We start from the raw sequence: 58,814 nt of genomic DNA, 5'->3' as shown, positions 1-58,814 counted from the left end.
AACTCTATCTTTTAGTTATATTTTTACATTTCATATAGTACATTGGAGGACTTAAAGGTCCTACACATCCCATTTTTCATTAAATGTTAATATGATCTTTAGGGTCCTAATGAAAAGTTTGTATTATGCGTTAATTAAAAATTAAAAAGGATTGTGTAAAAAAACACTACTTTTACCTGGTAAAAACTAGCTCTGTTCTCAGCAACCTGTTTCAGTACATGCTAATTTAAATGCTCATGACCTCTGCCCTAGGTCACTAACCCTAGGTAGTGAATGACGACTGCTGTGTTCGCTATTACACCCAACAACTGTACACAACACTCACTTAGGCGACATTTTGCTCCAGCGGCGAAAAACAATGGCCGACAGCTTCTTCTCACTCTTGGCGGGTCTTTGCTAAAAAAACAGTGTCAATCAACTAGTGTAGGAGCGGCCTCTTGTGGTGTGGCGTCACATCAACAGGCATTTGCGAGTGGCCTTATTTCAGAAGGGGCATGTTATTGTAATAAATGAAAAGAAAACCACTGGGTGGCTCTTTATCATCGTAGAGTGGTTGTGTACGCACTCTCCTAACACACAGTTCAGTCCAAACAGCTTAAAAAAGTGCATGTAGGCCTGTATGACCCCTTTAAAACCAATGTCAAAAAATCTCTGTATGTCTGTTCAGTCAAATTTGTTTCTGCATCACGCACTACTGGCTTGACAGAATTTATTAAAACGTTGCTGGTTACTATTTGCCTAAAGTGAAATATGCACCATAAAATAAATCAAAATGTTCAGTAGAAAGGATGTAATGAGCAGTTTTGTGTCAGATTACCTCACAGCAGCCATTGTTTCTTGGATGAATACAGTACAGAAAAGACCGCAGTATCCCTACAAAGTGCCCAAATCCTAAACAAACACGCTATACAGCATGGCTTACCCTCCAAAAAAGGTATGCAATTTTTCAAAACTGAATCTTCTAAATTGTATAAACAGATCATTGTAAGTTTATTCTACCGGCCAAAAATTTACATCCAGTTTCTCTCGAAACTGTGGTGATAAAGCAGTAATGTGAAGCGCCACTATGAAATAAAACAAAGGTTGCTAGAGCTAACATATCTGCATCAGTCTGAGGTAAGGGCATGTAAAATACCCAGACTTACAACTGCTCAAATCAAAATGTTTAGTAGAAGTGAGGTTGTGAATATCATGTGCCATGTGTAATAAACTATTTTCAACAGGAATTGTATTTGGCTGAGGACGAAAGTACAAGTCATAAGATACTCAACCTTTCAACTCAATTTTATTTTTTTGTATAAAAACGTTAGGCAGTAGTGATGTACAGAAAGACAGGCAGAAATGTGGGCTTCAACCTGAAATAATAACAATGATTAAATAATAGCAATTCTATTGAATTTAAATAAATTTATAAAGCCATATTTTTACTGTAGACTTCTCAATAGTGTATTTGAGTGATGCAATGAAAGAGTTATTCATCATGGACAAGATTTTGCAGTCATCCACTTAAGATGGTTTTCAGGCCTTATGCTAATGCTGAGCTTGCCAGTTAATTTCTTCTTTTAAAGAATGTTCCAAAATGTTGTATGGCCACTCCCAAAGCTTTTGCTATATCTTTGATGGGTTGATTTTGTTTTTCAGCCTAATGCTTGCCTCCTTCAGTTGCATAGACACCTTTTTATACCTCATGTTGAGAGTTAAAGGGAACAGCTAACAAATGCAATTTTAACAATAAGATCCAATTCCAAAGACTTTTGTGTGCTTGATTAGTCATGGAGAAACAAGGAAACGGGCCAACCTGACCATGCAACTGCATTTATACCAGTGTACGGATTAACTGCTTCGGTGACCAGGGCTGAGTGACAAAACTGAACAATAGTAAAACTGAAATTCTTTTTGTGGGCACAACATTAGGAAAGGCAAACATTTTTAATTGACAATCTTAATGTTCCTCTGTCCAACCAGATCAAAAGCTTGGGAGTCATCTTTGATCAAACACTGTCATTCGAAGCCCATATTAATAGTGTTACCTGCTCTGTATTCTTCCATATTAGGAATATCAACCGTTTACGTCCCGCTCTTTCAACGAAGAGTACGGCTATTCTTGTGCATGCTCTTGTTACATCTAGAATTGATTATTGCAATGCTTTATTTTATGGGCTTCCTTCATGAATTACAATTGGTACAAAATGCTGCTGCTCATGTTATATTCAAAACTTCTAGTTTTCAACACATTACTCCCGTTTTGCAAAATCTGCACTGGCTCCCTGTTAAATACTGTGCAGATTTTAAAATGCTACTTTTAACCTACAAAGCACTAAACAACTTGGCACCTGCATATCTTTTGGACCTTCTCGATATATATATATATATATATATATATATATATATATATATATCCCATCGCGTGATTTAAGGTCAGCTTCTGCAATTACACTCGTTCGTCCGCATACACGGACAGTTTCTATGGGGTCTCAAGCTTTTGGTTATGCGGCACCTTTTTTATGGAACCGTCTTCCTGTCGAGGTCCGCAACAGTTCAAGTCTCCCAGTTTTTAAATCTCGTCGCTTTTATGTAATGCATTTTTTTGTCTGTTTTGTTTTTAAACCATTGTACTTATACGTTGACTGTAAGGTGTCTTTTGAGTGCCATGAAAGGCGCCGTTAAATAAAATGTATTATTATTATTATTAAATGTTACACCTTAAAATTCTTTTACATTTTAATGGTTTTGAACTTTAATGCCAGTTAATTATCCTTGCTAAATAGTACCATGTTATTTTAAGGAAATAAACACTGAATTCAGATACATTTGAGGGGCTTTTCAAATTTATGTTTAAGCTTTCGTGCCATTAAAAAAAGAAAATTCCCAACATATTATTCAGCTTTGAAATCATCAAGATGTTGACTATTTACATGTGAAGGAAAAAAACATTATACTTAAGAAATATCACATTCTTTCTTGACAAACAGTATTTCTTATCAACAAATTATAATTTATTTGTTTATTTAATTGGTTATTTTGCTCTGCTGATACATATCCTTCTACATCTGCTAACTAACTGAGACTGATGGACAGTTAGCAATGAACGATGTAACCATCAGTCCTAATTAACAGGTCCAAAAGTAGTTTTACATTTTTACTGGTATTACGTGACCAAAAGGTCAGGAGAATAAAACATGAAGGTGGTGGACAGTTCTGTAAATCTCCTAAATTTCTCTTTATATTCCAATTTATTCTAGCTTAGAAAATAATCTCCATTTACTTCTAGGTTCCAGGGTTAAATCCCAAATAGGGTTAAATGGAAAGCTAGTGCACTAGGATATACAATCCCTTATCCCACACACCAGGTAGGATCTTGTTGATCAGAGGTTGGCAAGTGATTTGGGATTCAGCCTTGTGTTAGAAGCTAGCTAGCTTTGTAGCTGTAAATAAAAGAACATGGCTTTTATTTGACATAAGCTTAGCATATGTGTTCTTGCAGAAAATGCTTCTTTTGCTTGTTTTTGAATGTCGGTTTTAGCAAGCAGTTGGTTCGTACTTAGTATCCACCTACTTTCACCTATGGTAGCGACCAACAGTTAGTGTAATTAATTGTTATTTTAATGGTTTAATATAGTTAAGTTGTCAAGTGCTGATACTATTTGTTTATCAACACTTACAACTCACATGTAACTAGATTTCTCGGTTGGACCTAACTGTTGTATAAACTCCAATAACATAACATTAAAACCAATGACAGCTGATGTGAATGACATCGACTCATTACATTACATTAACACTCATTATTGTTTAAGGGTATGATGTGTTAAACAGCAAGTGAAGAGTAAATTCTTGAAGATAATTGTGTTGAAAGATGAATTCGCATCCAGATGCTGCTAATCATCAACCCCTGATTAATTGATCAACAGCAGATGTGGAGAGCAGTTTGCTTGTCTGGAGCATTCAGGTTTGTTCAGGGCAAGATGTATGGTCTTAGAGAAGGAATCTTTTGCTGCAAATCAATCTGGAGTCCGTTCTTTGTATGTCGGTAACTCGATTGTTTGGTTCTTCGATTTCTTGCATTTGTTGCCATAGCAATAACACTCGTAGCTTTTGAGTACAACCATATCCAGCTAAAGTTTTATTAAGTACATATTGAAATCAAGCATGGTTGCCCTTATGTACTGGCAGTTCTGAAACAACAGATAATGTGTGTTATTACTGTATATTGGAGAGTTTTCGAGAAGACATGCAGGGGTTCGAACCCCGGGTGATGCTGTTTTCCTCTCACAGCCGGAGGTCTAGAGAGAGCTGATTGGCCGAGCTGTCTCAGGGGGGATGGATGAGAGGTACTTGCGCTCCCACATTAATCACGGTTCTACAGCCAATCAGGGGCGTCTGTGAGCTCGCGCACGCGAAAGAAGCGGCTAGCACTTTCCTCCGAGTGTGTTACTCCGCCCCTAATGGTGCGTGAGCAAGCAGTTCGAAAAGATGCTGTCGGCTGACATCACGTGGTTCGGAGGAAACACGGGATAATCTTCGCCCTCCCGACTGAGTGGTGGTAGTAGCCTTAATGTGCTATGGGGATGAATTGACTACGACTAATATTGGGGAGAAAATTGGAAAAACACAAAAAAAATACACACACAATTGAGACTGGACTGACTAATCAACACAAGCGCAAACACACTGACCTAGGGGGTATTCCATGAAAGTAGCTAAATGAAGTCAGACTTCCGCGCAAAAGTGAGACTTAGATTTAGCGGCATCTCCAAATTAAGCCTCATGTCGTTCCTCAAACGTAGCTCAGCTGTAACTAATCGAGGCTTATTCAAGGCAGGCTTGCATAGTCTCACTTTGTGCGCGCGCCCGCGATCTTTAAAAAGGCCAAATGAATGGATAACCGAAACATAGATCCGAAATGAGCCAGACAGGTAAAACGCGGACAGTTTTTTTCTCCGCTGCTGAGCAAACGCTGCTCTTGGAGTTGTATAAGGAATACTTAGACACAATAAATAAAAAATGGAATACCGTTGCTATAAATGAAGCCAGGGTAAAGGCTTGGCAAAAGATTGCGGACAGACTTAATGCGTAAGTTATGTAAACGTTACAAGTGTATCATGGTTACAGTGTGACGGTATGCCCATCTATGCAGTGAGAGATGATGTAATTCTGCTTGATCCCCAGCTACATTTGTGCAAGACACTCCTGACCCATGTGTAAGTTAGTCATGGTTTTGGTTTACAGGCTATTCTGCCATGCTATCTTCTCTTGCTTTAACAGATTTAGTTTTGCAGTTTGATGGCCCCAGTACATCCAGGGCTGTTGATGAAGAGACAGTGTCTGCAGACACTGATTTTCAGGAGGTAAGCCCAAATGTGAAATGGTTTGCATATGTGTGCAATCTGAAGAACTGTTTTATTAACAGTAAACCTTGTTGCAGGATGTGCCCACACCACCATCCCTGTCAGCAAAGAGTGAAATGAGTAACTACCTATTATTACCAAATCAAATTCAAATTTTTTTATTATTACCAGCAACATACTTGGCATCTTTTTAATGTGTTATCTTAGTCACAGGATGTACGAGCCATTTACAAGCAGAAGCTGCTCCTGTCGATTGAAAGAGAAAAGCTAGATATAGAATACAAAAAGCTTCTCATACAGAAAACGAAGTTGGAGATCAAGAAACTACAGACTGAGATAAGTATACATTGTAACAATGCAATAGTACATGGTTCAAACTGGGTTTTTATTTTCTGTTGTCTTTTTTTCCACAGCTCCAAGAAAAGGATGATTGACATGTCTGTTCTGAATGTGTCCGGAGTAATTGGACAGCTTCAGAAAAGCGACGGCAGGAGGCAGAGTTGTGAAACGGCACCACCAGCTGGTGATTTAATACACGGACATATTTTTGCACCTTGAATAAAGTATTCCAACTTGTTTAAATTATTATTTATTTATTTATTGGGAAAGTGTATTTTACATGAAGAGGTTATGTTAATGTTTTTTTTTTTTTAAGTTACTAATTAGACCATCTCTAGTTCTGAAATGCTCTCTGTTCTGAAGAATGTGAATAAAGGAAATAGTGTCCATTTTGAGCATGTGTTTTATTTATCCACCACTACATGAGCTGGGGGTTGGGGGCTCAATGGTCACCAGTGGCTTTACATAAAATAACTGTCCCTGTAAAGGTCCCTTACAGTCCGTCCTTCCACTCTTTCCTCAAGAGCTAGTATGTCTTCCCACTGCACCTCCACCAACACTGTGGGCAGTTTCTCCCGGCGTATGGTTGCTATATTGTGTAGCACAGCACAGGCACCCACAATGTTGTATGCTCGGTCCGGCCTTACTCTAAGGCCCTTCAGGTACTGGAATCTGCAAGGGTTAAAGCAGTGAGAGCTGTGTTAACCTTAACTTGCCTTTCAATATTTGTGAAATGTGTACGAATTTCGAACCTGGCAGGCATAACGCCTATCCCCAACCAGGACTCCATTAAACTCCCCTGCAAAAGAAGGTATCAATTACATATGCTGTGACACTCCTACAGTTCAAGACCCCCGCCCCCCCATATTTATATATATATATATATATATATATATATATATATATATACTTATATATATGTATATACTTATATATACCTATAAAGTTATGTGTGCCTACTGACTGTTACAACTATTTCTCTTTTAAAATTACGATCACTAGTTTCCATGAAAATGCTTGTGATGTAAAAACCCTTGCTTAAAATGTTCTCTTGCCTTCTGCAAACCTGTGTGCCAGTGAGGATGCTCGAAAGATCCTGGAGTCATGGACAGAGCCTGGCTGTTTTGCCTCAACATTAGTAATTTGGCAGTTCCTGTTACAGATCATCTGAACACAGAGAGTGGATTTAGTGATATTGAATATTTTTTTCTGGCAAAGCATTAATTTAATCTTTATATTGTCAATATATGAGTTGATGAACAATGTCAAATTCAGAGCTAAATCCCTCCACTGGCAATGTATGGAGTTATTGCCAATCTACATACCTGTACATACAGTCTCACTTAGTACTGCTTAAATAGGCCTGACCTTCATTAGGCAATTAAGCTGACATCTCATTATTTTTTATATTATTATTATTATTATTATTATTATTATTATTATTGTTGTTTTGGTAAATGTAATAAGGCTTTTTTGTGTAACTGTTCATATGAATTTATGAATTTCTGATTTTCTGTTTTCAGTCATTGCATTTCATGTTTGACCTTTTTTAATATGCTTACGATTTTATTAAAGTTATTTTGGGAATAATTCAAATGCTGAAACATGATTTTTATAGGCTTAATAAGTTTTTATTACACGACATGGTTAGTGAGAGCGCGGAAATTAAACTGACGGAACGATCTTTAGGGAATATGTTCCCACACGTCGGAGATTCTTTGAGACACCGCTTAAATAAGCGAGACCTGGGGTCCGTTCTTCGTACGTCGCTTGACACATCCGAGATAAACTGACACATCTAAGATTAGATCATCGTGCTAACTACGATCCGGCTTATTCGGTTCATCGAGCTCACCTGTTGTTGATGATTAGTATAGCTGGATTGAATTGTCTAGGATTATTGCGCGCTCGTGCGTTGGTTTAAAGGGCGATATGCATCGACAGTAGAAACACTGATCACAAGCCCTTTGATTGGTTGACGAAATGGAAAATGAGCGGCTCAACTTTTTTTTGTAACACGTGTTATGCGCTGAAATGCCCCCCTGCCATGGATCCCCCCCCCCCCCCACATAATCGCTATCAAATATTATATTAGAACATAAATTCATAGGTTAATGGTTTACAAATTACATAAGACAATAAAGTAAAATAAGCAATATGAAAATAAATATGTTGTATATGAAAAAATAGAAATATTATGTAGCTATACTTTTATATTGTTTATTTTATAATAAAATTAGTTTCGTCCAATTTATCATTATAAAATATTTATTTTTGATATATATAAATATTTATTTGCATATTTTTATGACAAACCACTGAAAAATAAATGTTACAAAATAAACATTATACAAGAATTTGTATTAATGGTCTTGACGGCTGTCTCGTGCCTAGGGTTTATTATAATAGTAATATCATATTTGATAACAATAAACCTATGAATTTATGTTCATATATAATATTTGATAGCGATTATGTGTGTGTGTGTGTGTGTGTGGGGGGGGGGGTCAGTCGTGCTCTTTAACCAATCAGATGTGACCTCGCCATTTCAACCAATCATAACCCGCCAGGAGCGCAGGCTAAATCCTGTTTACATGAAATAAACCTGCTCCCGAGCAGGTTCAAGCTTACGGATATGTTGCTATGACAACAAATGCTAGAAGCGCATCGAAGAACGAAACAATCCAAGATCAGGACAAATCCACAACAATTAAATCCAGCTAACTAAGTTAGCGACGTACGAAGAACGGACCCCTGATCATTATATAGACAAACATTCCATAAATACTTTTAATTTGAAAGTAAAGCAAAACAAATATGACCCGGATATGCTAGTGATATACCACGTGATTGAATATGACCGTGTCTCGCGTGAGTTTGTTTCCAGTGATTTCTTGTGTGAGTCGGCTTGCTCTGCGCTGTGGTCTTAAGCTACGCCGTGTTGCAGAACGCGTTCACTATGGACGAGGTTTAAAGTGAAACGATGCCTGCCCGTTGCGCGCTCTTTATGCGCATGGTAAAACGTTACATCCCTGACCAGACAATGTGCGTGCTGTTTTCACGGGTATTTTGCACAGCCGGCTTCTCTCGTGGCATATGTAACATAAACACCCGGTTAGACAGAGTTATGGAGACACGGCGGTTCCTAAAACATTTGCCCCAGCATCAGTTAACTAATCAAACACGGGATGCAGGAACACGTGTAAAGAGGATCTCTATTGAGGGCAACATAGGTATGCAATAATTTCACTCGTAACTGAATAGAATATATCTTAAGCACTGTAAAATGTTTTAAATGGTATATTCCTACTTGCAACGATGAAGACAATTTGTGGTGTTCTGCAAGTTTTGGTCATTGTGTATGACATCTTAACTTACTTTGTGTATTTTAATCAACCTTCTTGTTCAGAATCTCTGTGACCTCTCTGCTCTCACTGTACTGCACATTCCAGCAGCCAGACACAACTAGTGTGGTTTCTCTGTAGCATATTCTCCAAAACCAAAAATAAAGACATATTTTTGCAGTCATTGTTGCAGACCTGAAAGACTTTAAACCTCAGCTAATAACCATTAGAGCCATGACTATCTGACTGAATGAAGTCAAACTAATAAATGCAGTAAACAAGATGGACTATTTTAATTGAACTTCTCCCATATTGCTATACATTTATTTCGGAAATTCAGCTGTTGGAAAGTCCACTTTTGCAAGGTTGCTGAGCAATGCAGGGCGAAACTGGCATGTGACACCTGAACCTGTTAGCAGATGGCAAAACCTTGAAGAGACATCTTTACAAATAGGACAGGTAAGACCTTGTAATTCTTGTTAACCAGTGCCTTCAAGACGCTGCTTACAACTGTATTCCACAATGGATGCCTTCATTGTAATCTTTTTTTAAAAAAAAAGAATTTTACATTTCTATTGTTTTTGCTGTTTTCTTGTAGCCAGAGTCATCTCCCCAGCAAACAGTCAGCAACCTGCTGCAAATGATGTATCAAGATCCAAAACGCTGGTCCTACACCTTTCAGACATTTTCCTGTATGAGCCGTTTGCACATGCAGCTGCAGCCACTTCCTACATGTTTACTGCAAGCAGGAGGTACTCGTGTACAGGTGTTTGAACGATCCATCTACAGTGACAGGTGAATTCATGTGAACTAACAATTTCAGATTTTTCTCATTTCTTACTTCTGTTGTTCATGATGATATTCCATTTCATTTTTAGGTATATTTTTGCTCAAAACATGTTTGAGCTAGGCAATATAAACTCCACAGAGTGGGCAGTATATCAGGACTGGCATTCCTTTCTTGTTGAGGAGTTTGGCTCTAAGGTACAACTAGAGGGGATCATATACCTTAGGGCATCTCCACAGGTCAGTGCCATAAAAAAAAAAAAAATAATAATTAAAACATAAAAGTTGTGTATGGAGTATTAGAATGACAATATGTATTAACAAAATGCAAAATAACCAAGTAATTACTTCTACAAAAGATGCACATAGCATGGCCAAAAAAAGTTGCTCACTTTATAAAATTAATCTACCATCTTTAGCTCATACCATCAATGAAGGAAAGCTCTACGGATGTTAAACTAGTCATTTAGCACATTCAAGTAGTCAACTGGCTTTATTTTATTGCCACATAACATTGCTGACCCTAAACCCCAGATTATAAAACCACCAATAGTGCAAGTGTAACTTTAGTGCAATCACAGGGGGCCACAATCCAGTTTCTTCTTGTGCCGGTTTCAAGCCTAGATAAATGCAGAGGGTTGTGGCAGGAAGAGCATCCAACATTAAAATGAATTATGCAAATCATTAACAGGACTTCCATACCAGATTGTTTGTGGCTCGGGTTAACAATGACCGCCACGGGTGCTGTTGACCTACAGGGTGTGGGTGGAAATTGTCCTATAGTTAGTTGAAGGAGAGGAGGAGGCGTGTTGGTAGGGTGTGAGAGAAGAGAATAGAGAGGATAGGGTTAGATGGAGGCAGATGATTCACTGTGGCAACGCTTGAAAGAGAAAAGACAAAGAAGAAGAAAGAAAGGTAAAGTGAAACTTTGTTTTAATAATCTCAGTAACAAGTGGTTTTCTTCCAGCCACACTGCTGTTTAGTCCGATCTTATGTTCTTATCGGATTATGTGTGGAAATGCTTTCACTTTTATTATTAAATGTAGCTACGATTTCTACTGTCTATTTTGTTATGCAACTTCACCAAGCATTAAATTATAGTTGATAATGTTTTTTTTTCCATGGTCAAGATTAGCTTCTGCCCCCTGTTGTGTAAGGCTGATGGGAGATGTCCGATTAGAAAGTTTGTGGATGTCTGGTGAAAAGTACTTCCATTATTATTTATAGAAGAAGCTTTTGTATCTTTCAGATTTCTAGTGAGAACATGGTCGACCTTAACAAAAATTGGCCAAAAGGTTTTAGCTAGGGAGATGACCAAAACACACAGCGCCAGAAATAATTCTAGACAGTCCTGTACAGTGAAAAATTTTCTCTGCATTCCTTTCCTAGTTGGGTGTTCCCAGTAGCCAGGTTGCAGCTACTCATTGATGGTTTGCAAAGTCTTTCTTCAACAGTGCCTTTCCACTTGCAGGACTGATGCTCACTAATCGAAAATCAAACTAGCTTGGGTCTTGGGATAATATTTCTTGTAAAAGGCATTAATAGGTGAAGACGTACTGTATAATGAAGATGTAAAACCAGGTAAGATGGGACTCTCCTTGCAGTAGTAAAACAATTGAGTGGTGCAAAGTTTATAGAAGGCCGTAGGTCCATGAATGACAATCGTGGCAGAGGTGACCTGTGAACTGTGCACAAAATCATTTAACAACACTTGCACATAACATGAACTCAGCTGGGAGAATAGTCCTGACATTGATCCAAACCATTTTCACATGTTTGGTTCATTATGGGAGTTCCTGGGAGGCCAACATTTCATACGGCTCTGGCATACTGAGATAACTTTCTATCCTGATGTTAACCAAGCAAGTGCATTAATGTAGCAAGGGATTATGTAAACATATAAGTGCATTAATGTAGCAAGGGATTATGTAAACAAATAAAGTGAGATTTAACTCATGACAATGTTCTATTATCCTGCACAATCAAAAGTCCCGTTTGACTTGAATGCCCCTCATAATGTGTTACTGATTATTATAAGCAACAGTAAATAACTTTTATTAGGCACTAAATTACCCCCTTTTCGTTCTTGGGCTTTTTGGAGTTCTTCAGTTTCATGGCAATCACTTAAACAACTGCATCACAATGTTAATTTAAATGAAGACCATTCTTAACACAATATTTTTTTTAATCTTTGCTACTACTGTCAATGTTTAAAAGGCATGGATAAATATTTTAGAAAATGCCTGCTAAGTAATGTTTCAAGTGACAAAATGAATTTGCACTAGAATGGAGCATGTGCAAGTACATTTTTACTTGTAACATGGTTATCATTTCTGATGTAATGTTTTTAACACTTTCCTGTTGCATTTATTGTAATTCAATCTCACCTTTGTCATAGAACGCAGCTGTGCTTATTTAGCAATACAGACTAGATAGAGATGCGCTAGAAGCAGGACCTGAAACTTAACATTACTTTTACTTTCTGACATTCTGTGAGCCTGGGTAGTGCAATATCTCAAGGACATGTGGCTAGACATTTGAAGGATTTATACTGTATGTAATTCACTAAAACCAGCAGATAAACTGATTTATGTTTTGAAAAGAAAATGTCACAGCATGGTCTGTAACTGTCATAGACTTGCATGGAGCGTCTCGGCCGCCGAGGTAGAGAAGAGGAGCAAGGAATACAGCTGGACTACCTTGAGACGCTACACAAGCAGCATGACAACTGGCTTATAAACAAATCTACAAGGTGAGTTTGCTTACCATTAATTGGCAGGTATTGGTTTATCATTGTGTTATTAGTGGCAACGAAATGGTTTAAAGCAATAAAATGAATGTAAATTGCATGATAATTTGTAAATAGCTAGTTTGAAAGCACTCTTACCAACAATCATGTCATTAGAACAATAAAACTGTAGTTTTTTGGTCTTTCTGCTATAGGGTTCACTTTGATCACCTGAAAAATATTCCAGTTCTGGTGCTGGATGGTAGTCTTGAGTTTGAGAGTGATTTTGAGATGCAGACCAAGTTTATAACTGAGGTACTGAATGTGTGTATATTATGCATAATAATCCAAAATTGTTGTATATATGTATAGCATATAGTGTGTGTGTGTATACTGTTTACTATATCAGTGACCACGTGTGTGTGGAACACGTCCGTCACAGCTCCCCCCAAAAAGATCTTGCTGCATAGCTCATACACACTTGCACGTATACTAATAAAACCGGGCATACATTTAGATTTCATTGAGCTTAACAAGCGCTGCATGTCATTAGGTCTAATCCGCAGAAAGTCAGTTTTTTTGCGTTGTTTGCAAAATGCACCCAATGGAATTTGAAATATTCCCTCATGGGGAATTAAACACATTCACGTTGCAAAATTGTGAAGGGATATTTTATATCTTAAATGGTTCAACCATGGCGTTGCTTTAAAATTATGGCTAATAAAAAAGGAAGGAAGTGGCTAATAATTTCTGTGTATATCAAGTTATGTACATGGAACCTTAGGATTATGTTAAGAGTAGAAAGCTGATCACATGATATGACAACCATGTGTCTCAGTTATAGCGCAACCAACTGGCAGCAGGAAGTGTCACTTTATGAAATCTCTATTTTGTCCCTTACTTTCACCTGATTGGGTTCAAAATCAGGCAGAATAATGGAAAGACATAGCTGATTTATAACTGTAAAGGAATTTTTGATATTTTAAATTGTTGCTTTGGTGCAGATTTAAATAAGGACATAATAGAAAAAAAGTAATACTCTCTTATCTTACGAGTGAAATGGCCTAATGTTCAAACTAGGGCTGCACGATTTGGGGAAAAATGTCACATTGCGATTATTACGGTCAAAATTGTAATTTACTATTGCGATACGATAAACAAGTGGTATGACTCAACTTGTTTGTTATCAAGGAAAATGCACCCACATTACTAATAATGCTGAAATTTGAATTTCTCAACTGAGATACAGGGCAATCTAGCAACTAAAAATAAGCAATGTTTTAAAATTAACACAAAATTGTACAAAATTAAATAACAGTAACATCTTTACATTACTGAACTTTAAAATAAAATTAAAAAGTCAAAAGTACAGATAAATAAAACAAATACCCATTTATTTTGTTGTATTTTTACATTTTGTCCCAAAACAGGGACATTTAAGGAGTATGTAACACATACTTTATTGGTATTCTTATCAAATCACTCACCATTTATAATCTAATGATGAAGAAAAGATTAAAGGAAAGAAAAGTGTACTTTAAACATATTAATTTTAGAGTCATGCTAATAATCATGAAAATTATTTAAATGAGACATTTCTAGTGTTCTTTGTGATGCACCGATTTCGACACTGTATTTCCATTTATTCTTAAATCTGTTAATAGCTGTCCTCTTTAACGTACAGTTAACTAGCTTTAAATATAAAATGATTAAATTAATTTAACTTACCGATGGCCAAATGAAGTCTATGCCCGAAGCACTGGAACCTAGTCCAGTAATTAAGCGCCACCGCTTTGGCGATGTGCGTGTCGTTGTCTGTTGTGACAGCGACCAAACCATCCTTACAGAGGTCCCATGCAGCTAGTGCCTCTTTTAAACTCGCGGCCACAGTATGTTCTCTCCGGTGTAATCGTCAGGGAAATACGATGTTTGCAGGCTAATATATGTCTCAGTCGTCCTGCTTGACCAAAGGTCCGTAGGGGTTAAAAAGAACTTCACTGCAGTTATTTCAAGTTGAACCTCGCTACGTCACTTACTGAGACTTACAATCTGTAATAATGTGTTGTTTTGTTCTGCTCACGCTGGGTTGTGCTTTGTTTTGTTCGGTCTCTTTACTACTCTTGGCTTTTACCGCCATGCGTTCATCATACTTTTCTCTGTGTTGCTTCAGGTGCTGATATAAATTTGTCGTGTTGCCATGTGATGTAGCGACTTCAGTTTTGCCAATTTCGCACAGTACCTCTTTCTGCTCAGTGTCGGATATCCTGAAACCAAAATATCGCCAAATAACAGAGGTTGCATTTTTTTTCTCGGCACAAGTTCAGAGTCGGTCTCTTCTGTATCCATTTTCTCCCGTCTCGACACTGCGCTGCGGAAAGTCATGGACCAGCAGCGCGCGCGCGCTACACGAGACTGATTATTTTTTATTTTTGACATAAGAAATGGCCATGCAGTTCTTAGAATGAATGTCTTGTTACGTCCGCGAATGCATTTGTTAATTTAATATAATCGCAACATTTTCTGTAATGTAATTTCTTAGGCTGACATCGCGATTACGATATGATTAATCGTGCAGCACTAGTTCAAACCTATGTCACATAGACAGTTCAACTGGCCATGAAAAAGGCCAGTGTGGCTGGACCCCAGGGTGTGGCACAGTGTCTCGACAGCGTCCCCTGGAACTTTGTTGCATATATACTGTATGCATTAAACCCAGTAAAGATTTAGATGTCTTTGAGCTGATCAAAGTTCATCTAGTTGTTGTAACAAGTCTGTTATTTTGTGTTGTTTGAAAAACCCACTAATTGAATTTTGTCATTGTGGTTGTCATATAAATGCCCTGCGTCTACTTACATTTACATTTAGGCATTTGGCAGACGCTCTTATCCAGAGCGACTTACATTTTTATCTCATTACACATCTGAGTAGTTGAGGGTTAAGGGCCTTGCTCAAGGGCCCAACAGTGGCAACTTGGTGGTTGTGGGGTTTGAACCTGGGATCTTCCGAACCGTAGTCCAATGCCTTAACCCCTGAGCTACCCCTTGTCCCTGTCTTTGTGCGTCCGTTCCTCTGTCTGTGTGCTGCATGCATGCGTCCGTCCGTCCGTCCGTCTGTCTGTCTGTCTGTCTGTCTGTCCGTCCGTCTGTCTGTCCGTCCGTCTACACCCTTGGTTGAGTCAGGGTCTCTATCGGTAAACTGGTGGATGTGTTTTACACAGCAGCCCCCTTCTCCCCCTTTCTCCTCTTCTCTCTCTGGTTACAATCACTACAGCCACGATTCCATGATAACGAAAACATCTTAAAATGGATACAATCAATACAATTTTTATAATATGATTAACATGTTTTTATTTTTGTTTTAGGTAACTAACTTCTTTGAGGTTTTATGAATGTCAGAGGAAAGGACCAAACATCTCAGAACCTCTGGACCACTTACTGTGTTTTCAAGCTTTATATATAGTAGTTTGTAATAGGTTTTACATTTTTTTCCCCTTCACTGTTTGCAACCTCACATAATTACTAATTGTTCATAATGATACATTTTGCCAAAACTTGAGTATTACATTTTTTTTATACATTTCTTACAAAGTTCCTTTGACAATAAAAGAAATTAATATACATTCACAGAGTCTAAAGTGAAAATAAAAAGGTCTGTTTTAGGGTAAATAGGTAACCTGGTTGCACAATTTGCATATCCCATTTATAATATGGCATGTGCCTGTGTCTGAAAGTAGTTATCATACACATGCCATCCATGAAGTTTAGTAAAATTAGCCCCACATACTAGCTGTGGTATAAAGGATTTTCATCATATCTTGGTTTCCTCTGACTGCTTAAGCCAGGCAGATTATCCTGCTGAAAGACCCCACTTACCTCAGGGAATACAATTTTTATGAATTAGTGTACCTCATGTTCTTTTTATCAAGCAACACTGTTTGGGTAGGTGGTCAAAGTCTCATCCACATGTCATGACAACATTTCCCAGCAGAACATTGTCCATAAACAACACATTTTATCTGCTCCAGAGAGAAAGATGGGGACAGAGGAGTTTAAGTAGGTGACTGAGCTGAGTGAGTATACTGTACATACTATGAAAAACTTTATATAACAGCACTATTTGTTGCTAAGTGCTGAGCCATAGTGAAGAGGTATAATTCCTAATGCAATTTGTTCACATACTTTTTAGTGGGTTTTACAACTTCTTTGCCCTGGTTTCGTAGATGGCTGTTAGTTAACATGGTTATTTTAAAGGAGGTATTTAAAAGACAACTTCAGACAGGGGATTTACATTTGCCATCAACTAATATTGGGCAGTCACATAAATAGTATTACAAGTTGGGCTTACTGCAAAGACACTGTCACACTCTAACAAAGACCATGTTTTTCCCACGGGGTCCTAAAACTGTTGAAGACAGCGGGAATGGGAAAATGTGTATTTATCAAGTTCATACTCAATGCTCTATTACAGGGGTCTCCAAATCCAGTCCTGGAGGGCCAGTGACCAGCACAGTTTGTAATTCACCAACACCCAAACAGACCCACTGAACCTAGTAATTATCCGATTAGTTAAATCAGCTATGTTTGAGAAGAAGAATCACCAAACTGTGTGTTTTTACACTGGCCCTCCACTACTGGATTTGGAGAACCCTGCTCTATCATATTGTCACTAATTTCCTGTCACCCACAAGATCATGCGCTTACCAGGTCCAGTTAAATCGAACCGAGTTTTCACTATGTCTGCTTGCACCACGCTTTTATCAGGCACTGATCACGTACGTGACAACTCACAACGGCAGTTCTGGCTGAAGTTTTAGTTGACGCGCCATGCTTATGGTACATCAATGAAGTGCTAGTTATGCCGGTATTTGGTCATTGCGGCTGTTAGTACGTCATTATTAAGTTGCTCCTGCATCTTGCTTTGATCATGTCCTCACAAGGCTTTTTTGAACATGTCCATGAAAGCATGACAGCCTCATATCAAGGGAGACAAAACTAAGACTTAACTGGTTTTACAGTATTGTTCAAAATAATAGTAGTACAATGTGACTAACCAGAATAATCCAGGTTTTTAGTATATTTTTTATTGCTACGTGGCAAACAAGTTACCAGTAGGTGCAGTAGATTTTCAGAAAACAAACAAGACCCAGCATATGCACACTCTTAAGGCTGTGCAGTTGGGCAATTAGTTTAAAGGGGTGTGTTAAAAAAAAATAGTAGTGCCTGCCGTTGACTGTACAAACTCAAAACTATTTTGTACAAACGTTTTTGTTTCTAGGATTTAGCAATCCTATAAATCACTAATAAATATTTTTTATAACTGCTTCCCATCTGTGTGGCATGAAGTCAACCAACTTAAGTTGCTCCTGCATCTTGCTTTGATCATGTCCTCACAAGGCTTTTTTGAACATGTCCATGAAAGCATGACAGCCTCATATCAAGGGAGACAAAACTAAGACTTAACTGGTTTTACAGTATTGTTCAAAATAATAGTAGTACAATGTGACTAACCAGAATAATCCAGGTTTTTAGTATATTTTTTATTGCTACGTGGCAAACAAGTTACCAGTAGGTGCAGTAGATTTTCAGAAAAACAAGACCCAGCATATGCACACTCTTAAGGCTGTGCAGTTGGGCAATTAGTTGAAAGAGGTGTTTAAAAAAAAAAAATAGTAGTGCCTGCCGTTGACTGTACAAACTCAAAACTATTTTGTACAAACGTTTTTGTTTCTACGATTTAGCAATCCTATAAATCACTAATAAATATTTTTTATAACTGCTTCCCATCTGTGTGGCACGGAGTCAACCAACTTATGGCACCTTTCACCGGTTTCAAACTTCATGATTCTCTAACAACATTTAACTTGTTTGTCCAGGGATTGGGCTGGTCACTCCATAACATTAATTTTGTTGGTTTAGAACCAAGACTTTGCTTGTTTACTAGTGTGTTTGGGGTCATTGTCTTGTTAAAACACCCATTTTAAGGGCATGTCCTCTTTAGCATAAGGCAACATGACCTCTTTAAGTATTTTGACATATGCAAACTGATCCATGATCCCTGGTATGCGATAAATAGGCCCAACACCATGGAGAAACATGCCCATATCATGATGCTTGCACCACCATGCTTTACTGTCTTTACTGTGTACTGTAGATTGAGTTTGGGGGTCGTCTCACAAAAGGTCTGTGGCCCTTGGACCCAAAAAGAACAATTTTACTCTCATCAGTCCACAAAATGTTCCTCCATTTCTCCTTAAGGCCAGTTGATGTGTTTTTTGGCAAATTGTAACCTTCTGTTTTTAACAGAGGGACTTTGCAGGGGATTCTTAAAAATAGATTAGCTTCTCACAGTACTTACAGGTAAGTCCAGACTGTCTTCGATCATCCTGGAGCTGATCAGTGGCTGAGCCTTTGCCATTCTGTTTTTTCTTTGATCCATTTTGATGGTTGTCTTTCAATTTCTTTCATGTCTCTCTTGTTTTGCTCTCCAATTTTAATGCATTGGAGAGCATTTTAGCTAAACAGCCTATAATTTTTTGCACCTCTTTATAGGTTCTCCCCTCTCCAATCAACTTTTTAATCAAAGTATGCTGTTCTTCTGAACAACGTCTTGAACCACCCATTTTCCTCAGGCTTTCAAATGCATGTTCAACAAGTGCTGGCTTCATCCTTAAATAGGCGCCACCTGATTCGCATCTGTTTTTTCACAAAATTGATGACCTCACTGATTGAATGCCATACTGCTATTTTTTTTTTAACACATCCCGTTTAATCAATTGCCCAACTGCACAGTCTTAAGAGCGTGCATATCATGAATGCTGGGTCTTGTTTGTTTTCTGAGAATCTACTGCACTTACTGGTAACTTGTTTGCCATGTAGCAATAAAGAATATACTAAAAACCCGGATTATTCTGGTAAATCACATTGTACTGCTATTATTTTGAATAATACTGTAACTATTATGCTTGTATATACCCATGTTTTCCACATTTTTAAGTTTCACAGTAAATTTCTTTTTTCTTATCGTTCTACCCACTATAAACCACAATGACAATTATGCCAGAGTGAAAACAACGCCAGGAGATTGACAAAATTATCTGTAGACATGACACAATGATACAAGACACTTTCTGTGGCACTGAAGTGCAAGAGTTTGGTTGTCTCCATTATTTTCAAATGGAAGAGATTTTGAAAAACTCCTCACAGATCTGTCTGGCCAGACATGTTAAGTAATCGGGGACAAGGCAACCAGGAACCCAACTGATACTATAAATGAGATTCAGAGTTCCCTTGTTCAAAGGCACATGAAATTCCACCGGGAGCCAAACAGCACCTGAAGGACTCTCAGAACATGAGAAACAATATACTTTGGTTTGATTATTCAAACCATGTGTGAAGGAAATTGGAGATTGTGGATTACCTCATTAATTCCATTTCAGTACTTATTTTTTTAAATTATTATATATATATATATATATATATATATATATATATATATATATATATATATATATATTAATAAATTACAAAACACTCAACACCTCACCTTTATCATTGAGGAAAATTAGTTTTGATGCAAATAGTATTAGGTACAATAGTTTTGTACCTGAGCCTCCAATAACAAAAATGGACTCCATATTAACTGTTATATGGAACTTCCAGACACCTAAAGTATAACTGCAGAACAATTCCTGCTATCCGTTATCACCCAAATAAGGATGGCTTCCCATGTTAAGTCTGGTTCCTCTCGAGGTTTCTTCCTATTACCATCTTAGGGAGTTTTTCCTTGCCACTGTCATCCTCGGTTTGCTCATGGAGGACAGACTGATCATTTTAATTTATACATATATTCTGACACATTTTCTAGTTATTTCCCTAATTATTGCCTTGCAACAATGACCATTGTTTGAAAACACTATATAAATAAAACTGAATTTAATTGCACATTGTGTGTAGAATGATAAGAAACTTGATGGGGCCTGGAAACTTTCCCTCAGCACTGTATATTCCAAGCAGTTTTTCATAGGCTTTTTGAAAAGCTGCCTGGAAAATACTGTTTTATTTGGAAAAAATTATATAATGTTTAAATAAATACACACGTTTAAAAAATTACCTATCATATAATATAATTTACCTTCATAATTTTGTTTTCATAATTCTGGGAACTATTTTATTGACCAACCCCATCATGTTGAATAAAAAACATTAAAAGTATTCTTTCTGAGGCCCGTGTTTTATTCTTTTATACACATTTTTGCGTCAGACCGTTATCCTCAAAGCCAATTAATGCATTTTTTATTTTGCATCGGACAGATGAAACAAATAGACGTTCATTGATAACCACAGGATTATGGGGTGCGCTAGTATAATGAAGCCAAAAGCACTCTTTGCGTTCGTTTAGTGAAGCCAAACGATTGGCACACTGGAAGTGTCAGTCCAGGTCTAAATCTTATCGAAATTCCATGAGGAAAAAATGAACAGGGCTGTGTACAAAAGATTTTAGGGAACAAAAGCATTTTTTTAAGCAAGAGAGTAATCTTGCCCAAAAAGACTGGTTGCTGTATTACAACGAAATAAGCTTTAATTAGGTATTAGGTGAAAGATCTAGACACTTGTGCAACAGGTTCAACTTTTTAATGAATTAATTATCAGGGGTTAGTAGACTTATATATGGTTTCGCACATAAAACATCAAAAGGCTTTGTGTGATGATGATGATGATGATGATGATGATTATATTGCTGTTATCGTTGGGATACCTTTGAAAATGTAAATGCTTTTTACACGTAAAAATTAAGAAAAGAAATGCCAATCATCTGATATAAGGGGGTGTATCTGTTTTCTGTTAAATCACTGTGTGCATACCGGCTGCCGCCACTCACCAGCACGACTGCTCCTTGAAAAACCCGGGATTCGGTTTACTTAGACCGTATTTTTTCATCTGGGCCGATAGATGGCGTATCATACAAATAGTTATGTAAGTTAAATAGTCATACAAATAGTGAATTATGTTTGTTTTTTTTTTTGTTTAGTTTTTTCTAGGAATTGTGAGTAATGTTTTACCCCTGTGAGTTGTTTTACAATTAAATAAATACATCTAGGGAAAAAGTCTATTATGTAGTATTTTAGCCTAATGATGATTAATATATGGTGGTAGCTTTTATATGCTAGACTACAGTAAACAGGGATGAAATTTGGATAAAAGCTTGAGACTACAATTTTGTTTCGTTTGATCTTAGACAGATAAAATGTTTTGAAATGGTCGTATAGTTGGAACCGAATTCGTGTATCACGAATGTAGGAATAAGCAGGATTTTTTTTCTGCCTGCTTAGTTTACAAAAGCTGTATATATTTTTAAAACAGTATATTTTGTAATAAATAAAATAAATAATAAAAAAAAAAAAAATAATTCATTTTAAATGCGTTTTTTTATGCGTTCTCAAGAGTTTCATACAAATACACCTGTCGTTTCTGTCGGGTGATTTGAGTGATGCAATCTAATGTCTGATGTGTGCACAAGCCTTAGGGCTGAAGCCTGAGGGTCGTTTTTTGTTCTTCACCCACGCGCTGCTGCCACGCACAAAGCTGCTCACTTCAGCTTCTGATTCCCCAGGGGACAAGAAGAATGGAGAAAGTCTGCGCCGCGGCACACGATACTTCTTTGTTCATCTGCTCAAATAAGAGCAGGGGTCTGCCTCTCTGTAAAACCGGGCTGGATACCAAGAAATCAGATGCAATTGGTAGATTCTCCCAATATAACAAGATGACAGTTTTATTTGAGTTAAAGGAATACATAATACGTTCAGGCTATAGGCCTACAGGTAACAATACGCGGTATTTTATGATATTAAGCATTATCATCTTTATCAATGCTTTAATTTTTCAGAACAAATCCCCAGAGTTAAATTAACACCCAGTGTGTTTAAGTACAGTTGGACTTAAATGCATTTTAAAGTGTTAAATACACTCTAGGCATTTTACTATGTAATAATATTTGAAACCAAAATGTAATAAATTGCTTTAATTCACGATAGCTAAAACATACGACACCTGTTGATCAAATCCCTGAAATCCTGAAACCCTATTGTTTCAACTGTATCCTGGTTAAGGGTTGATGAGTTTATTTCAGCAACACTGGGATACACGGAACGTACGTGCGTTGCAATACGTGATACCTGACCGTTACACTTGCGAGTTTTTACATCATAATAATTTACTTATAAGCACTATTAATTTTTCGGCTTACTTTTTAAAATCTAAATAACAACTGGAAGTAGAATGTTCGTGCAAGGTCGCAAGTGCGACTGCTATTAATATAATCAGCTATAAAGCGATCAAAACTGGAAGCGAAAATATACAAAAAGAAATTAACGTGGAACTTCTGTTCTATATAATGCCTAGGAGAAGTGTGTAAAAAATGTATTTTTGCACCAGATAGGGATAGGATTCTTGCAATTACTCCTCAGCGGTAGCCCATGTGGATTTGTAAAAGTGTGAGTCTAGATAACTATTTAGATAAAACGTCTGTCATGTACATTCCTAAACCTGGATAAATAAAACTGGCTGAACATCGTAATAACTGGTGATGACGAGCGTGCAGTTTACTCTGGTAATGGTCCTTCAGATGACGAGAAGTGTGTGTGTGTGTGTGTGTGTGTGTGTGTGTGCGCGCGCGCGCGTGCCTGCGTGTCTCCGCATTCCGCGGCAGTGTGTGTAATCGGGTGCCCAGCTGACTCCGTAGCGTGCTGGCAGATGGCTGGTGTGTAAGCCGGCTGGCGGTGTGTGTGAGCTGGGAGGGGGTCACGCTTATTGTTTAGATGTACTAGCCCCACGCACAGACAATGAGGCCCGGGCAAGAGTGAGAAAAGATGGAAAAGTCTTCTTTTCAGAGCAAAAAGTGCAAAAAAAGAAAAAAAACGTAAATAAAAAAAGTTTGAAGAAATATTGCTCTTTGGCTGCTTGTATGAGTGTCTGCTTATGTTTATTATTAAACGGCATTTTATTATGAAACTACCTACAGACGGCAGATTCTGTTAGTGATAATAAAATTATCTGGATATAAAATAGCTAAAAAGGACCAAATAATGAACGAACAATCTAAATATACTGTGTTATAATAAAACTTTTTTTTTTTTTGCGTTTTATGCTCCTTTTAATAAAAAATGTTTTAGCCAGGCTGCTTGATGATTCTTATGCAGATGATTCTTATGCAGTATCGTTTACAAATGTATTTAACTGATTTTTGTTTTCGTCATAAATGCGAAAGATTCGATTTTTTTTGTATAATTTACAGAATCAGAGAACTTTGTACACCCAAATATGGTTTAGCTCCTCCCCCGCCCTTCCCTGGCTGTACTGCTCTTTCATAATGTACAGCTTAGACTTGCAGCATCATTACATGCTCGCTGTCCCGAGCGGTTTACGACTCCACGCAGCCTCACATCTTAATGCAGGACTATCGGACCGGCTCCTAAAGGCTCTCCGAGGGCTGCTTGTGGATAAATGCTTGTTTTTTCCCCCCGGATGATTAAAGTCATTTAGTTTAGTTTGGAAGAGCGCGCCTATTTAACACTTTCAGAGCAGGAAATCTTTTTAGCGCGTTCTTAACTTTAAAAGATGCCCAAAAAGATGCTGAATAAAGTTAGTACAACCTCAAAGACAGTAAAGTCACAGTAGCACTAACTAAAGAGGAATTGTTATCTACTTCAACTAGACACTCAAATATCCGTGCCAGTGTTAACGAAGTCGACACCAGCATCTTCTTACTCATTGGACAGTTTCTCGTCTTCATTGTGTGCTAAGGGTGCACGGGTGCTTGCATCTTATTCTTTTTGTGTTTTTATTTGTAAATGTTTGGAATCCAGGAGCATCTTGCTTCTGTTGTGAAAAAACGAACTTTTGTGGAAGAAATGGATTCAGTACGTCCGTGGGTGCGTAATGTGGGAGTCGTGGATGCAAATGTAGCAGCTCAGAGGTAGTACACTACATTTTTCCATTATGCATGAAAAATATATTTGTCTATTAGTTGATCATAAGGACATATTTAACGACAATTCTATTCCAAAAAGTTAACGCCATTCCACTTTTATCCTGAGATATTTTGCCATAATGGGAAATCTTTACATGCAGTTTGGATGCCTTTCTAAAGTTGCATCTTGCGACCAAATTTACCTTTTAACCAAACATTACATGCAATCTCACTTGCTGTAAATAACTAATCAACAGGTGTGTAACGTAAGCGATTTAAACGTCAAAATTACAAAGGCTTGGGTCTCCAGCATGTACCTTATAGCTTGAAACGTCATGAGCACTGTTGAACAACCGTTACAAAGACACTGCAAGGAATATACCTGGGGTTTTAAAGCCGTTCATTGACAACTAGCTTAAAAACACACCGCATTATTACACATTTAGAGTGTTTGGCGGCAATTCGTTTTTTCGACCCGTCTTTTTCATTTAGCTTAATAATAGGCCGGACCACCACCACTACTGACAACATTATTATTATTATTATTATTATTATTATTATTATTATTATTATTGTTGTTGTTGATGGTGATGATGTTGATGTTGTATGTTATAGCACACAGTTAATATTTGCACTAACTAAATGTTTAAAAATAGCCTATTGTTTGTTATTGGAGCCCATTTGCCGGACGTACACGTTTACTTTTCAATATTTTTAAACGATGTGTGCTTCACACGTTTTGATGTTAATTTTTGCAAAGTAAAATGCGAATAACTCGACCAAATTATTAATAAAATAACCTTCTGTTAGTATTTAAATGCAGGTTAATTATTCTATCTTAGATTTAAATTACGGTTTAAACGAAAGTTTTGTCTCCTCAACAAAGTTTTTTAAAATACTGATATTAATAACAGAAAGCTCTCTATGAACTGCTCACTGCTACCAGCACAAATATACATTTCTTGTATATTAACGTGCTTGCATTTTCTGTATTATTTAAATTACGGTAATGATTCTCCCCTTTGCTCAATTAAAGGTTTTATTGTTTAACAATATTCTGTCATGCATGAACTGATGCTGATGGATAGCACTCTACCTTTAACGTTTATTTTACTTGTGTTTTTTATGTTGTTATGGTGTTATGAAATTTATCCCCCAAAAATCTCATAGCAATTTTTAAGTGTTGTAATCAAACTGATCGCTTATTTTGAATAATTTATTATTTAACTAAAACATTGGCAAACTAAAACAAACAATCAAACAAACAAACAAACTGATTTTGGCTTAATTGTTTTATCATCTCAGATTCTTTGAATTTAATCGTTTCCCTGATTATAACATATGATGAACTAGCTATTCAGGTTGATTTAATTATAAGGGCCTGTCATGTTTAACTATACAATCATGTTTAGGACACATTTACTATTAGCTTTTTTGCATGCATAGTAATAAATGTATACCCTGAATAAGCTTGTCATTATAAGTAAGACGAAATTTATCCAATTATAGGTTTGCAATTTAAGTGTTAAATGCATGACAAATGATTGTATCTACAGTGGAGTAGCCCTTTCTCGTGCCCACTTTGAGAAACAACCACCCTCCAACCTTCGAAAGTCCAACTTCTTCCATTTTGTGTTGGCCCTCTATGACCGACATGGACAGCCTGTGGAAATTGAGAGGACAGCTTTCATTGATTTTGTTGAGCATGATAAGGTACATTTGTCTTTTGTTTATAGATTGAATTCATATACTATGCCTTATTTTAGAATTAAACACAAAACAAAAGATTCTTGATTTATACAGTGTACCAGTACCAGTAGATAATTTACAAATGTAGCATACTAAAGATCTGAAAATATGCCTTTCCCCTGTTGATCTGATTGAATCTGACTCCACACAATATGCTTTTAGTTTGTACTATGCACCATGTTTAAAGAAGTAGACAAGCTAAATAAAGTACAGCAAATAAATGAAGTGAAAGCGAGAAAGATGTGTGGTTTTGCCTTGTGATTAAACTTCAGTCAAAAGTAAAAACTTATAGGTTATAGGTATACTTGATAGATAGATAGATAGATAGATAGATAGATAGATAGATAGATAGATAGATATACAAAGAGAGGTAGATACATATTATAAATATAAAACATTATTTTTTAATAAAAAAACTAATAATAGTTATAAACTCATGTGCTGTAATTACAATTTGCTGACTGAGCTGCTATTCTAAATGCAGTACACACAATAAACTGACTAGTCAGTTTAAGTGTTACCTTTTTGGTCTTTCTCTTACCTTCTATTTTTTTCATCCATCCTTTGGGTATTGAATCTTGGTGCAATCTCTGGAGGCCAGTTAATAACGGAGAAGATGGAAAGTAGGAGAAGCTAGAAAGGGGGTTGGTTTATAGGCCTCAAGCCAGACTGGAGACGACTGAAGCTTTTTTTTTTTTAAGGAAAACTCTCTCTCTCTCTCCCTCTCATACAAACATACATACATAGAACTCTACTTAACTATGGTGTATTTTGTGTATTTTTAGAATAATTTATATGTATAAGAAACTAAACACAAAGGTTATAAAACTCTTCAGACATTTCTGACCAGATTTAAACAGATTTTTTAAAATACTTTTTATTCATGAAGACAGATTAGTAGAGAAGGTACTGTACAGGTACTGTGGATATAGTGTATAAATAAATGCATATTGTGCATTTTCTGATTGCAAATTAGATTACCTGTTGTACCTTTTTTTGAAATACCAATAACTGGCAAGTTATTTCCTGTTAAGGTGAATTAGAACACTAAATGGTAAATAGAACATTTACATTTAGAACATCCAAATGCTAAACAGCTCAATCATTGTAGTGCTTTACATGTAGTGTGTATCTGATAATACACTGTAATGTAACAGTTCTTGCAACCTGGTAAATTTTCTGTTAAAGCTGGATTTGTTTTACCAGATTTGTGTTTTCTTGTGTCTGTTTGTCCTGTTCTTTTGAGGAGCAGACGGGAGAAAAAACTAACAATGGCACACACTACAAACTTCAGCTCCTTTACAGTAATGGTATGAGTCTGACTGTGTTTTTCTTTCCTACCAATATATTCTTTGAGATTTTTTAAATATATCTGGTGGATTTTTAAGATCTAAAAGAGATAATGATGGCTTCCATAAAGATGTGCATTGACATCAATGTTGGTAAACCTTATAAGTCTGGTGTAAAAATAAAGCCTTGTCAAATTCTCAAAGGTTTTACTTCTGAGCAAAAAAAATGATTTAACTGGTCCATATTGTGTCTTCAATCAGGGCAAGTTAGCATTTTGGACCCTTTAATGATAAAACGTGGGTAATATCTTTTCAGATAAAAACACTTCTCACAAATCTAAACTGTGTAAATTTATTTTTAAACAGGTGTACGAACTGAACAGGATCTTTATGCTCGTCTTATTGACTCTGTCACCAAACAGGTTAGTGTTTCTTCAGAAAACAAGCTTTCAATATAGCTAGCTGCTTTGACCATATAAATTATAAATAATGTTGTTTTTTGTTTGTTTATTTAGCCCATATCATATGAGGGGCAAAATAAGAATCCTGAAATGTGCCGTGTTCTGCTTACTCACGAGGTCATGTGCAGGTAAAAAGCCATTAGTACATATTCATTCACAGGGTATATGTTGAAAGGAATTTTTCTCAATTATTACAATTGCACTTTGTAAACTCTGTATGTATGTTATTTTTGAAAAGCAATGTATATCAAGAATGATGACAAACATGAAGATATGAATGACCAATTTAACTGATGAACAATAAAACCAGTACCACAAAATCAGGCTGGACCAGACACAGTGAAATACTGCTTGTAATACCCAGACTTTATGAACGGCGCAGCAAATTGGGAAACTTGCATCAGGAGAGACTTAGGCACTTGGTGACAGATAGACAGCAAGCACACGGTCATCCCTAAAGGAAGCATGTTTTGATGGGAGGTATGAGTGGGCGTGTGGGTCTGTGACCTCAGGCTCAGGGACACGAATAGCAGAGGGCAGAATGGGAGTGGAAATCAGCTTCAGCCCCCATTGTGTGGCCAGCAGATGCCCCGAGTGAGGTTCACAGCTGGCTAATAACGGAGGGGGAGAGGTTGATGAGGGGGATAAGGGCAAACGACACAGCTGGGGAGTGGCTCTGACAGAGGGGGAGCTTGGGTGGTGGTGGTGGATGGGGGCTCCAGGGGTAAAAGAGGACAGCAGAGGGGCAGATGGCCATGGGTGGGGGCACTTTTGTTATGCAGAATGGGCGGAGCAGAGCTTAGGGGAGGGTGCAAAAGGGCTGCCCTCAGACAAGAGATGCTTGGTGTTGGCGTGTGTGTTGTCTGTTGTCTATATGCATGTCTGACCTTTTCAATATGATTTCCAAGTTTCGTTATTTTTAATATGTTGGTTTTTATAGACATTATAAAAGGTCCACTGTATTGTGTTAAGAATTTTTGAAGAAAGAAAACAAAGTTACAGTCTTTTTTCAGGTTTTTTCATACATTTTATTGCCTGTGTTTAGGGCTTTTGTTGGTGCAGTGTTTACCCATAATTATAAAACAATATTTTAAGTAAAAATTCAACTAATGAGCCTATTGTTAGATGATAATGGGTTATTGGTATGCATTATGGTTACCTAATATATTTTAAGTATATAAGCCTTTTTAATAAAGATTGCCTTTTGCCATTTTCTTTTCATAGCCGATGCTGTGAGAAAAAAAGCTGTGGAAATCGCAATGAAACCCCATCAGACCCTGTCATCATTGACAGGTAAGAACGCATTATAGTACACGAGCAATCATAAGGTTTTCTGACCCAGCAAGTGTTTCTGGTCCATTAAAACCAGAAATGCTTAACACTAGCTGTTGTACTGCATAGTAACAGTCAGGAATCATTACAAAAAAGAACAAACAAATTCTGTATTTGTCTTCTTCTGCGCTTCAGCTTTTATTGGTTTACACATGTCTCACATACATACACTCTTTTTCAAGAATGATAGAAGAAACTTAATCACAAATGTAATACTCATGCTTGTGAAATTCAATTATGTCACATTCTGATGATTTTATGTCCGTTTGATAAAACAAGCTCTTTTAACATGTCATTGAAATCATTATTTATTTTATTAGATTTTAAATATTTTTTTCATAGCTGCCTAGCCTTCATCCCATGCCTTCCGGCATACAAAGCTTTTTCTTCTAATTTACAAGTATATGACCTTGTATAACCATAGTCTTCTATCTCTTTTTGTCTTACTGTCTGTGTTTTTGTAACTTTCTGAGTCCATCCTATTTACAGTGTCTCAGCGGAGCCATTCAAACTTTCTCAGAAAGAAAAAATGAGCTGTTGTTTTTTAGATTTTTCCAGAATTCCTAAGTATGGCATCTGTTTTTCTCCTTTATGATCCTTTTTGACCTTCTCTACATCTTTCACTCTGTCTCCACTCTTTCCATGCCTTAACCTTTTGAAAAAGCAATACTTTACTCAAGGGTTCCATAAAATAAAGGTTTTACCAGGAGTACTCTGGTCTTTGTATAGCAGGATTGTGCTTCAGTGAAGTGTCTGATGGCAGATCAACTCATTTGGCTAATCAGGATGTTATAGTATCAGTACCAAAAACCATCTTGTTTTATGGTATATCTTTTTTGTAGCCTGTATTACGTAGTCTTGTAATTATTATTCACAAGCTTGTCATTTAGGTCCATCAGTGCTTCATATTCCACACCACTCTTTTCTGAAAGGACATATTTAGTATGGTATGATTGTATGTGTCTTCTTTTTATTATTTTACATACTATATTTTACCATAAAATGTTGTTTAAAAATATGTTTTTATAATTTTAAATTTATGACATATAAATATCTCAATTTATTCTTTTTTACATGACAATTTATTTTAGTTGGGTATTCTTTGTTAATAGATTTTATTAATATTTCTGTTTTACGTAAACACACACACGCACACACACACACACAGACAAACACACACACACACACGCACACACAGTCTCATAAAATACACCATCTCCCCACATTTTCCTTAAAGTAATATTGTCATAATTAGTAAGCCTCATCAGGGCACCTCTCAATACACACAGAAATCCCCAGCGTCCCACCTTCCCAGACAGCCCATTTTAATCTGCTCCCATATTATTTGGACCCTTCCTTGTCTTTTACCCACCTCCCCCTCTTCACAATCTGCTATTCACCCCTTCCTCTACTAATCCAGTTATTAGTGAAAGAAGAGAGAAGTGATCCCATCTGATCCCTCAGGCAGCATGCCTTTTGCCACTTTATGACCCACACATCTGATGCTTGTCCGACTGATTAACTAGCACTGGTATGGCTAATGTTAAATTGTTAAATTGAACCTTAAGTACATAATGCAGTCATTTCATGGCAATGACTGTTTTCTTTTTTAATTTATTGTTTTTGGCATTGTTATGTAGAAATTTCATATGGTTCCGAAGTTTTTGAAACGCAGCAATTTTATAGCATACAGGTCTGTATGAATTCAATTAATGTCATGAGCCACTTCCTTATTTCTTTATACTAAATTAAATTAAATGATGTAGATTAAATTAAAGAAATGGGATCAAATGTTTTACCATGACATGCTACATAGTGCATAAAGACACAATTTAAAAATTTGTTGTTTATGAAACAAACACTGGCCTGATTATCTCTCATCATCTACAAATGTTTATAACTGATTTATTCCTTAAGATCTATTTTTATATTTTAATGCTTGTGTGATTCATAGGTCCCCATGTAGCTTAATGAAAAAAAAAAACTTTTTTAAAGACTAATCAGGTACATAGACTGGACTGAAAATTAGAGTCAAGATCTTGCCGTAAAGTAGGGCAAAAAAAAGGCTTTCAGCAAGCCTGGAGAACTATTCCTCAAAACCACATTATAAATAAAGATAATTTTTTTATTTAAAAAAACATGAAAAAATGAGAGGTGGCTCAGGACTTTTGCACTGTATTTTGTTATGTCACTATTTCATAAAGAAGCTTAATGAGGTCCTGATCAAATATTTTCCCACTTCCCAAAGCTCTTTGCAATTCTCATTGGATTGTTTATCTAGCCTGTCCAGTCAATTCAAGCACAACTTAGTTTTAACTCTTAGCGTAATTTGTTTCATGGAAATAAATTGATTGATAGATCTACTCAGTCAATTTACCAATTAATTGATTCAGTATCTTCTGGAAGCAATTCAGAGTATGTAAATAACACATAACTAAGGTTCCCTGTCATACATATATGTTAGTTATTATAGCATGCATATTAGATATTTATAGAAACTGACAGCAAATACTATATGAAGAGACTAAATACTATAAAAGATGGTAAATCTTTATAAATGGCTTTAACATGATCATGTAGCTTCTGGATAGTTTGCCAGCTTTCAGCATTAATAGGGTAACAGGCAAAGCTAAGGAAAATTTGATAAGTAATTTTGTACTACTATTAGTAAAACATATTAGATTAGATTAGATTGGATTAGATTACACAATAGATTGCTGTTTTCTATTAAATTTCTTTTGAAGCAGTTGATGTACAGTTTGGTTAAGGGCTTGAGAATTAGGTCAGTGCTACACCAAAATCAATATACAGATGTAAAAAAAACAAAAAAAAATAGGTATCCATGGAGAAACCAAGGAGAATCAGAATGCGATGGACCAATGCTCTGCAACTAAACATAAAACTAGACTACATAAAACGTGTTATGTGTAAAATATTTAAACTAAGCAAATATTGTCTGTGCTTAAAGTAATTCTTTATTTTATAAATGGAAATATTTGTGCAGCAAAAATAAATATTTTACTATTTACCTACCACATAGTGGATTCATGAAAATCTGCATTATGCATTGGATGCTGCTAACTTTTTCTTTCATCAATCAGTTGCTACGTCTTCTATTACAAGCTATTCCATGCCAGTGTTAGTGTTTCTGTCTGCAGATTGTACCTTTGTAGACTTGCTTTGCTATACCCAAACTATTTGAAAATGTAATAGACTTATTTTGATGAATGTCTGGACAAAATATTTGGGCAAATTCGTTTGTTCTCCTTGCTGATAAAAAATCTTAGAGAAAACAACAAAACAAAAAAAAAAGCACATTAAATAATAGGGTAAATAAAGAGTAAATGATGTCAGAGGTCACATTAACCTCTCACCCCTCTCTCCTTTCTTTTTTCACATATTTCCGAGACCTCTGTTATGTTTTCAGTCTTCTCCCAGTCAGTTATTCCACAGCACCGGTATTCTTTGGTTTAAATAAAATAGTTACCCCAAATAAATATCTAAATAGATAGAAAATCTAAAATATCTGCCTTAGAATATCTCTATTAAAAAAATTTTTCAAGTCATACATGTAGTATTCAGTGATCCAAGAGATTTATCATACAAATAAACACCCCTTTTCCTTTATACACAAACATTATCATAAAGTATATACTTATACTACATGTACATTGTTGCAGATTATGTATATTAAACATACCCCATATAAACCTTTTCACTGCTACTTACTCATATAGCGAGAGTGAGTGAGAGAGAGAGAGAGAGAGAGAGAGAGAGAGAAAATACACAGATGTGTACATTCACAAGAGAGGACATCTGCTCCCTTGAGAATTTGACAGCAGGAAAGGGAGAGCATTAAGTTCTGGTTATCAAGTGTACCTAGTACTCTTAAAAACTAAGCGACAATAAAACATACGGATGACTGAGGGTTTATCCCTTTTCCTTCTGCTTGTATGTTTGTATTTATCTGTAGTAATGATTCCTTCTTATTACTACCATTTTTGTGATTCTGAACAGAACATGTGACAGGTTTGTGACACCTTTGTGGTAGGGGTTGCTCCAATGATCCTTAGCAACCTGAGCTAATAGGGAATACTTTTTGAATATTAAAAGCAAGATAAATTCACTGGATTTAACACAATGTTATGAGAATAATCAGCTCCTCTTTTCCTGTATCTCTGAGTTGTCTATAATATCTTTAAGTTTTGTGGTCTTTTATCTGCATTGGTGCTCTCTGAAACAGAACATCTTAAGCTACTTACATGCTTCAAGTCATGTAATATTATGTGCTGTATATTTACACACAAATGTAGAAACTGCTAACAGCAGACAAACGAGTGGATGCCAGGTGGTGTATTATTTACTCACCTGGCTTATTCCTAAATGCAGAAGAAATGCTGAACCCTAGAATACAAATCTATACAAATGATAAATATATTGTTTTGTTCCTAACATTAACTATTTGTTGCTTTAGGTTAATTGCACAACAAGCCAAAATATGATGATCTCATTCTATATCATTAAATAATACTAGTCAGATTATTAATAATTAATAATTAGATAATACTTAGAGTTAATAAGTTGGACAGAGTTTACAGTGAACTGAGCAATTATGTACTGGCAGTTTGTTTGGCAGTCAATAAGTATTCCCTTTTAGCTCAGGTTGCTAAGGATCATTGGAGCAACCCCTACCACAAAGGTGTCACAAACCTGTCACATGTTCTGTTCAGAATCACAAAAATGGTAGTAATATGTTCATCATTACATCTGTGAGACAAACACAGATTAAGACAATGCTCATTTTATGCTATTATTTGTCACGGGCACGTATAATATTTGATGATTAAGGTAACAGTCAGTATAAAGACTAGAGTGAAATGCCAGTACAAAACAGGGTGTGTAGTTTACATGATTTTTTTTTTTTTTTTTTTTTTGTCTAAGATCCTGTTTTGGAATTTAAGGAGGCCATTACTTAAGTTTGTGTGTTTTTGTATGTATGTGTGTTTGTGTGGAGAATGGTGTTAGGCTGTCTTAAATTTCACTAATGATTTAATGGTTCTTCCTGGTGCTGGCTAGGCCCTAATGCTTTGTTTGTTTGTGCGTCTGCTGGACGGTAATCTGGAGATCTCATCCAGATTTAGGCTGTGACCTGATAAGATAATTTATCCCTTTCTTCCTCCTAGGTTATGTATATTTCAGTCATTGCACTGTTACTCAACTCATGTCATATCATATCACCATTTAACACATCTGAGAATCCCTGGAGTAAGATCAAACTATTAAACAAAATTAATGTGTGTGTGTGTGTGTGTGTGTGTGTGTGTGTGTGTGTGTGTGTGTGTGTGTGTGTGTGTGTGTGTGTGTGTGTGTGATGAATCTGTCAGAATAGAGGGCAGGGTTGATGGGCCCGCTGACAGCTTCTCAGCAGGCCTGCTGTGAGCTCCACCAGTGTCTTGTTTCTCCCCTCTACCTCTTTTCCTCCACTGCTCCATGCCTTCCCTTTTCGTCTTCACTCTTGCGTGTGCATCGCTCAACATTTGCTATGGATTAGTTACAAACAGTAAATTACAGTGCCTTGGACCTTTAAATGATTCCTTACCCCATATCTTCACAGATTACCTCACCACCTTCTTTCTGCTCGCCTTAAACACTCTTCTTTCATCTGTCTATCTTTCTGTTTATATCAGTTTATTTTTCAAACTGATCTGTTTTTTTATCCTGCTGTATTTTCCATCTTTCTGTCTTGCTCCTTTACCCTCTTCTTCTCACACACATTCCATCAAGATTTTTGCTGTGATGACACTTTCAGTTTAGTGACTATTGTCATCCTCAAGTCTCTCTCCCTCTCTCTCTTTCTTTCTCTCTTCTATCTCTCTCCTACTCTGGAAACAGATGTTGTTTGTCAGATCCTATCATTACTGGCTAATTAAGCAGACATCTCTTCTCTCTTTTCTACTGCCTGCTGCTTACTAATTCTCCAAGATAGTCCAGGCTTTGTTCCCCTACAGAGCTGAAGGTGTCTTGTTTACAGTGATGCACATGTGTGTTTTATTTCATTTAAGGGCTACATAAAAAAAAATAAAAACACAATATCCTATTGAAAGCTATCCGTGGCAGGACCTGAACCTGTCTGAACCTTCCTTCAGAAACTACAGTACCAGGTTTTGAGGTAAAACATTCTAATATACTGGCGAAATTCATTATCCCACTAAGTGTCACTCAACCATAAGCCAGAAAGTTCCATTGCCAATTACCAAGTTTCACCAAACATGCTAATAGTGTTCATGGTGTAAATGATTATTAGTGTAAATTAGATTTGGTCCATCTGATCCAAGATTCAAACTGCAATTCTGAGGGTGCTAAAGTTTGGGGGCTACAATTTAAAAAGATTAGCAAATTATTGCTTTTTCAAATAATTTTAAATAATAGCATTATAGAAGCAAATATCTACGAAATTTTGCATGCCAAATGTATTTTATTAAAAACATAAAAAGAAAAACTTCATAGTGTTACTGAATTTTAATAGAGTCATAAGGACATATCATGTACAGAGGCAACTTTTTCACAAACAGAATAATTTAGGCAACTCCAGGAGTCATCTACAGTGTTTATTTGACAAAAAAAAAGCCTTGATTTAAATGTTTTACAAGGAAATGGAATTTGACATGGAAAGGTGAGAGTCCTGGAAAAAAAGCCTGGTGCTGTTTTCATTTCGTTTACTCATGGAGCCGGGTGTGAAAGGTCCCGGTGTGGTATGTAGTGATGGGGGTATCGCTTTAGCCGGTTTGCTCCATGCACCCTGTTAGCGGGGTCAGAGGTCACCTGCACAGGGTGTTAACCCCCTGTGACCAGTCTAGCCTTGGTCTACTATGGGACTTTGGAAGTCCAGAGTATTTATGACTGACTCTTCAGCCAACCAAACCCCCCATGCACTTCACTTACCTACAATTTTCTCTTGTTTGATCTTATAAAGAAAGTTATTCTACTCTTTTGCACTTATATGAGTATATACAGCACTATATAGAATATATTTAAATACAAACTTAAATATGTCTCATTGTTTATGATAAATTGTTTGTGAACTTCCAGTAATCTGGAATGGAAGTTTAACATATGCAGAAAAAAAAAACATCCATCGCTCTGTGCCTTAGCATATGTGTTCATATGCAATGCAGTTAGCATCTATCCCTTCCATTGTATTGGTTGATGTTATTTACATCCACACATCTGAAGATTAACATGAATTTAATGTTGCTGGATTTTATCAATTCTGATTCCAGCTGGAATATGCAGTCAAGCTTATTTATGAACGTGTGTATGTGCCTGTGAATTACAGTTCCCTGTGTATCAGTGGTGCTGGAGAAGCTTTCAGCATGTCAATATTTTTTAATGCCTCACATCTGGTTTTCTAATTTTCCTCCCCCCTGATTCTCTCCATGTCATGACACTGTTTTGTTTTTCTAGGGTGGGTGGAGGATTTAGGTGGAGGAGAGGGATTTTGTTGAGTGATGATCCTAAATCTTAAACATTAACACAACTCTCTCTCTCTCTCTTTCTTTCTTTTTTACTTGACTTTTTCTTTACACAGTTCATACTCTGTAACGTCTCTTACCACATGTTAACAGAATCATAAGAGTGTCTGTTTACCTTCATTATATTTAATTAAACTTTTTAATAATACATAATTACAATACTAAATCATTGTTAATGACTCATAATACACATTCAGGCAATCTCTGACCTATTTTATTTGTAACACCTAAATGGTAAAGTTGTAAAACCCAATTGCATTTTTTGCTTATTTTGTTAGAAATAATTTTTCTGTGTTACATTTTCAGCTGTAATTTAATACCATGTTTTCACAGATTTAGAATAATACTACATTACATTTCATGCCACAGCTAGTGTTCAATCCGATCAATAGGTACTTCTGCATTATGGACTGTGTTGTTACTAGTACACTGTGCCAGTATTTCTACATTAAGCAAGTTGTCACTCTTAGCAGCCAGCTCCATGCTGAGAGTGTCGTGTTTGGTCTTGAGAAGTGAGGCAGATGCACACAAAGGCCATTCAGAGGCCTGGCCAGGGACTGCCTTCTGAGGCACTGTGGAAACTGATCTCCTGGCTTAAGACTCAACCATACCTTTTGTTTTCTAACAAGTGTTCCTAGAGATGCAAAGGGAATTGACCGTTGCCTGACATTATAGATTAATACACCCAGTGACATCTGCAGCTCAGAATGGGGCCAGTGCTTTCACTTCTGCAACATTGTGCTTTTATACAAAAGAGAGGTCTAAAAGAATCATTTATGCCCTTTCGATTTTTGTGCTATTGATAAAGAAATATAAATATTAGACATTAAATAGTTATTAAATTAAGAAATGATTTCATAATTTAACACATATTTAAATAATATTAATTTGACTAATTACCACACGCTCATCAACACCTACTATTACTACTCACATGCCCTCCATTTGCTAAATTTAAATATCACAACAAACCACAACAACCATTGTTGATATTAAACTTTCCCTTGCAGAACAGCTGAGATTGGTGGGTGGGGGAGGTTCTGTTGCAATACAGGGATGTTTGGGAGGCCTAATTAATTATGCAAGATAGCTCTAATTATAATGCAGCAAATGGCTGCATGGCAGAAGGTGCGAGGCACTGAGCCTGGGAGATTTGCATGCTAAGTGGGCAGGAAGGGAAAAGTGACTAATGCATGCTAATGTGTGCATGTCCATCGTGCTTAATTTTAGCTGTTCACAGCTGAGTACCACTGACTTTTTTTTTAGGGGTGAAAAGTTGATAAAGTGAATGAGGATAGGAACAGTGGCATGGGTGCATATTCTAGTTGTCTAGAACTGATATTCCTGGCTATTATTTTATAACATTTAGAACCCCCTACTGTCTGGGAGGTGAATTGCAACTACATTTAAAACATTGACACACCCTCCCCTTTCTTAACTCACCCCATTCCATCAGCAGCATCAATAAATTCACTGACAGTTTCCTTTTAAAAACAAGAGGTGTGGCTGAGTAGGTTTCCTTTTAACTGAGGATTGATGCAACTTATGAATATAAACAGCAAACTGAAAACAACAACATTAAGGAGCACATTTTTCTAAGAAATCTTCATGTTGATAATTTGGTGCTTACTTAAGAAAGGCATTGTGGGCAGCACAGAGCGTAGCACTGCTGACTTCACAGTTCCAAGTATTCCTGTTTTGATCTAGAGTTAAGGTGACTGACTACACCGTGTTCGCTGAACTAAATTTCCTTTGAGTGTGAAAGAGTGTGTGTCTGGTGTCATGCTATCTCATTTAATGTGAATTCTCCTCTCTTCTTCTTGTGTTACTGAGCTCCACATCCACTGTAAACTTAAACAGGATAAAGTAGAACAGCTGAGATTTGCACCTTTCTGTACCAGTGCTGAACTGTTATGATTTTGAGATTGTAGGAAATCGTAGGCTACTGTACATACTGAACATCAGAGTGCTACATGCATAACTCTTAGCTTTTAGCTTCAGGGTCTCCTCACTTATTTTTAGGATTACAGATTAATCCTAAACCTAATAATTTGAAACTTTTGTGCATAAGGATTTCAGTTATTATGAATTTTCACTTCATCACTCTCCTTCTTGTACAATTAGCTCTTACATAACCCAAAGGTGTGTGTGAGGTCATTGTCCTTTTGGAAAACAAGCAGTGAATGTTTAAATATGTCACTTGAACTCAGAGAAACATTTGTTTTGGCTTTAATCTAGGGTGCTGTGAATTAGTGGTTTCTGAGGCTGGTCATTCTTATAAATGTATCCTCTTTATCAGGGGCAGCTCTTGGTCTTCCTTTCCTGGCACAATCTCCTTGAGTGGCAGTTTCACTATAGCATTTGATATTTGATGGCTTTGTTGCTGACTTCACTGACTACACATTCAATTCAAAGTTCTTGAGATTTTTTTGGATTGACTGAACTAAATTTACATAATCACACTTACACCAAACTTGACTGTCATTTGAATCACACTGGCTTGAAACTAAGCATAGATTTTTGTTGTTGCTTGTTTTTTTTGTGTAGTTTGTGATGAAAAAAGACAGATTTTACTGTAGGATTTATCATACAATTAATATCTCCCTTTAAAATTAGACCCCTTTTCTCTTTCTTCTCTTAGTCTGTCATCTGCTGGAATATTAGTTCCCAGTTGCATTTTTACTTTTCTGTCTCTCCTTGCTTTACATTAGGGACTTTGGGATTGCGGCAGATCCTGGTTACCATGGCAGCAGTGCCATATTGCTGGACGATACACTCCTGTGATTTGAAGTTCTTCTCCCCCACTTTCTCTTGCTTACTCATCTCCCTTATTTCTCCCCATGTCTCCCCATATATTGCATTGCTGTTTACTCCAATACACCACACACAAATTCACACCTAAGAGCACACAATCACAAAAAAATAGAATAAATTCAAAATTATATATAAATATATCATTTGCTGTAGATATACACGCCTCCCTCTCAAACTCTGTCAGCTGCATTCTTGGAGACCTGGCCCATGGGAATTTCACGCACTGCATTGTGGGATACTGTTGTCCCCTGGGCCTGTACTGCTGTTTTGAGCATCTTTTTATTTTCTTTTTTCATTTAGTTCAGTTGTATATGAGTGTTAAGCTTTTAACATTTGCAACCATTGCATCGTTTATGACATTTCCCTTTTTTCATTTTAAACATATTTGCATGTAATCTTGAATAAGCCAACATGTATTAAAGTCTGTCTTTGTCTACTGCTACCTACAGATTTTTCTTGAAGTTTTTCCTCAAGTGTAACCAAAATTGTCTGAAGACAGCAGGGAACCCACGGGATATGAGACGATTTCAGGTACAAAATTAATCTAAGCAATGCAGTTCATTTGCAATTACAGTACATGAGACATTTGCATGAAATGCACAGTAGCAAAATATGGATTATTATAATTATACATTAATTATATAATTAAACATTGAATTATCTATCACCAACACATCACAATCTATCACAATGTGGTTTATGTGGACAAATGTTTTGTGAGTAAACTAAAAAAGTACAAAAAATAAATCTAATGAGGGAGACAGGGAGAGAGAGTGGGACAGAAAGAGAAGGAGAAGGTATGGGTACCAGAAGATATTGGGATTGCAGGAAATCATCTGAGATGTTTCAGGAAGTTGTCAACATTTGAGTGATTGGCTCCAGATGTGGTAGGTCAGGTTCCATGATCCAGGAAGTACTCACTGGGGACCCTCCCTCCTTACTTCCTCCTACATGTCTTTCACTACCACCCGCCCCCATTCTGACATTTTTTCCTGTTGCCCTCCCATGCTATTCGTTCTACTTTCTTTCTGCCATGTTTATTTTAACTCTTTACCTTTGACACATGGCGAAAAGCAACTTTTACATTCCTGCACATAAACCATTGTTGTGTCTTAAATTTACAATTGCCATTTTAGGAAATCTACTTTCGAGCCACATGAAACATCTGACCTGCCCTCTCTCTACTCTACTCTACTCTACTCTACTCTACCTAAGCCCTGGTTCTGATCTCTTCCTTTCACTGTTTTTCCCATTTCCTAATTCTTGCTCACTCTTACTTTACATTTGTTAGGGGGCACTGAGACATCCTGAATGGAACAAGAGTTAATGGCATGGCCACTGTTCACTTTAAAAAGGGAAACTATGGATCAAAACATCATCAGTCAGTGTATTCTAAAAAAGACAGGAGAGAGTAATTCAATATGTTTAATGGCATTGAGGACTTCCTATACACCTCCTATTCATACACAAAGGAGATGATGATGGAGAAGAGAAAGCCAAATTAAAAATGAGACAGAGATGCTACTGTAAGCAGGCTGAGAGCAGAAATAATGAGTAAAAAAAGATTTTTCCATGAACATTGGTCACAGGGGGGTTATTTAAATAAAAAGCAAGAGATACAGGCAATAAAACCACCTGAATGCTTTATAAAACAATTTAATCTCTTTTCCTTAATTAGGTGGTCCTGTCAAGCACTGTAAGTGTGGACGGCCATGTTCTTGCAGTATCTGATAACATGTTTGTACACAATAACTCGAAGCATGGTCGACGGGCACGAAGACTAGAGCCAGGCGAGTCATTAGAGAACACAACGGAATACGGTGAGATGAGTAAGAAATTTAATGTTTTGTCTTGCTAAAACTGGGTTGATTCAACTTGAAATAAATGTTTTTAAATGTTACTATTAATTTACTATTATTTACATACAGTACACTTTAATATTGTGTACAGGTCATATAACGTTTTTATGTACAAAGTTTGCTAGAGATGTTTCTTTTATTGCATTTTATTATTGCATTTTATTGCATTTATTTGCATTTGGTGAGTCAGTAAAAAAATATATATTTCGAACATGATTTTCCAACGATCACATTTGCAATGTGGATTTGAGACTAGTATTTCTTGGTGTTAAATCAAAGATTTCTTTTTATTACGGTTTACTGCTCTTCATATGTTGTTAATGTAGAACATTTAATGAAACAATTTTGATGGTAATTTTCTTTAGAGCATTTTTTTTGCATAATACCATAGGCCTACATACATAAAATACAAATATACAATAGACATAACTTAAATTGTAACATTGATTCTAGGATGTTAAGTAAATTGTATGTTTTTGTTTGCAATTTTATTCCACCTCAGTGATATGATAATATAAATGAATAATGTACACACATATTTATTCAATATCTTTCTATATAAACAGCCACTCCATGTATCAAAGCCATCAGCCCCAGTGAGGGCTGGACCACAGGTGGAGCAATGGTGATCATTATTGGCGAGAACTTCTTTGATGGTCTGCAGGTTGTGTTTGGGAGCATGCTGGTGTGGAGTGAGGTTAGAAATGCTAAAAGACTTTAATTCTGTATAATAATAATAATAATAATAATAATAATAATAATACATCTTCAACTGATCTATTTTTTATGTTTGTGGAACCTCTATTTCCATCTCTGTTACCAAGATCAAGCTGATAAAAATAAATGTAACTTAGCTGTTTTTAAGCACAGCAATAGGTCATTCTTTTTTTTCTTCTTTTTTTTTATGTAACTGCTATCTGTGTGTTTTTTGAACAGTTAATCACTCCTCATGCAATCCGAGTTCAGACACCGCCAAGACACATTCCCGGGGTAGTAGAAGTCACACTGTCCTACAAATCAAAACAGTTCTGCAAAGGAGCTCCAGGAAGATTCATTTACACAGGTATGACAAACATAGACATATGTTCTTTGGTATTTTGTTTTTTCTATAGATTTAATATTCTTATCAAAATGAACTTACCTTTTTAAATCTATTATAGCTATATTTGTGGCATTTGAAATGGGTATTTTGTGTCATTGTCTCATTTTGTCCTTAGCACTGAATGAACCAACCATAGACTATGGCTTCCAGAGACTTCAGAAGGTCATCCCTAGGCATCCTGGGGACCCTGACAAATTGGCAAAAGTGGGAAATTAATTTTTTTTTTAATCACTTACTTGTATGTGCTGACATTATTTAACTTAGTTGGTTTTCTGTAGGAGATGCTTCTTAAAAGGGCAGCAGATCTTGTAGAAGCAGTCTATGGAAATACCCACAGTAATCAGGTAACCAAAAAAATTTAAATGTAAAAATTCAACATGTATCTTTTTAGAGCTTGAGCAGTTAAATGTCACACAGGAATTGGGTTTTGACCTTATAAAAATCTATTATCTTACTATATATATTAATAATAAACTTAAAATGGTCTTCTATTCAATTCAATTCGAATTTATTTAACTTTTTACTATAAACATTGTCTAAAGGCACAGTTATAGAAATCTGGCTTTATATTTAAATATCAGATGGGCAAGCCAGTAGTGACAGGAGTAAGTAAAACATCCTTTCACAAAACAGTGTTGAAAGGATTTTTAGTATAAATGACTACAGAATCATAGATTAACTGGTCTTTTTCTGAAGCTGAATGATTGTACATAAAACATACATACAGTAGAGTACTGTGCAAAAGTCGTAGGCACATTCAAATAAATGCTGTAGTAAAGGATGCCTTCGAAATAAACAAATCATATAAATCCCAGTAAACAGTAATTAATTAAACAAAGTCAGTATTTAGTGTGACAACACTAAAGTTCTCTCAAAATCCTTTAGTTTAAGGTATGCTTTGCACAGTTTTATAAGGAGATTAGCTATACGTTTTACTACACATCCTGCAGAACTACTCACAGTTCTTCTGAGGAACTTGACAACATCCAGTAGCTTCCGTTTTGTGTGAAAAAAAATGGTCACAGTTCTTGCATACAAATATTTTTTTGTACTTTTAATTTTGTCATGAAATACTTTATATTTAAGTAATGGATTTAAAAACTATTAACTGTAGAAAGTGACACTGGTAGGTCAGCAACTTTTTGTGTCTTGGTTGTTTGTGAGTTGTTTCTGACCATCTGTTTGGGTCTTCCACAAAACCATAGCAAAGTGACTACACCTCCCAATAACTTGTACTTATGTACAGTACAATGATTGGAACTGATCTTGGAATAGCAGTTGTTTACAAAGGGGTCCAAGAGACATTTCTGACTTCCACCTATTCAGCATCGTCTTTCTCAGATGTGACTTTCAGCACCACTTGATTCATAATTTTAATGGGTGTATACGTAGTTTTGACGATTGTGTTGATATCAGAAAACCCCAAATTAAAAAAAAAAAATTTTTATATTAAATATGTATAAAAATTATTTAATTTTAAATTTAAATAAAAGAGACGATTACCCACAATTCTGCAGCTCAAGAGAGAAAAAAAATTGACTCAGCTGTGATCACATGACGCTTGGCGTTGAAACAAGAAGCGCATGCATGCTACATGATACTCTGTACAGTGGAACCTTGGTTTACGAGCATAATTTGTTCCGGAAGCTGGCTCGTATTCCAAAACACTTGTAAACCAAAGCAAATTTTCCCATAAGAAATAATGAAAATTAGGGCTGGACAATAACTTGATATCAATATATATCGCGATAGAATTTTTTTCAATAACGGTGATATAATTTTTAAACACATTTCCAATATTTTAATATACATTTGAATATATGAGCGAACGGTTTTTCTCTCTCTTGCGCTGCGGAATTGTGGGTAATCGCCTCCCCTGCTGGGTCTTAGTGCTCGTCTCTCACTGGTATAATCAACATCCGTGCATGCGGGTTCTGTTTACTATAACACTGTGACCACGTGTGTGTGTGTGAAACATATTTAATTTTGTGTTTGTTAGCGTGTTTGTACAGCGCACGCATAAAGCAAAAGCAAGTCTCATAGAGGGTAAAGATCCATTTTTTTGTGTGTAAGGCAGAGTGTGTGTGTCTGTTTGTGCAAAGCCGAAAGGAGTTGGGGGTGGGTGGGGGCTGTGTGTGTGTGTGCGCGCGTGCTTCGCGCACACAGACACACACTCACCTTTACCCGAAAGGAGTTGGGGGTGGGTGGGGGCTGTAAAGGCGAGTGTGTGTGTGTGTGTGTGTGTGTGTGTGCGCGCGTGCTTCTGCTAATTCTACTAATAAGCTGAGTCTGAGAGCTTTAATTATGTGATAGTTTATTTCACATTTCTTGTTTGTAAAGGCTAAATACAAATAAAAAGTGAACCTTATTTTTTTTGTACTGTTTTTATTTAAAAAAAATAAAATATATATATATATCTATATCCATATATCTATCTATATATATATATATATATAGGAGGAGCCTGCAGGTATTATAGACTTTGCAAATTCAGTTTGCAGACATCCATTGTGTATGTCCTCTGCAGTTTTTTCCTGAGGCTTTTTAATATTGTCCATTTTGAAAATCGGAATTATATCGTACCGACCAAAATTAAGAAATATATCGTGATATAAATTTTTGCCATATCGTCCAGCCCTAATGGAAGTTGAAATTATTCGTTCCACAGCCACATAAAATAAATACATAAAAATAATTAACATAAAATATGAAGTAAAAATAAAACAAATTGTCCTGCACTTTACATAAAAAAAAGTAAAAATAAATCCAGACAGATAAGTGTTTCCATTTATGCACACAGGTGCTGTGTGAGTTTTTCTCTCTTTTTCGCTGCGGAGTGTATGTGTTATGTGTGTACGTGCGTAATTTCACACTGTGGCGGTTGTGTGTAAGTGAAGCACACACACATTAAAGGCGAGAGAGAGAGAGAGAGAGAACCGGCACGGTGTCAAATTACGTGCGCGCGCACACAACACACACACTCAAACACTGACACACATTAAAGATGAGAGAGAGAGTGTGTGTGTGTGTGTGTGTGTGTGTGTGTGAGAACCGGTGCGTGCACACACAACACACACTCCGCAGCGCAAGAAAAAGAAAAACACACGCACACACACACACTGTACTTGTAAACCAAGCCTTATTCGTTTTCCAAGTCAAACTTTTAAAAAAATATTTGCTAGTTCTGCGGGAACACTCGCAAACCGCGTTACTACAATCCGAGGTTCCACTGTAGATCATTTTTGGAAAGTGATAATTTTCAAAGTATTAATAGGAGAAGGCTATAAGGCACAAGGATATAATCTCTAAGTAGAAATAGTATCAAGATGAATTAGGCAAGTCCACTGCACCACAACAAATCAAGTTTAATCACCTTTTTCGGCCATTGAGAACACTAGAATATACAGTGCTGTGTCTCCTATAAAATCATCATGCCACTAAATATAGAAGTACTAACTGTATAACTTTTTTCATCTTTTATATTTGATTGTAGGACATGTTATTAAAAAGGGCCGCAGACATTGCTGAAGCTTTGTATAGTGTACCAAGGCCTCACAGTCAACTACAGGCTCTGCCCAGTTCCCCAGTACATGGCAGTGTCATGGGACTAAGCTCCTATCCATCTCAGCTGGGTGTGGGCATTGGAGACCCTGTGCAAACCAGTGGCCAAGGTAAGAGAGGCCCAATAAAAATGCCTTGAAGAATAGGGACGATTTTACACTTTTGTGCAGAAGAGTTTTGAGTGTATTTATACCAGTATAAGAGAGGGACACATGTTATACATTGTTTTATGATAAATTCAAAACTATTTTCTAAGTATCAATATGACAATACGATTTTTAGAGACACAATGATTAACTCAGAAATAGTTGCAGTCTCTTGACTTTTTACACCTCTTTACCTTCTTGCAAAGGTTACATCCGCAATTCTACAAGTTTGTCTCCACGAAGCTACCCATCTGCCTCCACTCCTCAGCAATCCACCTATGGCTCTGGAGGAGGCATGGGTGGAGGGTATGGAGCTGTACCCATGAGCAGTCTGGGTGTGCCAGGATCCCCTGGCTTCAGCAGTGCCTCCCCAAACAGCTCTCCTTATGGTAATGAGTGCTATTTTTAGTTACAAAGTGTTTAGATATGAAGATGTTTTGTCACTCAGCAAAGGGCTGTGTTGTATTAAATCTTGGCATATTACTCACAAAGATTTGATTGGCTTCTATTTCCTATGATGCATGATATGAGAATAAGCATAATACAGACTGATAAACAGCTGAAATGGCTTGTCAAGATTATAAAATTTATAATAATTTACCCAAGCCTGTTTAATTTATATATAGCTGGACCTTCTATTTTTTGCTATTTTAAGTGGCAGCAGGTAGAATAACAGGGTAGGATATTCTTTTGTGTCTGCTCATAAGTAATAATTCAAAAAATAAAGAAAGTTTTTAATTCTATCTTCCATCCTGTATCTTTCTTTTTCAGTTATGCCATCTAGTCCCACTATACCAGGCTCTAGTTCATCTTCCTCTCTTCTGCCCTTTTCATCTTTTCCTTCCACGGCCAAACAGAAGAGTGCCTTTGCTCCTGTCTTAAGACCACAAGGTTCACCTTCACCCGTCTGTCCCACTTCAGGAGGCAATGGCTTCAGAGGTGACCACAAATTTAAAGACAAATAGAGTAATGTGTACATTGTTAAAAAAAAGAAAACTCAAAATATTAAGGCAACATGGTGCAATATATATATATATATATATATATACACACACACAATACCGTTCAAAAGTTTTACAACACTTGCAAATTTCTTTGTTTTTGTTTAGTGATTTATTTTCTACATTCTACAACAATACTGGGGATTTAAAAACTATAAAATAACACATATGGGATTAGGTAATTACATAACAAGAAAAACAACAGTTAGTTGTTATTTTAAGACACAGAGGTCAGCCTTTCTGTAATAGTTCTTGCAAGAACAGTATTGTCAAGTGCATTTGCAAAATCCGTCGAGCACCATAATGAAACTGGCTCTCATGAAGGCCATCTCAGGAGGGTGAGACCAAAACCTACCTCTGCCGCAGACGAGAAGTTAATTTAGAGTTATCAGCCTGAAAAATGACCAATTAACAGCACCTCAGTTTAGAGGTGTTATGAAGTCTTTACAGAGCATAAGTAGCAGACACATCTCAATATCAACAGTTCAAAGGAGATTAATGCATTTTTGGACGCCTTCAGTATTCCTTTGTGTAGAATGTAGAAATAAATAAAAATCAGGAACGATCATTGAGTTAGAAAGTGTTCTAAAACTTTTGAATGGTAGTGTAAAAAAATGCATTTAGAGGTGTGGTCCTGATCAAGACACTTTCCTGAACTCCAAACTGAATGTCAGAATGGGAAAAAAAGGTGATTCAAGGAATTTTGAGCGTGGCATGGTTGTTGGTGCCAGACGGGCCGGTCCGAGTATTTCACAATCTGCTCAGTTACTGGGATTTTCACGCACAACCTACGCACAATAGCCTTTACAAAGAATGGTGTGAAAAGGGAAAAACATCCAGTATGCGGCAGTCCTGTGGGCGAAAATGCCTTGTTGATGCTAGAGGTCAGAGGAGAACCGACTGATTCAAGCTGATAGAAGAGCAACTTTGACTGAAATAAACACTCTTTACAACCGAGGTATGCAGCAAAGCATTTGTGAAGCCACAACACGCACAACCTTGAGCCGGATGGGCTACAACAGCAGAAGACTCCACCGGGTACCACTCATCTCCACTACAAATAGGAAAAGAGGCTACAATTTGCACGAGCTCACCAAAATTGGACAGTTGAAAATGAAAATGTTGTCGGTCTGTTGAGTCTCGATTTCTGTTGAGACATTCAAATGGTAGAGGCAGAATTTGGCATAAACAGAATAAGAACATGGATCCTTCATGCCTTGTTACCACTGTGCAGGCCGCTGGTGGTGGTGTAATGGTGTGTGGGATGTTTTCTTGGCACACTTTAGGCCCCTTAGTGCCAATTGGGCATTGTTTAAATGCCACAGGCTACCTGAGCATTGTTTCTGACCATGTCCATCCCTTTATGACCACCATGTACCCATCCTCTGATGGCTACTTCCGGAAGGATAATGCACAATGTCACAAAGATCGAATCATTTCAAATTGGTTTCTTAACCTTGACAATGATTTCACTGTACTAAAATGGCCCCCACAGTCACCAGATCTCAACCCAATAGAGCATCTTTGGGATGTGGTGGAACGGGAGCTTCGTGCCCTGGATGTGCATCCCACAAATCTTCATCAACTGCAAGATGCTATCCTATCAATATGGGCCACGATTGCTTTCAGCACCTTGTTGAATCAAAGCCATGTAGAATTAAGGCAGTTATGAAGGCGAAAGGGAGTTAAACACAGTATTAGTATGGTGTTCTTAATAATCCTTTGGGTGAGTGTGTGTGTGTGTATATATATATATATATATATATATATATATATATATATATATATATATATATATACTATGTAAACATGTATTCTTTATTAATTACCAGCTTTTTTCTTTGTTCCACTTTTCTTTAGCGATGACTGGTCTTGTTGTCCCACCAATGTAGAAGACTAATTGTTATGAGAGAAGGCGTTTCCACCAGCTGATGTTCCAGGGTTATACTGCATCTAGTGGTGTCTTTACATTTTAACATCTAACAACACATGCCAACCACACAGAAAGACACTGCAGAAGCAATATTGGTCATAAATAATTACATGCACTGAAGTTATTCTTTCACTAGTTATGAAGAAAATATGAATAGGACTGGACAAGGAAAGTAAACAGCTTTAATGAACTTCATACAGAAATAATGGTATTTGCATAACTTCTTAGTTCAGAAAAGTTTCACTAGTCTGTCATTCTCTCACAGAATTCTGGATCACATGGTTACAGGACTTATCACACAAGCTGCATGGTGCAAATCTCTGAGGCAACTGTCCAAATCTTTGTCAAATCTTCCTTGTCAAGAAATCTTGGTCATAAAAAACATTTACAAGTATAAAATGAACATTCCATTTATAGATGTGGAAAAGTTTATTTTCTTTTTTAGCTTCAAAATAAGAAAATTATACTTTGTACCTCGCAGAGATGTGATTTGATTACCTCATATATTGACTTATTTAAAGAAAAGGATATATAAGTTATTATTTTTTGGTTAAGTAATAATATTTTTTTTTATTCTATTTGTAATTGTTCTACTTGTTATATCTTATTACCATGTTGGCATTATTTTTATGTTATAAGTTTATAATGAATACTATTAGATTATTTTCCAAATCAAAATGTTTCTTGCAAATAATTTTTTGTTGGGGAAAAGAAACTAAATATTTTTTAAAACTGTTTCAAGTGTGACACTGCATACAGCAAGGTATTCTCCCCCAGAATCATAAACTTGCCTCTTCTTGTTGGGTAATTTGGGTAATTATTAACCTTATATTCAGAGTTTGCTTCCAAGCTCTTATTGCATAGGCCATACAGTAAATACTACTGTATATGTTTACAATAATTTTTGTCCAGAAAATTTGTAGTTTAGCGGTGCTTTGTAATTCAGTTAGTTACATTACGTACATTACGTTTTCATCAATAGTCTGTTACAGATTCCCAGCAGTGTTATATTTTCTAATGATTTTCTCCCCACAATACCATTTTGTAACTATGCAGTACATGATTAGGCTTAAGCTGTTTGTGATCAGTGTATCTCATTAAAGGAAATAAAAGAAACAACATAATCCTTCTACATTTCATTTACAAAAAAAAAAAATGTTAATCGTATTCGTATTTGTTTATCCATAAAACTGTTTAAATTAACCATAATTACTAATTAAATGTTAGTGCATCTTTTTATACCATCTACAATGTAAGATGGTGCAATGCTAGCCGTAACTGAGTAGTATTATTTTAAATCCAATTTACATTCATCGTTTGTAAACCCTGTAAATCTGAATTGACCTAGTGTGGAAACACTGGATAAGAGGCTGGAACACTGGGTGTAAACAGATTACCAGTCCATCAAGTGGTATCACATATATTTGCCCTCTCATTTATACCCAGGGGTTATTTAATTTATCATTAAAGTGGTGCGAAGAAAATTTAAAACTCTGGGGCATCCCATGTGTTTAATGTAAAATCATGCAAACCTTGCATACAACTATTCCAACATATGAACTAAGATACCTGAGCTCAGGATCAAACCCGGGGACCCTGGACCTGTAAAGCAGCAACTCATCCTGCTGCATCACCTGCAATAACACCTCAAAGATACTGTTTTTTTTTTTTTTTTAATGTTTTGAAACACAAAGCCGACACAAAATTGGTCATTTGCAAAGTGCAGAGTTTACAGTTCCTTATTGAAGATTCCCAAATGTGCCTTTCAATGAACGAGGTAGCTGCTGTGAAGTCAGCAAAGTTTATTTTTTTTACTTTTGTCACCTTCAAGTGGCACTTGCTATGAAAATCCAAGCTGTTGTCTACGCCTCAAATTTCCTTCTTCCTTCTCTGTCATCTCCCTTTCTATGTCTCTGACTCTCCCCCTCCCCCTTCTCTTCTTTCTACTAATTTGACAAGTTAAATTCTGCTTTGTTGTCAGCGCCTCGGCACTCATCAGTCTAATACATCCTTCTGCCTAGAGGCACAGCAGCCATATGTTGCTTTCTAAATGATTCTTTGGTTTGACTTTGTTGATGTTAGTCTGGCTAGTGATCAGACATGCCATTTTAACATTGCCTGATTTTCATTTATGTTTTTCATTCACATTTATGGGTGTGATTCCAAGAACAGTGACAATGTGATTGATCTACACAAGACTGCTGGTTCCAACTCTACAATGTTGATATAATCAAACTATATCGTATCATTTAAAAAGGGATATCTCTCTTCTCAAGGGAGATGTAGAGTTAAGTTCCTCAATTAGCTATGTGGCTACTCCGCTAATACAATCAGTATTGCCCATGTGTGTGTACATCTGTTTGACTGTATGCATTTGTGCTCTGAATTTCTTAGGCAAGGCAGTGTCTGTGGGGAAATATATTTATTTGTGAAGACAAGCCCCTTAGCCACACTTTGGGTCCAATCAGTGTGTCCTTTTTTGTGGTCCATTATAGCTCATGCAGACCCATACACCCTTCCCCACTCCCCTGGGTGTCAGTAGAGTGGGGTGGCAGATGGAACTGACAGGGAGTGGTCTCATGGGACATTTCCCAAAACAAAACACACACACACACACACACCAAAATCTTTACTAAACACTTTTGAAAAAGGACCCAATACATTTTATGTCCTTGCTTTGTATTTACATCTAAGCACCATGCATCAGCAGATTCAGTAAATTTCACAGAAGTCCATGCACCTCAAATTAACACAAAATTAATCTTGAACACCTCTGTGTATCTTATTTTACAGTACATCTCTTTTGTATTTTAGTATTACTTATTAAACCCATGCTAGAATACATCATGTCATAAACAATTATAAAATTATTTAAAGGTTATATTTAAGCAATATTGGTCAAATAGGAGCACACTTATATCCAGAAAAAAAAATTCTGGAAAAGGTTCAAGTCACAAACTTTGCTTCACTTCTTCCTTTTCATTTTTTATCAGGTTTTTATGTCAAAAGGTATAGTTTTTCCATTCTGCTGATGATGTCACTAACTCTACTGTGAGAATAATTTAATTATAACAAACAATTACTAAAATTAGAATTTTATGTGGTAAACACATACACGTGGACTTGGATACATAGATAAGTGGTTATTTTAAATATAAACACTTTTGGAATGATGTTTATTCAAACAATTTCAGACTAAAAATTAACTGACACATAACATTTTATAAAAAATATAATCAGGTTAAACATAACCTGAATTCATATTTCTGATTGAAATGAAAAATGTATATTGCTAGAAAAATATAGTAAAAGACTATACTAGAATAGTAAAAGATACTTTACCTACTAGTGATTCCTATAAGAAATAATACTTATTATTCTGTTTACTTTCAACACACCTACAGTAGTACTATTTGTTTTACTTTTATATAACAATTTAGTGTCATCCAGACAAGGACAGTCTTCCCTGGTTCCTCTTCCTCACATCTTCTTTGCGGGTTTTCTTTCCCTTTTTTGCGCCATTGTCTGATTTTATATTGCTAATAAAGGATAGAAAAAGGCTGCTTGTTTTCAAATCAATTACATACTCCTTATGGTCCTCAGCCCTTATTTTATTATTAAAATATTAATCTTAAAAATTAGTTAAACCATTTAATACACTTAATTTTTTTTTCACTGTCTTCATGAGATTTCCTTTTTTTTTTTAAAAATAATTGATAATTTTTTATATTGGCTCATTTGTATTTGCAGTGTACATGAAGCTTTTGGCTGAGGGATAAATGTATGGTTTGACAGTGGCGGCAGTGGGATGGATGGCATCCCCCAATGGAGGAAAAGCCACTGGCTAATTGACCTGGCTTCTGTTAGGCCATCAATCACTTTGGAGGTTCAACCAAGCCTCCCTGTCTGTGAGGCGTTAAGCAAGGGCTTTCTCACTTAACCAACTTAACAGTGACTGGCTTGATATAATGTTATTACATGCGCTAAGAGCATTAGATGTGCACTCTTTGTATGTATGTATATATACACAAGTTGTACAAGTCGTTCATGGAATAGGATGGAATCCTCCGCAGGAGAACAGCTAGTGTTACCAGAAAAATACAAACAGTGTGTCCTGGAAGAGCTGCATAGTAAAATAGGACATCAAGGGGTGGAAAAAACAACATCATTGATTGGAGACAGATTTTTCTGGCCAAAAATGCAGTGTGAAATTGAACATTTTGTGACAAAGAGATGCAACTGTCTAAAAACAAAAGAAACCAAGTAGAGAGACCAAAGCACCCATTATGAATATTGTAACGACTCATCCCTTTGAACTTGTATCCACTAATTTTCTGAACCTGGATATAAGTAAAGGGGGATACGAATATATATTAATAATAGTTGATCATTTTACAAGGTTTGCACAAATTTATGCAACAACATTAAAATCTGCCAAAACAGTCGCTGAGGGAATTTTCAATGACTATGCTCTTAGATTCGGATTTCCCCAAAAGATTCATCATGACCAGAAAGCAGAATTCGGAAACCAATTATTCTCCCTTTTGAAAAAGAATTGCTTTCGCAAAAAAAATGCAGACCACACACAGCCCATCAATTAGCTGGAGCACTTATCCAATACAATCATATTTCATATAATTATATTTCTTTTGTTTAGTAATGTCGGAACAACATTTGTTTTTGAAGGGGAGAGTGTAATGGTCACAAAATGTCTATGTATATATGGATATATTAATAATTTAAATTTCATGAGACCAATGTGTGAATATAAATGGTGTAAATGTAAAAGGAAAACTACACAGGTGAAACAAAGAGAATGTGATAAAAATATATTTGTATGTGTGTGTGTGTGTGTGTGTGTACAGTATACTAATAGAGGCAGTGTTCAAAATGTTTTTCTTTTTTTGCTTTGTTCTGCCTGAATTTAGAAGTCAAATGTAGATAGTTGATTACTCTTTCCTGGGAGCATTCACCTGTTGGGGGGCAATAGCAATTTTCTATGCTCAACATGTGCTTTAGGCTAATGAATGATGTCACATGATCTCTGAAGTAACATATATATGTACATGAATGTTGTGGTGTTTAACTGTGTAAGTTACAGATCTCACAAGTCACTGTATTTTGAAGAGAGGTTCATAGTTATGTTGCAAGTGCGACTATATGAGACAAATGTGCACCTACAGTATGTTTATCTGTCTGTGCTACCTTCAGTGGTTATTCTTGGTTAACATGCTGTTAAGCAAGATGAAAACACTTATGTTTACATGCAGTGTAATATGTTTCCTGGTAATGTAAGTGATTATCATTTGATGTGATTTATGCAGTGGTGGCTGCTAGCTTTTGAAACAGGGGAAGCTCATATTAGGACTTCATCATAAAATTCATTATGTTATTTGTACGTAAATTCTGGCTAGTTTCCCCTTCCACGAGCTACTTTAATTATATGAACGAACTAACTTTACAATGCTAAAACACTTAGCAAAGTCAAGAAGGCTATAATATTGTAGCGTTTTTACGCCTGAAGAAATGCTGGAGAGACGAGCGAGCTTATTTGCTGCCCAATGCAATGGCTGGGAGTACTTTATTCAGCATACAGCCGGTATGGCATGAGCAGCACCTTCACTCAGGAGCCTACATCTAATTCAGCATCAGCCTGAACTAGAGCACATTTCACACGTTACACCCAACACACACACAACAGGGCCGAAGTCACTAACCCAAACACCTTTCCCCATCATGGTGAACACACCGACATTCCCGCAAAGCATGCTGGTCGTCAGCCGCCGCCCCGCCCACGCCACACTGCCCCCACCCGAGCTGTGACCGTCCCTGGTCACCATGAAGAACTCCATTTTGGAGGCGTGGAGGCGGTCGGCGCTGGCGGTGGGAACGCTGGCGTCCTTTGGCAGGTGAGGGATGAACACAAACGTAGTCCTGAGGCGGTCCGGCCTCCACAGAGTTCAATGTTTCCCCGGCGTGCGGCTGGCAAGGCGCAAGACGGTCCCGGTGGAGCAAAACTCGTGCCCGCCCCGCCAACCGCACCCGGTAGATGACATCGGAGAGCCGAGCTTTTACCGTACAGGGGCCCACCCAGTGAGACACACGCCCGGCCGAGAGCCCCCTCCTTCTCCTTCCGGAGGAACACACCCACACCTGCTCGCCAGCAGCAAAATCTCGCCCCTGGCTGTGAGTGTCCACGCCCATTCGCCCCATAGGTGCCCCCACCCGGAAGTCTTGCAGCGGTGCCCGCGAGCGCTGGGTGGGGCCCTTCTGCCTGGCGATAAGCGGTTCACAGTTCAGCTGTGAGACCGGCGAGACCGGCGGAGCGACTGCGGGTGACGCTCTGGGTGACGCAGTAAGACGGCTGCATGCTGGCTTGGACGGCTGATCACCACCAGAGGGTCTGGAGGGCTGCACAGGGGAAACGTCCTGCGTCGAGGGTTCTACGTCGGCTACCGGGAGTTTGATTTCCCGGTGTGCTGCTAACCTGTCCGGCTGTGGTTTGGGTCCGAGCAACCTGGCTACCCCGAAGTTACCACGCAGAGTTCCGCTGGACAAGTTCAGCACCGCACCCCATCTATCCAAAATGTCCAACCCCAAAACGCAGTCCTCCTCGACGTCCCCCACAACGAACCCGTGGGAATAAGTTCGTCCACCCACCTGGACTCGCACTGTGCGACACGCCCTTACCTTCACGTAGCCCCCAGCAACGGTGCAGATGCTGAAGGCAGGATCAGGCCGTCCGCAAACACGCTTGCTTTGCCCCAGTACTCCAGAGCGCAGCAGCAAAACAGTGGAGCCGGTGTCCACGAGCGCCCGCAGTAAGACGCCATCCAGCACACAGTCGATGTAGAGCCCAGCGCGGCTTACCACGCGTCCTCCCGGCGCTAGTCTAGCGGCTGCTGGTGTACGCTGTCCCGTGCCTCGGCCTCGGCGCGAAACATCGGAGAGTTGCTCGTTGCCTAGCCGCGACGGGTAGCCCTGTCCCCGGCTAGGTTCACGAACCGAGCGCCACTGAGCTGCGGGCGGTCGCTCGGCTCTTCCGCCGTGATGTACCGCCGATATGGGCTCAGCGCGCTCGGCCTCGCGCAGCGGCAGGTCGCTTTGCCGGCTAACGGCGCGCGGAGCTGTCTCTTGCTCCGGCGCTTGCGCTGCGCCAGCCTCCGCCCCGAGATCCAGCGCCGGGATTTTCACCTCGCCGCTCCGCGTTGGTTGCCGTGGTGTGCTCGCTTTAGCGCCGTCGGGAAAGCGCTTCTTTTTCGCGAGTAGTCGCTCCGCTACTCGGCAGCCCGCTTGGATTTTCAATAGGTCTTCCGTTGTGCGCTCAAACCCGTGACTCTCCATCCCACTTCTGACACCAATGTAGCGTTTTTACGCCTGAAGAAATGCTGGAGAGACGAGCGAGCTTATTTGCTGCCCAATGCAATGGCTGGGAGTACTTTATTCAGCATACAGCCGGTATGGCATGAGCAGCACCTTCACTCAGGAGCCTACATCTAATTCAGCATCAGCCTGAACTAGAGCACATTTCACACGTTACACCCAACACACACACAACAGGGCCGAAGTCACTAACCCAAACACCTTTCCCCATCATGGTGAACACACCGACATTCCCGCAAAGCATGCTGGTCGTCAGCCGCCGCCCCGCCCACACCACAATATGTTTTTACAAATTATTTACAGAATGATTTGTACAAACAAAAATGGTTTATATCACCAGCAAACAATACAGAGTGCAGCAGTTCATCGTAGCACTTCATCTGCAAATCCGCATGGGCAGTGGCGGACTGGCCATCTGGAGTACCGGGAGTTTTCCTGGTGGGCCGCTGGCCAGTGTGGGTCAGCCCAGTCAGTACGCAAATATATAAAAAATTACGGAAACCATAATATTGCCTCTTTTTCCTACTCATATGAATGAGTGCGTCGATCGCACGGGCGCCGCCGACAAAGAGCGTGTTGTTGCGGGAGAGAGAGGTTGATTTACGACAGCTGTTTACGGGAGTGTAGTCCAGTGCGGGAGATGCATTGTGGGTAATGCAGTCCGGTGTGTGTGAAGTTGAATGCAAATGCGAGATGTAAGCTGGGATATAAAGCCTGAGTTTAGTTTTTTTTTTTCAGTACTTTTTAATTGGATTTAAGTGCGGGAGCCACCCGAAAGTTTGTACTATAACCAGACACTGGGACTGAACTGAATCTCTGTAGCGGTGATGTATACTTAAGACATGCTCCTCCAATCATCATGCAGCAGCCCAGCGTCCTGGCCCGCAATCGCAGCGTTTATCCAATGACCGTCTAGTTTCAAAGCACTAAAAAAAAAAAAACGTTCAAAACAGCCGCATTAAAGTCAATGGACACTGGGCTTCAACGGGGAAATGCACTGTGGCGCTACGGAAATGTATGAGAAGAAAATCAAGTCAGCCGACCTGCTATATCTAACTGATTCTGAACGAACTCGTCTTTGAGATGAACGTTTTCTAACGCTTTTTTAGTCAATAAAATGTTAATACATAATAGTACATAATTTGACCATTAATTTTGTGACATTATAGGGGAAGCTGAGCTTCCCTTGCAGTCTTAAAGAAATCGCCACTGGATTTATGTTTTTATGTAAGTTGTGATGTGTAACATTATGTGAACTGTTTACATTGATATCAGTATTATTGATTCAAAAGAAATACACAGAATCTCGTTGTGAAACAGCAGCTCCGTGTGTTGTGTGTTGTTTCTAACAATAATATCTCCCCTCATCAGGTGGTGAGGGTGCTACACTGACAACAGAGGCAAGTCGGGATTTGGTAAATGTTGATCACTAAATACAGTACCTTGGTACCATGCTGCACAATCGAAGACTATGCGAACCTTCTCCAGCTTGCGCGGATGTAGCACCGGATGATACACTCCTTTAGGGGCTGTAGCTATCAAATATTTTAGTAATCGAGTATTCTACCAAAAAATTTTATTGATTAATCGAGTAATCGGATAAAATGCACTTTTGCTTAATTAAACAGCAATGTAAAATATATAAGAGAAACTAAAATTAATTGGTTTTCTTTTTAGAAAAATCAACTGTTATTTTTTAAATGCATACAAAAAAAAAACATTGTCATTATTCACAATACAAGGAATAGCTTAAAGTTGACTGTGCTATACATTCTTATTTTAAAGCCTTTTCACAGATGCAAAAACTAAAAAAAGGTATTTAAAATGACTTTAAGTATAAAAAAAATTAGGCACACATTAAAATAAATAATTATACAAAAACATTAAGTTGTGCAACTTAACTTTCAGAACTAAAAGTTTCAAAGTCTACAGCTCTGACATAACATAAGCCTTTACTGACAATTTCTGTCATTTTCTCTTGCTGGTTTCTTCTTCTCTTGGCTCGCTGATATTTTTATCGCTCCCTTCTATCAAATCAATACACAGCTAACTGTTTTCATCTCCTTCTGCTCTTCTGGGTGATGTAAGCACTTCTTCTTTGTCGGTGTTTACTGGCAGCTTGCACCTGGAAGCGCGATGCGTC

At 37.3% G+C, this 58,814-nt stretch overlaps 2 protein-coding genes and 1 long non-coding RNA gene across 4 annotated transcripts; 2 read left to right on the top strand and 1 right to left on the bottom strand.

Annotated features, from left to right (window-relative positions):
- Window positions 1–5,995: 5,995 nt before the first annotated feature.
- LOC128509328 (uncharacterized) lies at window positions 5,996–7,844 on the bottom strand. Its single transcript, XR_008356027.1, has 3 exons — window positions 7,543–7,844; window positions 6,440–6,486; window positions 5,996–6,359 (listed from the first exon to the last, which is right to left on the bottom strand). It is a non-coding gene; the product is annotated as an uncharacterized LOC128509328 (long non-coding RNA).
- A 191-nt stretch (window positions 7,845–8,035) lies between these two features.
- dguok (deoxyguanosine kinase) lies at window positions 8,036–16,164 on the top strand. 2 transcript variants are annotated; one of them, XM_053481008.1, is made up of 8 exons: window positions 8,036–8,163; window positions 8,199–8,920; window positions 9,372–9,490; window positions 9,630–9,826; window positions 9,910–10,057; window positions 12,454–12,569; window positions 12,761–12,860; window positions 15,907–16,164. In XM_053481008.1, the coding sequence occupies exons 2-8, from the start codon at window positions 8,671–8,673 to the stop codon at window positions 15,931–15,933; spliced, it is 957 nt and encodes a 318-aa protein (XP_053336983.1). In that variant the 5' UTR covers window positions 8,036–8,163; window positions 8,199–8,670; the 3' UTR covers window positions 15,934–16,164. The 2 variants fall into 2 exon arrangements, with proteins under 2 accessions (XP_053336983.1, XP_053336984.1); XM_053481009.1 differs by lacking the exons at window positions 8,036–8,163; window positions 15,907–16,164 and adding an exon at window positions 14,716–15,671 and having other exon boundaries at window positions 8,375–8,920.
- A 7,793-nt stretch (window positions 16,165–23,957) lies between these two features.
- ebf2 (EBF transcription factor 2) lies at window positions 23,958–49,807 on the top strand. Its single transcript, XM_053481005.1, has 16 exons — window positions 23,958–24,515; window positions 26,066–26,222; window positions 27,511–27,568; window positions 27,914–27,969; window positions 28,063–28,136; window positions 29,233–29,301; window positions 40,136–40,217; window positions 41,365–41,506; window positions 42,112–42,242; window positions 42,482–42,608; window positions 42,763–42,851; window positions 42,926–42,991; window positions 46,141–46,318; window positions 46,561–46,743; window positions 47,126–47,293; window positions 49,216–49,807. The coding sequence occupies exons 1-16, from the start codon at window positions 24,391–24,393 to the stop codon at window positions 49,245–49,247; spliced, it is 1,737 nt and encodes a 578-aa protein (XP_053336980.1). The 5' UTR covers window positions 23,958–24,390; the 3' UTR covers window positions 49,248–49,807.
- The last annotated feature ends 9,007 nt before the right edge of the window (window positions 49,808–58,814 follow it).

This window comes from Clarias gariepinus, chromosome 21, assembly GCF_024256425.1.
Source record: "Clarias gariepinus isolate MV-2021 ecotype Netherlands chromosome 21, CGAR_prim_01v2, whole genome shotgun sequence".
In the NCBI taxonomy this organism is placed as follows: Eukaryota; Metazoa; Chordata; class Actinopteri; order Siluriformes; family Clariidae; genus Clarias; species Clarias gariepinus.
Note: the sequence above shows the minus strand (reverse complement) of the source record. Positions and strands in the feature narration are given on the sequence as shown.

What these genes read in the sequence shown, in the direction of transcription:
- dguok (XM_053481008.1), top strand. Translation starts at nt 8,671, where the DNA reads ATGCCTGCCCGTTGCGCGCTCTTTATGCGCATGGTAAAACGTTACATC. An exon ending in ACCTTAGGGCATCTCCACAG is followed by an intron (nt 10,058 to 12,453) that starts GTCAGTGCCATA and finishes TAACTGTCATAG; the next exon opens with ACTTGCATGGAGCGTCTCGG. An exon ending in CTTATAAACAAATCTACAAG is followed by an intron (nt 12,570 to 12,760) that starts GTGAGTTTGCTT and finishes TTTCTGCTATAG; the next exon opens with GGTTCACTTTGATCACCTGA.
- ebf2 (XM_053481005.1), top strand. Translation starts at nt 24,391, where the DNA reads ATGTTTGGAATCCAGGAGCATCTTGCTTCTGTTGTGAAAAAACGAACT. An exon ending in ATTTTGTTGAGCATGATAAG is followed by an intron (nt 26,223 to 27,510) that starts GTACATTTGTCT and finishes TTTGAGGAGCAG; the next exon opens with ACGGGAGAAAAAACTAACAA. An exon ending in AGGAAGATTCATTTACACAG is followed by an intron (nt 42,609 to 42,762) that starts GTATGACAAACA and finishes TTTTGTCCTTAG; the next exon opens with CACTGAATGAACCAACCATA.